The 60,948-nt window shown below is 43.6% G+C and overlaps 1 long non-coding RNA gene across 1 annotated transcript; it reads left to right on the top strand.

The window, feature by feature from the left end:
- Positions 1 to 605: 605 nt before the first annotated feature.
- On the top strand, positions 606 to 51,305 carry LOC128852370 (uncharacterized). Its single transcript, XR_008450168.1, has 4 exons — positions 606 to 728; positions 34,810 to 34,881; positions 37,600 to 37,748; positions 50,392 to 51,305. It is a non-coding gene; the product is annotated as an uncharacterized LOC128852370 (long non-coding RNA).
- The last annotated feature ends 9,643 nt before the right edge of the window (positions 51,306 to 60,948 follow it).

The raw sequence follows: 60,948 nt of genomic DNA, 5'->3' as shown, positions 1-60,948 counted from the left end.
AAATGGTCACCTTAAGCAATCCACAAATAAGAAGACTTGGGATAGGCTATGGTGGGAAGGGACAGAAAGATGGTGTGATCAGGGGAGAGGAGAACCAAATTCAGCACTGCTTTTAAGCGGAGAAAACTCCTCTGACATCTTATAGCTTCAGGCAAGTACCAGCAAAAACATCTGGGCTGCATATTGAGCTGCATAAATCTCATTGCGGCCATTGACTTCAGGGATGCCACACCGATTTATGCATGTGAAAGATTTTGCCCTCTGCTTATTTTGCTGCTTTCAGTCCTGCTTGCGTTTGGGGTTCGGGGGACCTCTCTGGCTGAATTTGTGGGGGTTGATGCAGAGGGGTTCCTGGTAAATGAGAAAAACACTGTCCTTCCATCCTCCTTCATCTGCCTGGGATTTCTGACTGAAAGGCACTGACTAATTCCATCTGGCAGACTGACCACGCTTCAAAGACTGCAGATCCTGAGACTTTTAACTTACAAACAAAACCGTGCATTTAAAAAAAAAAAAAAAAGAGAGAGAGAGAGAAAGAGAGAGAGAGAGAGAGAGAGAGAGAGAAAGACAGCTCTCCCTCGGGACAGTCTCCGTGAAATCCAAAACAAGGTCTCAGTGCCTGCCCTGCTGCTTCTGCTGTAGCCAGTGTTTTTTCTGTCCCTTTTAGAATTGAGCTGGTGTGTTCCTGACTACTCTGTTCAACACCTCTGGCTCCCTTATTCCCCTCGGTGAGTGGGGCAGGGGGGAGGTGGCTGGAAGGGAAAGTCCAAAGCATAGAAGGAAAGAAATGCCTGGTATTGATCCACCAAGGCTGGCCAGACTGCAAGAAATTCCAGTTTGTGAAAAATGTTGCGGTTTAGAGCATTTGTTTTTGTTTCACGGTGGGATGAAACCAAGACTTTTTGGAGGGGGGGAGGTGAGAAGAAGAAGAAAAAATACTCTTTTTTTTTTTTTTTTGTGGTTGTTGTTGAGGAAGGACAGCCTCCCTGCAGTACGGATGCCCACACAGCAGGGCTGGACAGTCAATCATCTCCCAATAGCCTCTCATGTGCAGCTTGTGCTTCTCTAGTACAGTAGGGCAGGGACTGAGATGAAGCCCTCATGGGAATGAGGGGAGATGTCCTTCTGTCTCCAGCTCATCATATTCCCCTGATGGAACAGAACTAAGAGGTGTCCTGCCCCTGTGACACTGATGATGGAGCTTGGCAGCAAAACTCAGTGAGTGCCCACCCTTTGTGACTGTTCTGCTCTTGCTGAGTTTTTGTTCATTCAGCAAAGCAGGTTTCCTCAAATGTGGGTATAAGGAGCCAGCTGCACAGCTTCTGGGAAGTGAACAGGGTCCCATAACTTCAGCAGTGCGAAGTCGGGAGGCCTTGACCCAGAGTTCATACAAAGAAGAGTTTGAAGTGATTACCGCACCACCTCCCCACCCCTAAAGAAAAAAAAAAAACAAACTGACATTGCTCTTCTCTTTCAAAATGAGTATGTTGGCTTTTCTACAGCCCTATAGTCTTGGGTAATGGCAATTAATTTCAACAAAGTGTAGGAGGAGGTGAAAAGCAGAGCAGAGCTGGAACTGGAAGATTTGAACACGTCAAATTGCAGGACAGACATAGCACACTGCTTTTGTGCCTTCCAGGCAACTCCTGCAGCATGGTGAAGTGAGATCTGGGTTTACCTTTAGGTGAGCAAACAGTGTCTTTGAGCAAGCTAGTGGTGATCTAACCCTTTTGCATCTGTCCCAAAGTCAGAGGATGGGAAATGGATGGGGCGGTGCTGCCCTGGAAGGTGCAGTGAAGCCTGCAGTCCGGAAGCACTCTCTTGCTGTGCCTGTGTGGTTTAGGTCAGCTCCCAAATCCCATTATGTGTGCTTGCATGTGCCTCCCAGGCATAGGACTTGAAAGCTCACCCCACTGTCTGAAGAACTGCTGTGACATCCTGATAATTGATTTCCATTCTATCCCCACACCCCCAAAAAACTATCCCAAGCTGTGTCACCAGTTGACAAGATAGGGATGACAAGTTATCCCTTGTTCACCGCCAGCAGTCCTTGGGAGCTGTCTTGTCTATTTCTGGGATGTAAAAACTCTTTTCTGGATGTCAGCAGGCAAGCTATGCAGGAGAAAAAGGTAGGGGGGAAGTGTCTTCCATGAGTCAGACGGCCCCTCTGGGGTCTATGGGATTGCAGGAAGGAGGGTTGAAGCAGAGAAGCACAGCTGCCATAGGCAGACCTATGTACCACCAAGCCACAGGCATGAGGTATTGGAGCTCGCAGGTTTAAGAGCACAATTGGGCCTCATCAGATCTTTCCAAAACAGGAAAGCTTGCATAAAACCAGAAGCGTTTCGTATTTTCATTGAGGAAGGCCACATATTCCAAGGTCAACCCTTCAGAGTAGAATCATAGAATCATAGAATCACTAGGTTGGAAAACACCTCTTAGATCATCAAGTCCAACCATTCCTATCTGCCACTAAACCATGTCCTTGAGTACCTTGTCTATCTGTCTTTTAAATACCTCCAGGAATGGTGACTCAACCACCTCTCTGGACAGCCTCTGCCAGTGCCTGATGACCCTTTATGTGAAAAATTCTTTCCTGATGTCCAGCCTGAACCTCCCCTGGCACAGCTCGAGGCCACATACTATGAATTAAAGAACATTTGCAAATCAAGGCAAGGGAAGAGGTGCCTCCTTGTACGCTTCTTGAGGTGTAGATGGAAATAGAATCACTTGGGAAGTGGTTCAACACTTCCTATCGTAAGTCCCTGCCTTCAGTTTCTTATAGCTTTGCCAATTACTAACTCTTCTCACTGGCATTTTTGGTGCCATGCATGTGACTCAGGCTGGATTTTTCTTGGGATAGTGTCATCTGAAACGGTTCAGCTGTTTCCACAAATGAAATGAGGAGAAAAAAGAATTTTTATTTCAACAGTTGAAAAAAACAAAAAGCAGGTTATTTTTCTTGTGTGTGTGTGATTTCATTGAGGCACCTTCTTGATTTCCTTCTCCTGAATGAAAGGCTGAGATCTTGCTAAGGAAGCACAGGGAGCTGGAGTTCACCTTGTTTTTAATACTGGGTGTTTGTTAGTACTTCGTCTGAACTGAGATTCCTCCATCCACTCTGGAGAAAGATGGAGGGGTTCACTCAGCCCAGATAAAAGTAGGTACCTAATAGAAGTTAAATTAATTGCACCCTGGGGGTTAATGACAGAGATAGTTCATAAAACTTGTTTAATGTAGACTTCATATTTTTAGAAAGATAAGTTCAACCCTCTGAGGTTGAGGAAGAGCCTGCTATTGTTCCTACAAAAAACAGACTGTGTTCAGCTATTTTGGAGAAAATTAAAAGAGATATCTCAGTTTGCTCACGGCAGTGAGAGTGTGGGATATGCCCTGGTGAGTTCACTTGAATAGTGTGTCTTTGTGTTTATCCCAATAGCCAAAGAGTGTATTTTGTCTGTGAACCCTCCCAGTGACTTCCATGGTAACATGATGCTAGGGAAAAGGTGAAAAAGCTGTCTGTATCTCCTGCAATTTTGATGGCTTCAGTTCTGCTGATGTTTAGGAAGCAGGAAGCAAACTGACTTCAATTGCAAAGGGAACTCTGGGAGTTGAACGCGGTAGAGAAGGCATCAAAGGGATAGAGACAAAAAAGCCTGGCATGGAAAGACAAAACAGAAAGTGAGGACTGACTGATTTGAGACTTGAAATACTACTTAAAGTTAGCAGGAAAAGAAGCCTGATACCCAGAACTGAAAGAATGGGAAGACAAAGTGAGACTGAGAGACGTGGAAAGCAGCTGAAGCTGTTGATGGGGCAAGGAACATCAAGGTGATAAGCTGAGGTTCAAAATTCAAGACAGGCAAAGTCCAAGAGGACGTGAAACTCAGTTGTGGAGGCAGCAGCACAGAAAGAGCCAGAACAAGGGCAATCTGTGGGAGACAGGCAGAAAAATTCAGGCTTGGATGATGACCAGGGAAGAACGATCTGGGATGTCCTGTGGAAAAAACTGGCTGTGTGACAATGACCATGTTCAGGGGAACTAGTTATTGCTGTGTGAATAACCTGGATTTTGGCACTTACAGGGCTTCTAGCTCCTGGAATATAACATCCTTTGTGGGTATACCACTGTACAGACTGAATATATTTTTTCCTCTGGATTATTCTCTCTGCTCTGTTTCTTCTGCTAACCTTTCCTTGGTGTTTTTTTCCTACTGCTTTTTCCAGCCTTTCATATGCAGACTTTGTGCCCAAAAAGGTTTACGTTGAACTCTCAAACATATGCTGTTCAAGTAGTTTGACATTTTAAGTAAAGCATGTTCATATTTCACTTGCTTGAGTAAAGATACCTAAGAAAATGATTTCCAGGAAAAATACACTTGAAAGTCTGAGGAAGAACGTGCTATCTGTTTACTAGGACGTAGTCATTTACTTCTGTCTGTCAGCCCCTGTTTCAGGTATCTACTTTATGCCTGGATCTTTGTGTAAATAGTAATCTAGCAGTTAAAATCAAGGGGGATTCAGCAGCAGCAGGTCTGGCCCTGATCTTCCAGGTCAATGAGACCAAAAGCAGTCTGTTACAAGGTCTGAGATACAGCTTGACTTTAAACACCGGCTTAAGTGCTTTTGTACTTTCAGTTACTGGGAAAAGTTGCTTGGACTCCTGGGTGACAATCTGTAATTCACACACTCACAAGTCTTCAGCAGAAATGGGCATTATACTCCACCTGACCTTAGAGTCTACAACTTGATTCTGGACTCTGTCTGTCAGTGCATTTCAAACTCTGGCCATTATTGAATGTGCTTCTTGGACAACCTTGTCTTTTTCTTCACCTGCTGCTCCATGACCCTCTGGCAGAATCACCTGCCCTTGTTATTCATACTGACATGGTTCGTAATGCACATGAGCCAATCTGTGGCATCCAGCCTGCAAATTTCACTAAGGCTGCCAAAGACAGAAAAAAATATGTATGCAAACATAAGCACATGGGTGGAAATAACGCTTTTTGTGTGTTTTCACATACTACATGTGCACGCATATATTTATGCATGCTCGTCTGCACACATATATGCATTTTTGAATACTTATTTTGTGTCCTACTGGATGAAAACCCAAGAACGGAAAATGTGTTGATAAACAAAATGGAACATTTTACAATATGGAGCATTTTATAATACTGATTTCCAGTATTATGATAGGATAGGGAGAGAAAAAGGGAAGAAGAAAGGGAAAGCAAGAGGCAAAGGAAGGGAAGGGGTGAGGGAAGGGGAAAAGGAACAGAAAAAAGAAAGAGATAAAAGCAGGAGAGGGAGGAGGACAGGAGAGAAAAGAAGGAGGAAAAGAGGTGGGAAGAAAGAAAAAGGAGAAGACAAGAAAAAGTGTAGATATCAATGCTGCCAGAGTTTGTATACCTGAGTGGTCTAAAAGCTCTTGATCTACCTTCTGTATATCAGAAATGTACTACAATAACACACCATGGTTTCCTTAAAACATGGCAACTTGACTTGAATCTTAGGTTTTGGTGAAAGATTTTGCAATAGTGCCGAAGAGAGAGAAAGAAAAGATCTAGCTGTTTCCCTTTACTATCTCCTTCCTTCTGCCTTTTGGCATGCTTGGAATCAAACATACTCACTTCTGAAATATTGTAACATTGCTTTTTTTGATGGAGCTAGGCTTGAATTAAAACAAAACAAAGCAAAAAAAAAATCCTCAAATCCACCGAGACAGGTTGCTAGTATTTATAATAAAATGGGTTTATAGACTGACTGGTTTGACATCTTATATACAGACTGATAGAAGCACACGCTGCAGAGTGGTCTGCAAGGGGACAGCCGTCACATGGTGTTATGACTCATTCAGATGGATTTTGATTTCTGTTTGATTTTTTCATTTCTTTTCATTTCATTTTGAAAGGGCAGAGTCAAGTGCTCCAGTGTAGGGTCTGGTGCACTAATGCAATAAACAGTATTGTGGACATGTTGGCAAACTCTCAGTTTGACTTGGCTTTGCTGGTCGCCAAAGAGTTATATTATTTGTTATTTATGAGTATGCGAATGACCTTTAGGCAGTGGGGAAAATGTTTATGAATCTAAAAGGCTTTGCAAACTTTAGCACAAAAGCTTGTTTTGTCCAAAAAATGTGAACTGTGACTTCTTCATCATTCAGCCTTACTTGTTCTCGTATTTTAAAAGCCTTTGGTCATCCAGTTGAGCAGTAGAATCAAACCATGTAGTGCAGATGAGCATTCACATGCCCTGAACAGTAAAAAGTGAAAATCCAAGTGGAAAGCATGTGAGTAAGTCCAAAAAAGCAGCTGGTTTTGTTCAATGGGCTGGTGAAGATTGAGTTATTCAAAGAAGTTGAAGGGAGTTAGGTACTGCTGACCCATTACGTCTGTGGACTTCCTCACACATGGGGATATGCTTTTTAAAGTTGCAGATTTACTTAAGAAAAATTAGGATCGGTTTGTGAACAGTCTGTAACTGGAAAAATTTAGCAACAGGCTTGTTTTTTTTTCCTATCAGTCCTATTGATATTGAATAACTTCTACAGTTCTGCTTTCTGAAACAAGCTCTGGATTGTCCCTTCCTATACGTCATATCAGGAAATTGAAAAAAATACGGGGAAAAAACCCCTCTCATTCTCTACTTTTTGAAAGTCAGAAAAATTACTATTTTCTATCCCTATTTTTTTTCTGTGCTTTTTACTTTTCGGTTTTTAATGCCCCAGCGTGATTTGAGTTCTGTTCCAGGGTCAGTAGTTGCAGCTAGAGAAGACACTTGTTAGAAGCAATTGGTGCATCCTACTTGCAAAAACGCTGGTCTCTTTTCACATGGTGTCTTAATGTGCCCTCTTCGCCCACTGCAGGCAAAGCCTAAGTATGCCGCACCAGGGGCTTGTAATGTTTAGTGTGTTGCTTCCCCAATTAAAGCTAAGAAATGATGGCTATTTAACTTCCTTACTCCTGGTTACCGAAGACTCCTGAGGACCCGGGCAAGTATCAAAGCGGATTAAAACCTAGGCCAGCCATAGGTTCTCTCCTTTTCTGCAGCTGATGCTAAGTTTAGGTATCATTGCAGTGGCTCCATGTCCTGATGATCTCTTTTTCTTGTGAGGATCCTCCACCTATGGAGTAAGACAGCATCACCCAGCTGCTTTTTGCTGTCCAGGTCCTACAACACTCTAAGTTTCTGAAGAAGGACTGCACTTAATCCTGTTTAAGGCACTCTGTCATCCTATTAGTGGCCTAGCGAGTTTAGCATTATTTCCCAGGGCAGAAGGGATTTTATGCCCATTACACTGGTGTGAGGCTGGACAACTTGTGGACCTGTCTGGAGTACCAGGAGCGAAAGCTCTCCAGCCTGATTTCTTCTGTTATCAGTGGTGGAATTGCAATGTTGGGGGAAATTAGGCACATCCGAGTACTAAGAGGACGGATGTGTTATACCTAATCTTATCATGCTTGAAGTGAGTTGAATCAGTGGATGGAGAGATACAGTTTTGGGTGAACATGTCAACTTTTTTATTCTGTTGTATGTACACGAGTGTTCCTCTTCAAAACTCTTTACTAGATACTTGTCCCTTCAAGATGGCTGTGGCTGTATTAGAGCTACCTGTGAACTGCTGTCAGAAAGATGCAAAATAATTTATTAGGAAGGAAGCTAGCAATGAAGGTTGTTAACTCTGGGGCAATCTTCCTGTATTTGCTGGTTTTCCTTCTCTAAAGAAGGAGATCCTGGAATCACAGGATTTATATGAGACCTGTAAGTTTGAACTCGTGGAAAAAAAAAAAAAACAACGAAACAGATCTGCCCTTATTTTGAGTTTGCAGAGTTTGACTGCACAAATCTTAAAACCTCAGAAAAAGATATGGCAATAAAGGAAGGTCTGGTTTTTGCGGTTGTAAAAAATAAAGAGCTTATTATTATTTAAAGCTGGTGTCTCAATGTTTTGAATGCATCTCATGATATTTAGATGCATGGATTTGGCAATGCTGACCAGGTATTTATGAAATGCCTAGACTGCTCCCTAGGACACACCTTGTTGTAATCAATGTAATGAAACCCAGAGGATAACTCTCACCTATGCTTCATAGCTAGATTAAAAAACCTCTCAGAAGAGACTCTTCCCATATGTTCAGTATCACCACGGAGCTAGTCAAGCATTGGTATGGCTTGTTTTCCCTCTCTTTTAACAAACCATCCACAGACCTCAAGCTCTAAGAACCAGCGGAAGAAAAAATCAAACTGGGAGTTGAAAGAGAGAAGACCCCATATTTCCGTGTGCCTGCAGAAAAGGGGGAAAATGTCCTTTTTGCAGCAACCCTCTTGTGGGGCTTGTTCCACAGAAGAAGCAGCTTGCTGGACAGAGGGCTTTGATCAGTTTCCAGTCACTGAGATAAACTTGCTGGTGTGGAGTGGGAAGGAGCAGGGGGAGAGAAGCTGAAAAAGATAGGAGGGAAGGGAGACATGTGCTGGGATTCTGAGACTGCCTAGGCTCTCCACAGCCTCTGTGACTGGGCTGCCTCACTCTTCCTCCCTTAGCCTCCAGGTGGCCATGACTGGTCTGTGCTCACTGTGGGGCTGAGGTCCAGCCATCATCCCCACCTCCTAGTAATGAGCAGCTACTTCTTTGCTGGTGACACCTGAGGGACAAGGAGCTTCAGGCTGCCCAGTGAGTGTCTGTCACTGTGCCATGTAGCTGGCGTTCAGTCCTGGAGTATCTCTCCTGCATTGCTGAAGCTCTAGCCCCATTAGCGACCGGAGAGAACAAACCACTCTGGGCAGGCAGCAGCACTTGAGCGCATGCACAGTTCCTAGCCCTTACACTTCCCTCTGCCTGGCTGGGGGAGCACCCATTGTCCTGCCAAATTTTTCCTGCTGCTTGCTGCTGCCTGTATGGGTGTTCCTTGCAAGGGAGGTCTTATGCCACTGTCTGTGTTGCTCCATGTTAAGCATGCCACAGTGCTATGAATAACTTAGAAGCTGTTCTCTGCCTCGTTGATTCACTACCATGCATTTGCAGTGGCATTAGGTCTAGATTCAGCAGGATTAATTTCTCTCTTCTCTCTCCTGGCAGATGCTGCTGAATAGTTTCCAGAAGTTATTTGCCGGGCTGTAAACCCGTAGCATGGTAGAAATGGCTATTGTCAAGGCTTTTACTCCATCTCTTTCTGACCCTGTCAAAGCTTTTCTTCTGGTAGTTACTCAGGATAGCCCTGGAGGAAACCATCCCTCACATTCCTCTCAGCCCCTTTGTAATTCTTGGTATAATAAATGTGATAAATAACTGGTGTCTGAAAAGCATGACATTTTAAGTGCTTAACTTCACTAAGCCTACTTCAAATGATGGCAAGGTCTTGCTGCACTGTTTTGGGTGTTGTTCTAATACTGGGGGGAATCTGCCAAGGTGTCACATGGATGTCAGTGAAGTTACCTCCACTTGGTGTTGATCTGTGTGGTTGTTCAAAGACCATTCAAATGTTAAGAGTTTGACATTAAAGAAAACTGGCACTGGTGGAGAGCTTTCACAGACCAAGAGGTGTCAGGACTTCAGATCTGCAAAGGCAGGTAGCTCTGCAAGTCTGGCCTTCCATAACGCCTTGTGCACAGCACCAAAACCTGGGAGGAGAGAGGTTTCTTCCACAGCAGCTTGAAGCTCATATACAGCAGCTGAGAAAGCAATCTGTCTTGTTTACGGGCAAGCATGGGATTTGTGTATGCATGTGTCTGATTGACTGCTGGCAAACACATCTATTTGACTGCTTGGTGGGTACATCTTTGTGCAACATGCTTTTCAAGCATAATTCTGCTTTTTATTAGAGTAAACTGGCAGTGAAGAAAATGGGGATGGTGTGTCATGTGTTACTGGGACAAGGGAAGGGAACTGGTGGTAATCCCTTCTTTAATCAAAATCAGCTTCAGAATAGACAGAAAAGACCTTGATAAACCTTTATTTCCTGCAGCGAACTCTGTACAGCCCTCCCCTTGGATCAAATCCCAGGTCTTGTTGGAGTCAGGTTTTGGAGATTGTTTTCTCCCCCATCTGCCAGGTAGCTAGCCTCGCTCTCCACCATGGAAAGCAATGCTGAGGAAAATTTTAGCTGGTCCAAACTTTACTATTTGAACCTCAGAGCTTGGAAGTTGTTATTTTAGCATAATATATCTCAGGGCAGTTTTCTGCTCGTGAAGTTTTAGAGAATTGCAAGTCAGCTACCTTCAGGCAAATGCTTTGTGAGCTTTCTGCATAGATTCCTCTCACTACTCTCAGTGCTTGCATCCTTATGGCCAGAAGCAACCATAAAACTTATTTGGTCTCACATAGTGCAGCAAATGTCACAGAGTGAGACATACTTGTATCAGGGTCAAGCAGTCTCCTCTCTGTTCCTACATTCATCCTGGGCATCTGATCTACTGGGGCAGACAGAAGGCTTTTTAAACATCATTGTTTGGGATCCTGGGGGAAGGATGCTGTGCTGTGGTAAGGAAAAGGGAAATGGGAGCCATATCTGGGTAGGTTACTGCTGCAGAGGAGTTAGGATAAATCAGGGGGTGACAGGCGCCCATCTGTTCAAACATCAGCATGGAGAGGTACTTTGACAAGACTGGCTTCTCCTTGTCCTAGGCTTCTCCTTGTCCTAGGGCGGAATCTCTGCATCTGCAGGCTTGTTTCTTAACTTGCTCCCAAAGCTTCTCCCTTTTACTTTCTCTCAGATTCCTGGGATTTTTTTCTCCTTCCCTTACTAGGAGCCCAGTACAGCTTAGGAACTGGTGCAGTGACTGTGTTTCTTCTCTGAGCTTAGGCAAGCGGTAGCCAGAGCAGGCAGGTGAGCCATGGAAAGAGGGATAGAGTTGTTTAGTCTTGGATGCTATTAGTGCAGGCAAGTGTGCTTAGGAGCGGAGGAAGGGAAAATCTGGTTTAAGATGCAACAGCCTAGGAGAATAGGCGGGACCGATTCCTTCCCGCCTCACCCCTCTCCAAGGAGAAAAACTGTTAGTGGAGAGGGAGAAAGGGGGAGAAAATGCCTTCTATAAAGAAGGGGCGGTGAGCTTTTGTCCTGCAGCCATGGAACTATGTCTTGCTTTTTCCTTATTTACTTCAGTGGGAAATCGGGGTTAACAGCACACAAAGAGACAGTGCAGAGGGGGACAGTCCATTCAGTGCAGTAGAGACACTCATCCAAACCAGACAGCTGCCTAAAAGGCACTGTAGGAAACCTGTTCAGTAGAAGACAGCTGGGTGGAGAGAGGTAAAATCGAGCAGGAAAGAGACAATTTGGCTGGAGCTTAGGAGGGTAGAAGTCAAGAAAGCTGTGAGCTGATCCCAGCTCTGCTACTGGTTGCCTGCAGGATACTGAGTAAATCCCACATATGCCTTACTAATCTGTTCTCCCTTGCCTGTCCTGAGAGCAAATCCAGCTCTCTGTTTTGTTGGGTGACTGAGTGTAGCAAAGTGGTTTTTCTGGGTTTCTCTGTGTAGTGGTTCTTTAGTTCTGGCTCTGCAAATGCTCACCTGCACGGGCTTTTGGCACTACCACAACACCGATAGCAACAATGATATCTTCCTGCCCTCTATTGCATGAATGCAAATTTCTAGAGAAGCTTGACCAAAGACCTCTGAAGCGAAAGAAGACATGGCTAGTGTGGATCTCAAAACAAAATTTGTGGCCTTAGAGCCAGGGTCACTTGGGGGCTAATTAGTTATAACTTATAACAGTTTTGTGCTCACTGTAGTACAGTTTCACCTGCTTCTGTATCTGAGTTCTGCCTACAAGAACAGATTAAATGCAAGTTCAAGTTCCTTTCTTAAGTGATTTTTGCCAAATCTGTAGCTGTGAAAGGGAAGTGTATGTACATGGGGTACCATGAAGTTGGCTGGAGCTGTGTACCTCTGGAGAGCATCCTGGATGGAGTGAGTCCATGCATGCTCTTTCCTAACACTCTTTCCTTCATTTCTGTTGTTAGTCACCATGGGAGCTGGATATGAAGGTAGGCGGACCTTCAGTCTGAGCTGATGTGGCTGTCCTTCTGTTACCGCATCGATGCAATTATAAAAGCCTTGAGCATCTTGGACCCTGTATGCCCCAAATCTCTCAAAACAAGCTCAAATCCATTGAACTACAACAGGGTTCTGGCAGTCTTACATGGAAGTCTGGGTTTTCATATTGAAACCTGAACCCAACTGTGTGTTACATAATTCACTTGATTTCCCAGAGCCCCACTAGTCCAACCAATGGGCTCACACACACCATGTCCCCACTTGACTGGATCACTGAGCAGAACTGGCCAACCATGTGCAGTTCAAAGAGAATTTGCAGGCCCATTTTCCCTTCCATGAACTTGAAGAGTCCATGCTGACCTTCCGAAGGGTGCTGTGTATGTGTGGGGCTCTCCAGCTGCCCAATGACATTTTTTGGAAGAGGATCATTTTGGGAAGAAAGTCCTTTGACTGTAAAGGGTTTGCTGCCCCCCTATGGATTTGACCGGCGTGGCTTGGGCCAGGGCACCAAGGTGAAGCAGGCTGTCTGGTGGAGCCAGCTCCACTGTCCTGCTGTGTTCACCTCATTCAGGCTCTCCCTGTGCTCTTGTGCAGTTGATAGGCTGGAATCTGGGCTCCCATTCAACCAATTGCATAAATATAGCAGAACAACAAGGTTTCCACAAAGCAGCTCCATCTGTGCAGGGCACTTGTTCCTCAGAATGCCCTTGGTCATGCTGTGCTTTGCTGGAGTTTGTGCCAAACTCAATACCCACAGCTTAAAAATAACATTTGGGTGTGACACTTCCATTATATACCTAGGAGCCAACATTGTCCGATAGGCAGCACCAAATGGCTGGAAGTCTGCAGCGAGACATTCTCTTCTCATCTATTACTGCTTTATCTGTTACCTCCTGCTGCCTCTGTTTCCCTGGTGGTGAATCAGGGCTAATGAAAAAAGAGTTCACGATAACTTCTGCAAGGCTTGGTTACTTTGAGGATCTCAGTTAGGACTCTCACTTAGAATCCATAAGCAATATAATGCTAAGGCTGACCGGATAGTTGCACATCTTTGTTTGTAACTAAACTTTGAAAGAAGCTATTGACACGGAAACACATAGTAAAGGACATCCTAGAAAATCTGCAATAGTGGCATTGAGTGGCTGGTTCACCCTTTACACACAGAAAATATCATGGCACACTCCATTTCCCTTAGTTTTCAACATAGATAGAGCCAGGAGCGCTTTTCATTTCAATGACACCTCTATATCAGGCATCTTTTCTTCTTGACTCTGTGCATTAATGATATCTTAACCTATGCAAACAGCTCTAACATATACAGAGAATCACCTTATATAATTAGAGTTTATTTTACAGAAGTCAAACCCTAGAAATTTTCTTCAGTGTCCGAGAAGCCTAATTCAAATACTCCTGCCATCATGGGCAAATCTGGGCTAAGAGGCATGAAGGTTGTGACAGCCTGATCTGGGACAGCACAAGCTTCAGGAGATGTGGAAAATGGTGGTGGCAAAATGCTTTGACTGCTGATTGAAACTGGAAGCAACACGGCAAAATCGAGCACTGTACTGGCTTAAAAATAGCTGCCTCCAAAGCCTCTCTTTTCCTCCCCGCATTGCCGTTAAGGGAATGGTTTAATACCATGGGCAGAGACTGTCTGATCTCAGGTAATGCAACTGATACAAGACTGCTGTCTGCTTGAGACACACTGAGCACAACAGGAGCTGAGGTCCCAAATGATGTGCCTGGGCAATCAAGCAATCCAGGTGTAAGGAATCTAGATTGCCAGAGGACTTACTGAAGTTTCTGTCAGCTGTCCATTACACTCTGGAGTGCCGTGATTTTTTTTGAAGAAGTCTAGATACTTGGGTGGCATGAATCCATGTGGTTCCAGTGACTGTCTTGCAGCTAAGCTAGATTTCTGGCAGCTACGAAGCTAGCCTGAAGAGCTTAAAGCAGCCTGCTTAGAATTCACTCCCAACTCCCCCCATTTTGCGACTACAGGCTTCCACTCCCATTTCCATTCTGCAGATGGCAAACAATTGGGCTAGACAAAACTGGAATTTCTAGGATCCTTCAGATCAGATCTTGACTTGGAGCCAAACTCTCCAGAAGTTTGGGACTTTAGTTTGGGCCATCCAGCAACAGATCTACCTGCTGAATCTGGAGCAAGAAGCAACGTTTGAAGTGGTTTCCCATCAGACACCTAATGGGCATGTAGTAGGAGTCAAGACCACCCTGCCTTGTCCATTGACTCTACTATTGCAGAACTGGGAAGGACCCTGACACAAGAAAAAGGATTCTTGATGGAATAATTGTTTTTTCTTTTATCACCCCCTGCTCCCAGCCTTTTGTTTCTCTTGTTACCAAGGCAAGGAAGAAAAAAGAAGAAAAAAAAAAATTCCACAGTGAGCAGGAGACAGGGAGTAAAATTAGTCCAGGAGCTTCCAAACATATGAGTGGGTTGCACTTAAGAAAGCTTGTTTTTGTTTACTTGTTTGTTTTGAATTTCCACTCTGCATTCAGATCAGGCTCCACGAGAAGGGGGAGCCTAGAAGCAGGCCTCAGATGTCTATGCAGCTCTTAAATGCTGTGAAAGGAACCTTGATGAAAAGTTAAGGCAGTGCAAAAGGTGACTCCCAAGGAGAGATGTGTGCAGCACTTTTGATGGCTTTTTGCTGTAGAATCCTTGTTTCCAGAGAGTTTAACCCTCCTCAAGGTGGCTGAAAAAGGTGATCACAAGGGGAAGACTAATCTTTTTTAACCTTGTCAGTACTGTGTTTCTCCAGTCGTGGTTGTCACCTGCATCACTGGAAAGCCTAAAGGCAGAGACCAAGTGCTTGGTATCTCATAAGAGGATTCCTTCTTGTCTAGCAGACATGACCAGAAACACAAAGCACACAAAGAAAGTGCAAGAGCTCTTTCACTTCTGTTAAGCAAAATCCAGCCTGGATGATTTCTAAGTGATGAATGTATTAACTTGTAACATACTAATGATCCCATTGAAGATGGCTCGTGTAAAATTAAGTATGAGCTTACTAAATGCTTAGTAAGTGCTTTGCTAGACTGAGTGAGGACCTCTAATGTCTTAAGGCATAAGCCAACTCTGAGACAACTTCAAAATAAGCAGCCAGAGACAGTAAAATCTCTTCTTTACTACCACAACAAAGAATTTTTGCATCCGTTTTGTTTACAGACTGCTTAGTTTATGGTCCTGGTGACTGCTCAAACCAGGTTCCTTGTGTAGAGTGCTCCCTGGTTTGAAGCCATGTGGTTGTTCCAATATTTTTTCTGTCCTTTAAACATCTCCTAGAACATGGCACACTGCTTCATCTGTCTCTTGTTAAGTAGAGAATGTGATTATTGTTATGCATGGAGTTGTCAAACCAATTTGGTTTGTCTGTATTTCACTGAAGATCAGGCATTTTCACCAAGATGCCAGCTTCTTCTTGACAGCTGACAAGGAGAAAGCTAAAAAACGTTTTTAAAAGATAAAAATTAAGTATACTGTACACAAGCAAAAGTGCCAAAATACAGGCAGAGTTCATGTCAGGGAATTATTTACAGTGGCTGAAGTTCGAAATCTGTTGAGGCTGAAGTTAAAATACCAGCTGGGATCCCAGCCCAAACTTGGTCACAAACGGAACATGTCAGAAAGTGCTCAGGAAATGAGCAGAGGCCCTGCTGAGCAAAGCCAGCTCTTCTGTGGCTGCTCCTTCCCGCCTGGAGCTCCAGCAGAGAAAGAAGAACCCTGCTAAGGGAATGTGAACAGTTGAAGGGAACAAGTGTCATTGCAGTGCAATGTCCTCTGGAAAGCCAGGAAGGTGATAGGCAAGTGCACTTCTGGCAGCAATGCCCTGGGGAGCTGAGGGCCCTTGTGGTAGAGGCAAAGAGGAAATTTGCAGCAGACCTAATGTCTACCTTGCAGTTACTGTGTGCAGTAATAGTACCAGAGTGCATTAAAACATCAGGCTAATTTTACAGCGGGTGTGTGAATTGATGTTCTCCACTGATTGTGATAGTTCTGTGGTGGGAGAGACTCAATGAGGACCTGGTTTGTTGTCAGCACCCTGTAGAGCACCTTAGACCACGTGGGACCCCCTGAGCACAGACAGTGCAGGAACAGGGCTGAGAAGGGTGTGCAATCTTGGTGGCCATGCCTTTGGCACAGAGGATGAGTGATGTGTAGGAGTATTTTCACAAAGGCAGGGAATAGGCATGCATCGGTGACATAGCTCATGTGAGTGTCATTACCAAACCCAGACAGGACATTCTGTAACACCGCTTGTGTAAGAGCATGAAGCAAAGGGAGCGTGAAGGGGAGAAGAGGGTTCAGTTGGTGGGATGCCTGCCATTTGTTAAATTCCCAGAGACACGCGCGCAGACTTGTTGGTCGTCCCAGGACAGGCATGCTTCCTCTTCCATTTCTCAGCTCTTTGTTGTGTCTCCTAAGGCAGGCAACAGCAACACCATGTGTTCGTCTGCTGCTGCTGCCTGGGCTTCTGGTGTCATCTTTGCAGATGGATTCACCTTTCCTTGAGAGAAAGGTGGAGATTTATACAGACCGAGGACCAACACTTGTTCCTTATGATGGGACAAGAGTGGGATGCATCCATCTTCTGTGATCACAACTTGTCTATGATCAGACCTTTCACTCTGAAGTTAAGTGATACTTATGCAAAGTGCCCTTCAGGTACAGCTGCTTGAGCTCATCTTCTGCTGCATCTGTGTAAGTTCCTTCAGGACTAGTTACAACCAAGGGAGGGGCTCTCTCCTTTTGGTAGTCTACTCTGTTACCCAGCACCTGTACAACATCTTTAACTGACCTGAATAAAAAGCAGGAGGCAATCAGTTCCTCTCACAGACTTACTGATGAATGCTGATGCACTCAACATGCTACTGTACTAGATCAAAGTGAGATACACACAGCAAAATCTCTGAAGTGAACTATAGCTCCATCCATTTTCTTTCTTTTCTTCCATTGTCCTCACTTGGAGCAGGAGATTACTTTCTGTGTAGGAGAATCCTACTGGAGGTCCCTCACCCACATACACAGTGCCCTCCCAGGAGCACTAGGAGGGAGGCCGTGGAGAGCAATGCTTTGTATTCTGGTGTGGAGTCCTGCAAGCTAAATGAGGTGTTTCTTCTCCCTGGGGAACACTCACATGCTCTGAACAGCAGCAGCAGGAGTGTGAGGATAACCCCAGTGCGGGCAGGGGGCTGACTCATCTCTCCAGAAGAGGCAACACTGTTTATTAATCACTGCTCCTTCCTTGAAGTGGAAAAATGCAGAAAACCTCTCATGGCCCATGTTGTGATTAACCACCTAATTGTTCTGCTGGTATGTTTGCTTAAGGGGTTTCCTCTTCTCTGTGTACATTAAGAAATAGTTTCTCATCCTACTGTCGTTGCACCCAGATGATAGTTATTAGCAATGTACCATACAGACCCATTTTATAAGCCTTGTCCTGATGCATTTTTTTTTTTTAATCCTTGCGTCCATCTCTGTTGAAGTGACTTCAGTGTTGGAGGGAGAATGACAGCTCTTCAGAGTAAAGTCCCGTGTTCCCAAAAGATGCAAGAACTCTCTTCATGGAACAGAATCAACTCTTTCTCCATGCCAACAGACACTTCAGTCATCTTTTCCATCATGGGAGATGGTGCCACAATTGATGGAGAGCGTTCCAACATCCTTTTCTGTGAGAAGACCCATGTGGCTGAACTGCAAGCACTGGCTGGGTACTCAGGCCTGGCTGCAATGCAGAATTACAGCCTCTCCCATGAGCTCTGAGCATCCCAGACATGGCTGGTGTGGAGCACAGGATTTTGAAGGGAGCTGGCACATCTAGCCCTAGCTATGGAAATACCTTCTATTTCAGTGCACACACATTTACAAGGGGGTTAAACTTTATTGATGGTCTGTGCCTCCTAGTGTTTGCTTATCTTTGATTGAAATATTAGACTGAACTTAAATCTTGGGGCTTGGCAGAGAATATGTGGGTGAGCTTTAGTGTGATCTGCAGTATGAGTAAGACAGAAGATTACTTTGCCTTTTCCTGCCTTGTTATCTATGCGTCTATGAATATGAGAAAGCAGGAGACATGCATATCAGTGAGCAAAGTATGGAAGAAAATGGTATCAGTGGAGGACAACTAGTTCTGGAAGTTTTTGTCTAAACATTCATTCTAAGCCAAGTTCAGCTAACAATTACATATCAGGTGTAGTTCCCCTATCAATACATTTCAATAACATTTCAATCTGTTTCTTACTATAACCAACAAACCAAAAGGGATTTTCAAAATAGTAAGTAGCTTAAAGCCAGGGAAGACTTGTTCAGTTTCACTGACTTTGCTCTTCATTCTATGCTATAGCGCACATTGTGAGCTTTGCAAAAACACACATTTCCTTAGTCCTGCTCCTGTGAAAGTCCACGCAAAAGTTAGGTGTGTTTGTCACCAGACCTGAGAACACCTTAGATGTTCCCCTGCATTGTGCACAATGCAGTACTTCAATCAGAAAGGTATTTTCTTGCACTGGGCAACTGCTGTAACTCAAGTATGGTGAGTGGCTCCTGCTCTGTTTGGTGCTGCAAGCCTGTGGACTGCAGCTAGAGGGGGTGAGCAGGCAGAAGATAGTTCAGCTAAAATGTCACGTTTCACATTTTGCCCCTCTCTTTCCTCCTTCCCCTGATCTCAGTGGCACTTCCCTTAATTGCAGGCATATCTGTCTCCAGTACACTGCTCTGCCCATGTCCTAATATGCATGCAGGTATCCATGTTGTGTGTATATATCTGTGTGTGTGTTTTATGCATGTGCGGAATATCTAACTATTATCATTAGTTACTGTGATTTGTGGTGGGACATCATGTGAGGTCTCAACTGGTGGCTGAAGTTGGAGTGCATCAAGTGTTGTGCAAACGTCATGAGTAAACGGCCCTTTCTCCAGATATCTTGCAGTCCAAGTACATGATTAGGAACAACAGATGGATACCACAAACAGAAAGGCGGCGTGGGTGGGGGAGGAGCACAAAATACCACTGAGATAATTAGGATGAATGATTAATGACTCGAGTGGGTAAGAAGAGGCTGAAACATGCTATCTGAATATTAGCTGGTGGTGCTTCGCAAGAGCCTCAGCAGAGGTGGACAACAGATAAATAATGTTTTGGACTTGCTCATGATCCAGGCTGCTAAATTTGTTCCCAGTCCATGTTTGTAGTAGTTCAGCTCTAACATTATGCTGTAGCTACACTGTAAGTATGGTGTAACTACAGTGTATTCTGTATGGAATGCAAGTCCAACCACACTGAAACACTAGTCCTTACAGGAATGTTGATCTCGTAGGATCTGATCCAACACCCACTGGAGTCAGTGAGCTCTTGACCTGTATGGGATTTGGGACAGTCCCAGAATGTTCAAGTGAGCTCCAAACTGGGCAAAACAATTGGGACATGCATTTAAAATGATAAGAAGAAACGCTTTGTATGAAATGCATTTAATATATTTCTGTTTCCATGTACACATTTTTACTGTGTGAAATCAGACTGGTTTTATATCTGCTGCATCTATGTGGTGTATGTTACAGTGGACTGATCAGTTACATGATTAAAATACGCAATAAGCAGATTCACAGCATGCTTAGCACTAGCAGCTTTATGGTTTTGAAGTGATTTTTAACCCCGGTCATTTTGGTTTTGTTGTTGTTTATTTGTTTTCCCTTGAGAGATTGTCCACTGGTTTCCTAATTCATTTCAATTTGTCTCACGAAGCTCCTTTCATTACTTTTATAGTAGAGTGGCCAGCTAGAGCTAGAGATCACCCAGCTTTCTCCCCACTCAGGCTGTCTGTTGGTGGAAGATGATCAAGCCCCTTGGTCTGGATAAACATAAACAGCCACTGGGCTGGCAAGTTCCACCGCCACAGCATTCACTTAGAAGTAAACGCAGGGAGGGAAGGATGTGGAAGGAGCCAAAGAAATATTTCTTGCTTCGTCAAATAGGATTTGGTTCTGCCTCTGGTCAGCATAAAATCTGTGTGGAAAGGTGGCCGGTGGGATTTCAGATCAGACTCTTCTCTGGAGACAGTTGAGTATGCACATTTGGACCATTCCCCTGAGTGAGCTCAAATAATTACAAAGTCATTTCCAGTAAGTCCCTGCCTCTAAGGCCAGGGTTACTCTGACAACCACTCTGTGTGGATCATCTGCGGGAACTGAACCTGGAGCATCTGGATCCAAAAGGACTAGCCTCTATTGTTAGATCTAGAAGCTTAAATCCTTTTCTGTGACAGTAGCAGCAGACCTGCCTCACTCAGGGGGATGAAAGCTCCACCTGAGCACCACGAATTTTGCTGTGACCGAAGTCATGGTCTGGCCTGGTGTCCACAGATGCTGCATGTATGCTCATTGCTTTTACAGACAGCTATATCTGAAGTGAAACCTTCATGTGTAAATATCTTCACAAGGAGGTACTATGGACTTGCACACTTCCCTCAGTGCCTAGGTGTTCATTATATCTATTAACATGGGTAATATTTTCACATACCCAAGTGTTCAACAGAACATGAATTTGTGTGCACAGATGGACAAGGGAAAATATTTGCAGCTGTTGTTACATGTATGTAAAGAAATCTTTGCTTCTTTTCATGCAGAGCTTTTCAGACAGCCAGGCTCAGCACGAGGATTCAGAGAAGGATGCTGGCTCTGATGCCAAACTTGTGGTTTCCTCTAACTCATTTTGCAGGGCCTCCTTTTGCTGGCTAGAAAGCCTTCACTTGAAATGCAATTACCCAGACGCAGAGAAGAGAACATTCATAGGCCAGCCATAACAGAAAAGAGGAAATTTCCTCAGATTGCCCCTTCACCATCACAGTGGCACATTTTCTACGATTTCAGATAATGAAGGAAAGAATTGGTCTTGATCCTTGTGTAAATGCATAGCTGCACAGCCCTATTGACTTCAACAGAGCTTTGCCAGTAATTCTTAATTCATAAGAAAGGATAAGTAGATATTGGGCCAGGTATAATCTCAGCAGCAGTCCAAATTAGTAATTGTATTGGTGTCAAAGGAGCAATATCAGTGGAGAATCTGACCTTTTGAGTACACCCATTGATAGCAACATTGTAGTGAACTTCCTTCTAAAAACTGCCTTGCTTTCATTAACTCTTTCATACATTCTGATCCGCCATCCTTTTAAAAATATTGTTTTAAATTTTTTTGTGATACATTGAAAGGCTGCTCTGTCTTTGTCATTTTCAGCATTTCTCGTTCTCTTTTACATTCTTTCCATTCACTCAGTTCTTCACTTGTGTGGCCTTCTCTTCATTTTTTCCCTGCTTCTTGACTGCCTCTTCATCCTTATCCCGCATTCAGCAGTGAAAGGTTCTGGAATTAACTGAACTGAAATATTCCTATGGAGTGGATTGACACATATACCTTTCTACTGTGGAGCTTCTCTTCATCACATCATCATTCCCCTCTGATTCTTTCTTGGGTCTTTAGACAGCAATGGATATAGTGGTTACCTCTTCACTGCAGCTGTCTAAGATCCTGTCTGCTCTCAGTCATGTATCTGCTCAGAATGGGCCAGCTGACAGTGGTGGGCTATGTCAGGATATCTGATTTCTCATTTTCCAGCTGGACATACTAGAAAAAAGTACTGACTGTGACAATAGTACTGAATTCTGAATAGGCATCAAGAAGACCAGGGAGCTGGCAAGAGCCATTTCCCTTCATCCCTGTATACAGGAAGATTCATCTGAGACTGAACTGCTGGGTGATGGAGGAGGTCTGAGCTGGTGATTGTGATAGATGATGGGGCTGTATTCTCTGGTTCACACACAGGAGATGTTAAGGGAGGTAGAGCTGGTGTCACTTGTCCTTTTATTCACAGGCTCAGCTCTGAAGCCCGTGAACCGTAAGTCTAGGTGTACCCTAGACTTACACATATTTGCTCAGAGATGAGATGTCCCTATCACAGATGGTACTGCCACCTCCCTGGTTACAGCGATCAGAAGGGCCTGGGGGCTGCCTCATGAAAGACAAATACATTCATGTGGGAAAGGATGGAAAGTTCCCATATATCTTTCCAGCAAACCTCAGCTTTACTTGTCCCTTCTGTGGTACTAATAGGTAGAATAGGTAGAAAAAGTTCCAACCCATGAGGACCAACAAGCAGGTTAGCAAGTGGTATAATGTTTCAGAAGGGGGCTGTGTGGGATTTGCTCTTGGGAACAAGGAGACAACCCTACTTTAGGGAGATTGTCAAGCTTGGTACAGGGTCTTTGGACAATGACAGCAGCCTTACTGCTGAGGAATGACCTCTGCACCTAGATGAGCTTAATTAATGGGTGGAGCTGATCCAGAAAAAAGTCTTTTACCACCAGCTAGGTAGGGCTCATTGAGGGCTTGTGGCTAAGGGATTAGGTAGAGAAGAGAATCCTGTGGTTGTACCTTTCCTTTCAAAACAATGTGACAGTGATTATAGTCATGGGCATTGCAGACATTCAAAGGCTGGTGGAGCATGGAAGTGTGACTGGAGGAAGGTGCTGTAGATGGATATTATCTACTGAGGGTTTCTGGCAGAGGCCATGTAGCCCTGGAACAGCTGGAGTGCATGGGAAAGAAGATTTGAAGGATGGAGCTGCAGCTGAGATCACTTATCTTCAGCTGATGTGTTAGGGAGGTGAGGAGGCTATATATGTGATGGAGTTCACCTAGGGCAAAGGAACTGTACTTGTGTAATTAGGAAGGTAGACTAGAGGAAGGGGCTTACTGGTAGATGAGACCCAAAAATAAAGCTTGGTTTTGCTGCTTTGGTGAACGAAACAAGAGATGTGAATACAGAAAATCAACTAGCCCCCACAAGAAGAGACATAGCACAGTGATAGCTGAGGAATGGCACTTAAAAATGAGCAAAGACACAGAGAAACTAAGATGTTGAAAAGGAAGGAAAATATCTACAGTGAAGAGGGAAAGAAAGTCACGTAAAGAAGCGTGCGGTAAAGGCTAAACATTAGTGGGTACATGCATGGGTAGAAAGGAGAAATAAAGCACTGGTACTTGTTTGAGTGGATGACATATTAGCGATAAGACAGTGCCTAATCTGTTTGGGATGTGCATTTTGATCAATAGAAGACAGCTGAAACAGATCTATGTAACGTGTTGAGACTCTGGGTAACAAAATGTAGGAAACTGAATTGAACATACTAGGTGTGAAAGTGAGCATCTTGGAGTAAATGAAAGAACAGTGAAACATAGATACTGGATACGGTTGGTTGCTCAGGAAAGGAAGAGATGGGATATTACCTTGTATAGGTATGTAGAACTATTGCTATATTTTTGTTACAAAACTGGTAAGAGTAGCATGGATAAAAACTGGATGTGTATTGGTCAAAATAATTTTGTTTGTGAGTTTCTAGCACTGAGTCTTCCATAGCTCCTAGACTCATTTGATGTGCTCTGGTGACTTTGGTTTATCAGGGGTACATTGAAAAGCTTTGGAAGAATTGTTAGCAACAATGGCTGATGAATTGTTTTTTTCCAATAGTTCTTCCTCCTTCAGACAGTTTTGTTACTGCTTTTATGTACAGAAACTAGGAAGCTGTAGAAAGTCTAGTGACCATGAGCTGATGAATTTTTAAATGAAACAGAAGACTAAATAAATCTACTCCTGCAGCTCAGGTTATGGGTGTTCTGGTGAACTTCTTGGAGAGGTTAGTATGCTTAGCTCCATTAAGGTCTCAGCTGCTCCCATGTGGAGGTATTCTCCAAGTACAGGGTGCTGCAATTATTATGAATCTGTCTCTCGGGTGAGAGGAGAGGGCTGGGGAAGGCCTTCCAGGCTTAAAACAACACGTGAGGTAAAAAGCATATGCTGACTAGCTAGGAAGAATCTTTGTCTAAGTCAAACAGATATGCATGTGTTTCCTAAGCAGTCAAGAAATTGTGTTCTGGGATTGTTTGTTGACACCAAATATCAGGCGGATTTGTTTGTTCCCCTTTCCCTCCCCCCCCCCCCCAAAGAAAGGACATTGTAAGATACTTGGTTCATACAATAAGACCGAATTTAATGAACCAAGTACAAGCTGCCTGTCTCTGGTCGTAAGATGGAGAGGTTTGCAAATGTGCAAGTCGTACAGTAGGATGGAGACAATGTTCCAGCTACTCTGTATGAGGGGGGAGATGAAAGCAGAGATGCATAAATAAAACCTGTTGGGGGCCCAGCTGAACATTGCATGCTGCAATCATTCTCTGTCCTCGGGCAGCAAGGCAGCCTCAGAAGTCTCTCTGGCTAACAGCCATTTTACAAATATGTGGAGCCCTCAACTCTACTGTAGCTGCACAGAAAAGTTTGTATTTAATTGCTGTATGACTCAGTGCACCACATCTGAAATGGCTATGAGTGCCCCAGACACACCGTGGCTATTTGAAGTCAGTCAGTCTTTTGTCAGGTTGTATGAAGAAGAAGGCACTTCTTACAGGGAGCAGTTTGTTCCCATTTTGCTCACCACAATGGGACTTTCCCTCTGGGAGTGGGTCCAGGATAGTAGTTCACACTGGTCTCCTGCAGGGAATGGGTGATGCCGTGTCTCCCATTTGTTGCTGTGAAGTAGCAGTTGTGGCATCTTCTGGGTTTTATTTAGGAAGCTCTTTACTGCAATATGATGCATAATGTGAGGAGGCAGAGGAAGATATTAGCCACTGATTGGTCTTGTGGTCCCTGTTGTTGTCATTGTTTATTCATATATCAGCTCATTTTGGGTGAAGAAAGATCTAACTCATGTGAGTGCAGCATGTGCCAACAGAGGAGCAGAAATCTGCTATGCATTTGTGCTGTGTTTGCATTTTAACTTCTTGCGCTAATATTTCCTAAGAGGTTTCTATTCTTTTCCACTCTGTTTCCTTGAGAAACTGCTTTAATAAAGTATGTGACCCAGAGTCAGTCCTAGATAGAGTGACTCTGGCTACTCTCATCTTCATAATTTCTCGTAAACTATTAGCAGGGGAGTGTGACAAAGACATCTGTCACAGTGGACTGGTCTGCTTTTGTCATCTGTTGTTGTGGCTGCCATGGCTTGGATCAAGTACTTGTACCTCTGTCTTGAGCATCCATATCTATTGCGTACGTGTCTTCTGCATACTTGAGTAATAGTCAAACCACTTATTAACATTGTGTAAGGAATTATGAGAAGGAGGAGACATTTCTTGGGAGAGTCCATGTTTTTGATTTTTTTCTGAGATCAGCTCATAGAATTGCATCTCTTGCAATTAACATAGTACTGTCTTGTAGCAGTATTGCATAGCCACGTTGATTCATAAGGATAGATCTTGGTGTTTCATGGTCCATCATTTCTTCTGCTGGAAATGACTTTGAAGGTGAACGGGGGTTGTGCACCAAGTACCCAACTGATTAAGTCACTGGTGGGCTGAGAATGACTGATCTGAAACATTGCTGCTGTACCTGAATCTCTTGTAGATTTCAGGGTTAATTTTGAATGAGGAGAGTGTTCAAATATGTGTATTGAGCACAAAATCAGGCAGGACCTACTGGTTTTAAATACATGTTGTACCAAAGAACTAAATAGATGCAACAGAAAACAAAATGCTCTAGAGACTTCTTCAGTTAACAGTGACCGTTGTGTTAGCTACAAGTAAGTTATCAATACATCCACTAACTTGAAGTCTCCAGGGAAGTTAGATTTTTGTTCTGATAGCCCCCAAAGAATGAGGTAATGTACCCTGTCAGTCAGTGGTCATTTGTGATGCGTACCATAGTGCTGAAGTCCAGGTGTCCCAACTGAAATTCGAAAACGTTGCTGATCAACAGGTCAGTAGCGTGCAAGTCCCGGAAGCATGCTTCTAATTCCCCCTCTTGTGTACAGAGAAGGGTGTTGCCAAAACTAGGTTATTTCATGGATTTTCCATCTGGGTCGCTACAGGCTGCTTTTGCTGCAACTGTCTTCCTTGCTTTTTACCTTTGGATTTGAAAAACATCATTTGTAATTTTGCTAGTTTTTACCTGGGTGCTTTCACAGGATGCCACATCAATGCTTGGCCCTTTTAAAATGAAAAATACAGTCTCTTAGTGTTTCTTTTTCCCATTAATTGAGTTTTAACTGAAAGTTACCTCATGTTGAGGTTGCATTAGCAATACTTTGCATCTTTAAATCAATGAGGAGTTTGAATATGTAGTCACTGAACAAGCCTGTATTCTCCTGCCAAACGCTAAAATGTGGAATCTGCTCCTGCCAGTTACTTAAAATGTACAGTATTTCTTTCTTTGTCTCTGTGTTCTATATTATCACTCATTGTCACAATATGGGATCCCATTCAATCCCAAATAATTTGGCAGGCCTGGAATTGCTGTCTTTTTCTCACTTTAAGGTTATAGCGATGTTGCTTGGAGAATGTGCTATGTCTAGTAAAAATCATCTACTACTTCTAGCCTGCCTCCAGTTGTGATAAGAGTGGTTTTCCTTTTATGCTCCTGCTTAATAAAGCCCTTCTGTTATGGTGGTGTCAGGGATGCTACTGAAAGAGTTAAGCAGCTTTGAGGACTTGCAGACATCCAAATTCTAGGTTGCTCTAAGTCAGGAATTCTGGGTCACTAACAATGGGAATTGTTCTGAATAATCTGATAATATTCTCCTTGGTTGTGTTGCTTTGTTTCAGGGTGTTGTCAGTTCATATCTGTCTGGAAGTGAGGTAGTGGAAGGAGTTCTGGAATAATTCAAAACTTTTCCTTTGCTTTTTATCCGAAATCTTTGGCCTGTGCAGATATGTGCTGGGATGCCCAGCCCTCCTGATATACAATGTAAATTCGTTCTCTTCTCTCCCCCTTAAGAACTTGGGCATTGAAGTCTGAGAATTAGATTTTTATTGAACTTTCTTTTTATTTGCATACATCTGGGCTGTCAGCAAAGGCTGAGCAGCAGAGATCGATGATGTTCTTAGTGCCAGAGAAGTATCATCTCTGGGAAGGAACATAAAGCATGTGGTGAGTGCCACAAATGTCTAGTAGATCAGACAGTTCATATGGCGTTCCCTTAGGAAAAACTTCACATAACTTGATTCAAAAGAATATGTCTTTTAAAAGCTCTGGTATTTCACCTATGTGTGAGAGATAGGACTTAGTTAACTATTCTTGGTTTGTGCAGCACTTCAGCACAGCCAAAAAGTTTCCTTTGTAACCTCTCCCTGAAATCACTGGCTCCACCAGATGCATCTTGAATCTTCTATTTATTTTTATTTCATGTGCCCCTCGGGCCTGGTGGCTTTGCAATGGTCAAAGGTTTTGTAGTTAAAAATGTGGACCTGTGTCTAGGAAGCAAACTTTTCAGCTGAAGGCCAGATTTTTTCCCCCGCTTTAGATCAGTTTTGTACAGTAGTCACTCACCATGGGTTTACACTGGAGGCTTGGATCTGTGGCAAACTCTCGTCCACTGCATTCAAACTGCTGAGAATTTTTGCAGCTCTTCATAGAGTGTGTTCAGGATATATAACCAGTTTTGGGTGTTCTTATCTGGGTGTGCAACTGAGATACAGTTAAGATTTTCCTAGTAGATGGAAATATAAGAGGAGCAATCTGATTTACAGGTGGTCTTGGCTCTTCTGGACATGCATTTTGAGTGCATTGGAGTTAATGCATCTGAACGCTTTATCACTTGTCAGCAGAGCAATGGTAACTGAACCCCAGTTGTGAGGCTATATGCATTAGCTTGGCTCTCACCAAACCCCCTTTCCTTGTAGTCTTTTGGTTTGTATAAGAAGCTCTAAATCTTTACTGGTGTGTCTGCCTCCCCCGCCCCCGAGCTTTATGGGACTTGGAAACAAATTCTGCCCTTGATGCTACATGTAAGCTCACTGCAAACCCGAGTTTCTCTTAGCTTTGCTAGCTGAAAGAAAGGCAGTTTACAACCTGCCAAGAGACATTATGAACCATCTTCAAAGTTTTGACTGTGTTTCTTCTCACTCAGGAAAACATACAGCATGGAGAGACAAGGGGGAGACATGGATCTCATAAAATATATCTCCCCTTTGGCTTGGATTATAATAACAAAATGTCTGAGTCACCACATGGTACACTGATATGAAGCAACTGCCTGCAGAAAAACCAAAGCCATGCATTTTTCTGAAAAATGAGGGGGGAAAAGAAGAGAAAAAAACATTTATTTTCATTCTTTTGGCTAGCCTAATTTTCTTCTATTTCTCATTAACCTTTACAGAATAAAGCTAGCTTTCCTGAGGGAAAACAGCATTTCTTTTCCTCACCCCAGCAGAGCTGACCTTCAGCGGCCAAATTTAGCTAAAGGCATGCAGTGGTTTCTTGGCCTACTGAGTTGAGTCTTACTTCTGGTCTGCAGGGGACTGTTCTTTAAGCCCCACAAAAGCTATTGCTGAGACTATGGAAAATTGTCCATCACTTGGGTGCAAAGCCCCTTGGAGGCCGTTGTAGCCATTAGAAGTGCTGATAAATTGTGGCGCAGCTTTCTTGTTCATGCTGATTGACATTCAGATCCCAAGGTCACAAAGAGGTACCATATCCCTTTCAAAGCTCAAAACACAGTATTCCTCTCTAACCTCAAACTTTGAAGCTGCTTATCTAGGTTCTCTGCGCTCTAAGAAGGGGATGGGCACCTCCAGAGTTTAGTTTCTCCCAACTTGCATGGTGTCCAAGATAACTTCCTTCTGTAGGACTTGATCTCTCCAGAGCTCAGAACAGGAGATTAGTTGACTAGCATTGACATATGTACTTTTCTCAGCTGGAGATATATATTATCAATGTCATACAAATTTGGTGGCTTCTGTGGTTTCTCTCATGTCTTAATGATCACAGATCTCTCTGTCTTCCTCCTCAACAGAGGAACGTGGATTTTGAAAGTCCAGCTAATAACAGTTTTGTGTAATGAGTGGCTGGATTTTCATCTTGGTTGATGCAAAGAAGTCAGTGGAATGATGCCAGTTGCTTGCATTAAGCTTTCTGATATGCTTAAAACTTTAAAGGAGGAGGCCACTAGAAATGCAAATTATAACTGAGTTCATGCACAGAAGTGTGTAGAAGGCTGTAGTTTGTGCTTGAGATTGTGTAGAGAATTTTTCTTCTCCTCAGAGCAAAGTGGCGTGTGTTTTGACAGCCTGGAAAATTGGAAACATAACATGAACGTGCACCAAAATGGCACTCTACATGCATGATTCGGTGCTGGTACTAAGCCAATACATTGGTTTGGGAAAAATGTGGTGGGATGCTTCTGTGGAGTACCTGGTGGATGCAGTCTAGAACTGAACTGTGCCCTCTGTTAGCTTGAAATCTGGCTTTGCCTGATGACATTCAGTGTCACTAAAATGCTTGACTTGTGCACTGATAGTTCTTCATCTCTTTGTGTCTCTGAAGTAAATTGTCACATGATATTTTAGAGATGGTCTACATGGCACAGCACAAAGCCTTGAAGAAGCACTCGAGCTAGCTCACGTACTAGAAGCATCACAGTCATGTTATTTTAATACACTCCCTGGGCCAACCAGGGCTTTAGAGAGGTACCTGTAATGATGTCTCTCCTATCTTTTGTCAAAGAGCAAGGAGTAGAGCTCATCAGGACTATTTCAGTGAAACAAAGTTTTTGTCAGAAATTGAGGATCTGTCTTTCCATTGTGGAGTAGTTCAGGAATATTTCAACCTGACTGATTTCCAGTGAGGCAAATGGAAAAGAGTTGGCATAGGCTATCCCTTGGGCTACTCACAGGCCAAACTTTCCAGAGGCTTTCACACTTGCTAGATAATTAGTTTTCCAGGCTGTGGGATCTCATAAATAGGATTCATCATATCTGCCTTCCCCTGCATGTGAAAGGATGGGAAGCATCAACCTCTGGTTGTATCTGACTCCTTATAGTAACTGCCATAAGGGTTTGCCTAGTTTACTCTAGATACCTAACCTGTGGGCCTTAAAGTAAGTCGCAAATCCTTTACCATGTTCCCAAATCCTGTGTAGGGGGGATGGGGAAAAGGGTGATGGGGGAAGGGGTCAACATTTGATTGGGGGTAGAGAGGAACATCAGTTTTCTGTGGGTTAGAAACTTGTCCATGTCTGTTGTTGCACAGTGCCTAGCTTTCTTAAGTCTGTTTTGAATGCAAGAATCATTTGCACTACATTGTAACAACGACTTTATTGGTCATCAAGCTTGTAGACATAAGACAGATGGTATCTTGCCTGTAAGCCACTAGATGGTGATCTTTATATATGTTAGCCACTTGCCCAGGTAGGTGAAGACACTACTTTTTCTAGAAAACCCTTTTTTTTTCCTCCACCACAAAGAGACCTTGGTGTGCTTCCGGAAAGGAAAGTGAATGTAGGGCCATTTGGTTTGAACCAAACCAATTTGCTCTTACCATAGGAATGGAGTTGTCTTTTAGAGACTGAGATTTCCTTTGGTCAAGGTTTGAATGAAAAGGAGGTTGGTGGTCTGCTCCTGTCCTTCCTCTGCACACCAAGGTCTGTAGATTTGGGGTGTCAGTGTCACTTGAAGTGTGCTAGTGCTGGTCTGCTAGGTTCAGCCATCTGGACTACCTCTCTATAGGGTCTGGATGCAGCTGGTGACCAAGACAGTAGTTGTAGGCTCACAGACCCAACACCTGGAGGTTTAAGGCACTCACATCTCTTATTTCAGCTTGACTGCATAGTTAACCTTGGGAATTAGACAAGTAGCACTGAGTTTGTTTTAATCAAAAGGTAACCATGGCAATATTTGTATTGGAAACCCCACAACAGGGGTGCCTCCATGCTGATGTTTGTACTTGGACATGAGGTACTGTACTTATCTTGGGCAGGTTCTAACGTGGTCTTCCTGATCACAGACTAATATAGGTTGTAAAGGACCTCCAGAGATCATCTGGTTCAAGCCCTTTCTGAGCAGGGCCAAATTGGTTCAAGTTGCTTATGGCCTTGCCCAGTCCATCTTTGAGCCTCTCTGTGGATGGAGATTTCTCAACATTTCTGAACAACGTGTTCCACTGCTCAACTAACCTTAAATACGAATCTTTTTTCCTAATATTTAGCTAGATTTTCTACTGTTGCAACTGGTATTGTTTGGGTACAAAACTACCTGTCAGAAACCAGTGCATAATTTGTGCATTGTCTTTGGTGGAAACAAAATGATACCTCATTTCGGTACCTTCAGTCACTTATACCCATAAGAAATGTTAAATCATTTGTTGTTTCCAACGGGATGCTAAGTATTGAATTCATCATCACCCTGTACCGTCAAGTGTCCTTTGCAGCAGTTGAAACTCTTTATGGTTGTAGATATTCAATGCATTTTTGTCGAGGAGGCAGGGGGCAAGAAGACCCTGGAGAAGCTGCCAGATCCGCAGAATCCATGCCAAATCTTCATGAAGACTTGAGGTGTGAGAACTGAAGAATTCTTTGTAGAGTGTGGTGGTGTTTTCTGTATTTATCAGAGATGTCTGCTTTACCTGGTTCTAGTCTAGGCCATATGTAGAAATTGCAAAGTATAGCCCAAATGGCTCCTTATGATCAGTCTTTTTCTCCTGAAACTGGTGACAGACAGTGAAGAGTTAGCTGCCACTAGAGAAAGGCTGTGCCAGCTAGTCTTGATGTACAGGAGACCAGTGAGGTTAGCAGAAGAGCTTCTCTGGGGAGTGTTTTAATTCAAGGAAGCAACACAGTTATTCCTAAGTCAGTCTGAATTCATGGCACTTTACCAGCCTGTCCTAGTGAGAAGTACCACCAACGGTCCTGAAGCTCAGCCAAAGCATATCTACATTGCCCTCTCCTGTGAGAGGGCAAGAGCCATGGTTCACTGGGGCTTGCAGCTGTGGCTTTAAGATTTGTGTTGTTTCTTGGAAGAGAGGTCGACTGCTGGAATAATTTAGAGGACACATCAACCTGCAGGATGCCTGAATCCTCTTGGTGTGAAAGGTAACAGAAAGCTGGATGGACAGCATGAAGAACAGACTGGCCTGGTCCTTTTAAGGTACACTCTCTCTCCAGAGGCTTTCCAACTGTGTTTCTGCTGAGGTCTACATATAGACATCTATAAAGGAGGGCTTGTTAGCCTTTCCCAGGCGGATGGATGTTCCAAAAAAGCTTGCCTCTCCCTTCCTCTGTGCTAAGATGACTAACCTCATTCCAGTGAGATCACGGTCAGCATGACCAGAGAAGATCTAATGCAGCCAGACCTATTCTGGAAGGTGAGGATTGAGCGTCAGCCAGCATCCAGGATCAGTCTATGTGAGAGGAGGGCCTGTACAAGCTTGGACCAAACTGAATCTAGGTTGTGCCCTGTGCTGTAAACACACAAAACGTTTGGAGCCCCAGAGCACCACCTGGTCATGACTGTGTGTTTTCTCCCATACTGTCAAACCAAAATGCTTGAGAAAGACATTAGCTTAACATGAAATTGCTTTTGAGCTGAGTAGAAGTGTGATTCCCAGAGTCAACTGAAAGATAAGCATAGCCCAAATCTACATTGCACCAACCTGGAGAGCATCAGTTGCTAGATCTTGGTCTGGACTTATCTGCTACTTTCTTATCCCTTTTTTTGTTTTGAGGATGACAGGAGGTAACAAGATTGGGACTGTCTCTATATTCTGGTCTTCCTCATCTCTTTCTTGAAAGAGATGAAAAGCTATGCTGTATTAGCTTGATTAGAAATGCTTGTAGATGTATTTACACTGGGTGTGAAGACTGTGCCTCTGAAACTTCCCCCTGCAAGCTGTTCTGCTTTGTGATGGGCTTCCAGAGATGGGCCCGAAATCTCAGCTTGCAACCTCATACCCTTCTTCCCTTGCTTTTCTTCACACTCTCCCTGTCTCTCTTTCTCTTGCACACACACAGAGTGTGTCTCCACACACACCCGTCTCTGTTTTTCTTTCCTTTTTGGCTTCCTCTTGCTGTATTGTTTTAAGTTGGTGGCTGGGCTGATTGCCAGTTTAAATTTCATCGGTCTCTCTTCCCCTCCTCTCCCTCCCTCCTCCTCTCCCCTTCCATCCCCAGAAGTGATACTGTTTACTTTCTCTGCTGTTTTCTCAATGTCTTTGTACACACTGCAAAGGATATAATCACCAGCTGTGGGGACCTTTCTGAAACTCAGACTTATGCCTCAGTGCCCTAGGGCTAGCGACTTTGCCATTACAAATAAATAAATAAATACAACAGCGCTGTTTTTAAAGACAAGAAAATGCATTTTTTACATCCCGGGCTGGATCTCGAACAATCGTGCCGGTTTTCTCCCTCCCTCATGTGCAATTGTGGGGCTTGTATATAGATGGATAGATACCTAGCTGGGAAGAAAAAACAGCAACTGCCGAAAAAATCTAACCCAAAACCAAAAATGAGAAAAACCGGCCTCCAAGAGTGGTTTTTCTTTTTTGTGTGTTTTTTGTTTGTTTGTTTCTGTTTTGTAGTGCTGCTGTTTTGCTTTACATCCTTAGACAGGAGGAGGAGGAGGATGAGTCCAACATGGAAGTGTCAGACTCCACAGGGCACTTTGTCTGCTGGACAAAGCCTCTGTAGCACTAAGGCGAGGAAAGATTAGAGGATAAAAGTGTTTGCCAGGATCTCATCTTCCTTTTCTTCTTCCTCTGTGTGTGTGTGTCTCCCTTTTGGGAAGGAGGTGAAAGAGAGGTCAAACCATGCCTACTGACCTCTGCCCCTTGCCCCCTGTGAACTAGAGGGAAGCCTTTGAAGTTGTAAAGTGCCCACAAAAACAGCAAACCAAACATGCCGCTGGCTTTTCCTCCCCTTCTCCCCGCCGCCAGCTGTTTAATGGAAGCTGACAGTACAGAGGCAGTGAGACGGTAGCTCAGCGCGCTGTGCCTCTGCCCTGGCCCCAGCGTGCACTTAATTGGCACCATAAAAAGCCCACACACCCGGCGTGAGGGAGAGAGGGCACTGACAAAGCATGAAAATAAGCCTTTGCCCTTCTCTCCCAGTGGCACCTGGGTGCTCCACATCCCTCTGGGCAGCTGCAATGTGGCTGAGGGAGACCTCCTTCCTGGCGCATGTTGGGTTGAGGTGGCTGGAGCAGCTTGGAAGATCACTCCAGTAGCTGGGAAGAGGTAGGAGATCTTCCCCAGGTTTCTGCTGGCTCCAGCATGGCTTCTCCTTGTGCAGCTCATGGGCAATGCAGGCAGTACCCTTGTGGGGTCTCTCCTAGCTCTGTTCCTTCTTCTGTCACAGCCTCAACAGGAGAATCAAGGTCTGCTACTCCGTGACAAACAGGCAGAAGAAACTGGAAAAGTGCTTGCCTCTCCTTCCCTTGAAATTTGGACCACTTTCAAAAGCAGCCCTAAACAGGTTGAAGTTTGTTATATGTAGTCTCACATAACAGTAGGTAAGGGGTCCCAACCAGACAGCATATTGGCATTGAATGAAAGGTGGGGTTTTGTACTCTAATATTTAGAGCATTGTATGTATTTTGTTTGTCTTGTTGTCTTTGAGGTCTACATCTTAGCACTGGAAAGCGTAGCCTGCAGCATTTTGGATGTTTTCAAAGAACAGAGTTTTTTTCCTCTTATTTCTATGTGAATGTGTCTTCAGTTTCCTGCTGGACAGAGGGAGAGCTATGTCTGTCTGAGAGCAAGGTGGCCAGGCTGTAGCCTTTATGGGTGATGCTGTGAGTCTCCACTGGCAAGAGGTTTAGGCTGGCACAGTTCTCCACGAGCGCCGGTCTTCCTTCCAGCAAAGTGGTACCTTTTGTAAGACACCAAGCTGTTTCTTTGGCAGATTTGGCAGGTTGGTTTTTGATTTACTGATTTTCTTGCAGTCCAACAGCTCTTTCTTCTTGGTGTATTGCTAGGATTTGATGCTGCTCTCGCATCATGTGGGGTTCCTGCCTTGGAATCTGGAGAGCCTGAGGTCATCCGAGTAGGTGAGCTGCTAACTTTGTAACATTGTGCACAGGGAAACTTCCTCATATACAAAAATTGACCCTTAATCCCCCCAAAAGCCCAACCCTAAACCTCAGAAAATCATGCTGATAATAACTGAGAAAGAAAAAAAAAAAACAACCAAAAAACAAAAACACCAGACCACTTTCCCATCTAACGTAGGTTTACGCTGGCCTCAAAACAAAACAAGTACCAACGGGAGCCGTGCATAACTTCAGTAGTTCCTGCTGCCTTTTTCCTGTGCTTAGTGTGGTTTTTACTCTTAGATGCAGGAAATCCCAGCCCAAATGAAGTCAAACAGAGATTTGTCATTGACTTAATGGAACCTGGGACTTCACTCCTTATCTACAGCAGCAGTATTTGGGGATTCATATAGAATAAAACTCCTCTGGCTCTCATTCTTCCTTCACTTCTGAGTGCCCAGATAAGCCCTGTAGGTTCCATCTGGCATTTCTGATCTCATGCGTCTGGGGCCTGATAAGGTGTTACAATGTCCAACGTACAAAACCCTGTTCGGCAGTTTTACCTCCTCTATTCCTGTTTTGGTGGGGTTTCTTTGGGGTTTTTTTTGGGTTTTTTTGTGTGTGTGTGTGTTTATTTTGTTTTGGGTTTTTGATTTTTTTATCATTAAAGAGAATGTGGCTTTCCTGGCTGATAACCTGTCAAGAGCACAACAGTTAACTACGGCTAAATGATTAATGTGCTGTGTGGTAGTGGCAACTGATGCTTAATGCATCAAGAGCTGAAACTGCTCTTTTTTAAAAATTACAATTCAATCATTACTACCACAACCATTTCTATGGATTCATTCAACACCTTTTAGTCTTTGAGCTTAGTAAAATCTCCTGGTTTTTGTTTCCAATTATTGTATGCTCTCTCTATAGCATGTCTGTAGGAGATCTGATTTTACCATCTGGTCTAGCTGAGGTTTTACTCTCTCTCTCGCCCACTAAAAACAGGACTTTGTTTTATATACATGTCTAGTGATGGACGAAGTTGATTGTCCTTTCATCTTTAGCATGTGCCAGACTTCATCAATGTCCTAAAATAAATAAAAATAATAAAGAAAAGTAGTGTTTGCCACAGCTCTGCCATTCCAGCTTACGAGGCAGCATCAGGTTCCCCACGTCAGACTCAGTGTCATTTCCCTCTGGGCTTACACCATGCTGGCCACATAGAGCAGATTTAAAGGACTTGCTGTAATATTCACCATTGACCACATAAGGGACTTGTGTAATATTCACCATTTAGCATAGCAGCCTAAGCCAGGCTGCCTCAACTCTGAATGTGAACTAAGAAGAGGGGAAGACATCTCTGGGGTTGGTTTGGACCACATAAGTAGAACAGGAGTGAGGTTGCTACCCTCTGGGCTCTGAATCATGTTCAAAAAATGTCTGCCTCTCTTTGTGGAGTTTGCAGGGAATCTCAGTTTCTAATTCAGACACCTCAGCAAGGTCCACATGGTGAAATAGTGTGAAGACCCCCCTGCATGTTTACTTGAACATCCATTAGGATAAGGCTGTGCTCATAATGTCCTCAGGCTCCTCTTTTGAGGGGAGCTTCTCTAGGAATGATGGTTTGTTACTGTATTTTTCATCTTGAGATCCAACTTTGAAGTAAGACCTGCTTTCACAGATTTATTTATGCATGTATGTATGTATTTGTTTCAGGAATAGCTCTTCTCTTTCTCCTGTCTCTTGCCTGGTTCTTCCTGCATATGTTGAAGAACATTGTTATGTCCTTTCTACAGTTGCTGTAACTGCCTGCTTGCTGCAGCATCCCAAAGAGCCTGTGTCTCCATGGGCAGCTGCAGGCTGTGCTGGTCTCTGCTCTGGGTTTATCCTTGTGCAAAATTTGACTTCACTCCTTGGAGAAACGTGTGTCACGTTTTAGTGATGAGTGTCCTTGAGTGCCTTCCCTGCTTGTCAACACGTTTACTTAAGGAGGGCAGACTGCTGGCCCTTGGATGGTTCTGTCCATCGGGAAGAGAAGTCCACCTTTTGCAGCAGCTTGATTTGAGTTTGGCTTTGTGTTACAGCACAAATTTCTGTTTTCCTAAAGAGTGATTTTTTTTGCAGTTCCTATGACCCCACATTTGTGGCCTGGGATAACAGGGGACTCAATAGCTACATTTTGCTCCATGACCAGAGTATCAAAGCTCTTCCATACTTGGGTCTGGGTGCTTTTTGATAAGTTCACTCTACCTGTCTCTGTGTGGTTGTCTGCAGTGCAGAATGACGAAACTTCTTTTGCAAAATCCTCCATGGACTACAGCAATGTAAGGGTTTTCCCTTTAAAGGGTTTTCCTAATATTATTTCATAGTTCTGCCTGCTGTGTATGTATTAGAAGGTGAGTGCTCCTGTGAGGACGCTAACACCACATCAAGAAAATGGACCTTCTCCAGCATGGCTGGAAGCTTCTCCAAAAGTCTTCGTTTATCAACTTGTGTTTCCCTCAGTAGTCCCACTGCATGGTCACCCTTGGTTCTCTGTGTCTCAAGGTTTAACACCTATATCTGTTCCAGCTCATCTGGTTTCATGTAGCACCTCCTTCCATTTGCTGCACTTTTTCCACACAAGCATTTAAGCAACTTCCCTTTGTTCCCTTCTTGTCGAGCACAGATTTTATCTTGGTAGCCCACATAATAAACAAAAATGCTGCAAATGACCTGCTTTTGTTTTTTTTTTTGTTTTTGGAGTTTTTTTTGACCAAACACTAAGCTACAGGACATTGATCTCAGCTAAAAACTCCAAACCATCCTGCTCACGTGATAGTCAGCATCTCCTGATTCCAAAACCCTCTATGATCTTTCTAATCTTTGATGCCTGTGAAGATGGGAGATGAAAGGTAAGCACCAAAGCTTCCTCTGTTGGTCTTAGTTAATTTAGATACCTTTTCTGGTGCCTTAGTGATGGTGAGATGCCCAGCAAAATGTTCTAAGATAATCCAGAAACATGAAGGCCAAATGGTTGGGCAGACTGGTTGGATGGTCATATTCAGAGAGAAGCGGACAATGGCCTAAAGTCCAGATGGAGATTCGTGACAAGTGGCATCCCTCAGGGGTCTGTACTGGAACCAGTGCTGTTTAATATCTTTATCAATAATATAGACAGTGAGATCAAGTGCACCCTCAGCAAGTTCGCAGATGACACCAAGCTGAATGGTGCAGTTGCCACACCAGAAGGATGGGGTGTTGTCCAGAGGACCTGGACAGGCTGGAGGCTCGTGAGGTTCAACAAGGCCAAGTGCAAGGTCCTACACCTGGGTCGGGGCAATCCTTAATTTCAGTACAGGAATGCGGGATGACGTGCTTGAGAGCTGCCCTGCAGAGAAGGACTTGGGGGTGCAGGTGGATGAGAAGCTCGACATGAGCCAGCAGTGTGCTCTTGCAGCCCAGAAGGCCAACTGTATCCTGGGCTGCATCAAAAGAAGTGTGGCCAGCAGGGCAAGTGAGGTCATTCTGCCCCTCTGCTCCATTCTCATGAGACCCCACCTGGAGTATTGTGTCCAGTTCTGGAATCCTCAACATAAGAAGGATATGGAGCTGTTGGAATGGGTGCAGAGGAGGGCTACGAAGATGATCAAAGGGCTGGAGAACCTCCCATACGAGGGCAGGCTGAGAGAGGTGGACTTCTTCAGCTTAGAGAAGGCTCCAAGGAGATCTTATATCAACCTTCTAGTACCTGAAGGGGGCCTACAGGAAAGCTGGGGAGGGACTGTTTACAAAGGCTTGTAGTGATAGGACTAGGGACTAGAGAGTGGTGAGGCACTGACACAGGTTGCCCAGGGAAGTTGTGGATGCCCCCTCCCTGGAGGTGTTCAAGGTCAGGTTGGATGGGGCCTTGGGCAGCCTGATCTAGTAGGACGTGTCCCTGCCCATGGCAGGGGGGTTGGAACTGGATGATCTTTAAGGTCCCTTCCAACCCAAACAATTCTATGATTCTATGCTTGCTGAGCTATGGTGCAAAGGCATTTTGTCATGATGTTATTTTAGCAGGTGTTTCTCAGCCACTTCTCACTTATGGCTTTTGCACATGTGGGGTCATAAGAATGTAACGGGTGACATATTGTCAATGCATAGTATGAATACAAAATTGCCAAAACCAGAAGCTTTATTTCTGTGGACTAATGTAACCCTAGGTGAACAAAGGTTTGGTAATTTCTTTGCCATGTCCAGTACTCTGTCTTCAGAGAGTGTTGCAGCCTACTTCGCAGAAGTCTCAGTGTCATTATGCTACTGAGTGATTTGTTTTCCTCTAAGTTTGTACCTGGAACCCAAACCAGAAAAGCAGATTTCTCTGCCTTAGGTTTTTCTCCTATGGATGACATTGAAATCACAATTGCCAGTCTTTAAGAAACAGATTTTATTAAGCACCAGATTTCTGCCTTTTCTCGTTTGGTTTTTTTTTTTTTTACCATAAGGTAGACAACAGCGATTGTAAATATGGCAGGGAGTGAGCTTTCATTTCAGTATCTAACAGCGGAATTCTTGTGCACCAGGCAAACAGTGCAAGCCCTAGGACCGGCTCTAACGAGCACAGTTCTGGGAAGCACTGACTGCACCATTTGTAGTGTCCCTGCATTTAAAGGGCAGGTTGATTTCTGCTGCTCGGCATCTATCAACACATAATACGGTCACCCTCTGCTTTTCTGGAACATATGTTTTCAATTCAGGTCTTAGCTGAAAAGAACTTTAGCACATACAGATACAACAATGAATTTGGTACCATGCATGGCCCCTATAATGTGCCATTCATCCTGTACTGGGCATGAAGCTTTAACTCCTCTTCTAGGAGGGACCTAAGCAAGACAGAGCCCTGTTGTTGCACAGACATTCACACAGAGTCTGAAACAAGCCATCAAGAATTATTCCTGGAGTGATTAAGGACAAGTCCTAACAAGCCTTCAGAATAATGCAGACTATTTAAAGCTTCTGAGGGCTGGGATCATATGACAAAGGGCAGGGTAAATGAAAACAGGGTAATTTATGATGCCGTGAACATGCTAAAACGGGAGGTGGGGAATGTGTCTGTAGGTCTGTGGGGGGAGTTGACTGGAAGGAGGGGAACATTATTATAATAGTTAGCATTTATATAACGCTTCACATATTTAAAACACTGACTGGGAAGGAACAGGAATGTACTGCGTGATGCCCAAGGGAAAGCTTTATTACATCTTTTTATTTTTTGCTATTGATCCAGGGTAGCAAGTAGCTCCAGTCAGGCGAGTAGCAGCATGGCTTGCCTGGCACGTGAATGGGTGTCACTTACTGCAGCAGGGCCAGAGGGATGGAGGAAGAAATAGGCATGGCTGTGGTGAGTAGAGTATTCCCTGGGGGACAGTGGGGAGGTCTGGCTCTGTCATGCCTTCTCTTGTGCCCTTATGAAGGTGTGAGAGCCTTAAAATACCATTTAAAGCCCCTTGAAGTGACCACATATTGCCCTTGGCTCACCATTAGCTTGGCAAAATGGGAACAAATAGGTACTGTGATCAGCAGCCGTGCATTTCTCTCCTTGTGGGGTCAAGGCCAGCTTGGAAGGGTTCAAAGTCAGATAAAAGAAGACATTTCCCCATAGCTGTGACCTGATGAGGTGAAGGCAACTGCAAATCCATCTGCTACCAATAGCAGGCCTGTGAAGGAGCAGAAAGGTCCTTGGATACTCTCACGTAGGAGATGCACATCCTTCATCATCTAGTGTTGCTGGAGAGCATCTGTAGCAATACAGCCAGACAGACCCAGATCCCAGGAGCCAAAACGGGCCTTGCTTGTTCCTGTTTTCCTAGCATTAACTCTGTGTTTCTTATTGGTCCTGGTGCTACGTGTAGCCTCTTACACAGTTGCTGGAAGTTTTTTGTCTTGTGGTTGAGAGACTCCTGTGGATGCCTCAGTTCCAGAATGTCTGGCAAGCAGACACATCCTCTTTAAAAATGACTTGGGTGAATGAATCGGGTGAATGACTGAAATCACAGGCAAGATGGAGGGAATCTACAATTTTTTTTTTCTGTCCAACTTGCTGAACTAAAAGGTGCGAGGATTTTTTTCCCCATATTAAATGAAGCACTTGAGGCTCTGCAGTGAAGACTTAACATCAAAGAAGTGTATATTAAGATAGAATTTAATTTCAAATGGAAAATTCAATTTTTCTTCAACAAAACAAAATGGTTTGATTTTTACTGATTATCTTCTTCCAGAAAGAACGACGTCACCAAAATGCAACTATTGTTTTTATCTATTGTATAGAACCATTGCTCAGTGAAAACATTTCCCTGAAATATTTCCCTTAGTGTCCATGCTGGGCATCTTCTCTGTGCATCATGCTTTCTTCATGCAGGATGCACGAGTAGGCTCATGCTATACCCTACTTCCCAGATCCTTCTTGGCTTTTGATTTTTCTTAAAGATGTAACAAAGGACTGCAAAAGGAGCTGGAAAGATTGATCAACACTTTCTCAGACCCAGTTCCTCCAACAGTGAAGAGAAGAATTTTCTATTTACAGTTCCCATTTTTCATGCGTCTTTAGAATGCATATGGCTTCAGAGACTTGCTCTGGGGTCCAGCCCTGATTGGAATTTCCCATATCATATGTGTCTGGATTTACACAGTATATCGTGCTTATTCTTTCTGAGTGATGTCTGAGTACTATTTTATGTAATGTTTCCTCTTCTGAGTCAGGCTGTTCTGTAGCACTTTGCTGACAATGCTGACTCTTGATTCTGAAATATCTTCTCCCTAAATGGAAAGGCCTGTCTTGATTCCTGAGAACTTCTCCAGAATTTTGTACTTGTGGACTTCAAATGCTGTGCAGAGTATTTCTTCTGTTTTCCTTGATTATGGCATCAAAATGGACTACATGCCTTGTGCTCTTTAGTACTGTCATTGGCTGTTGCCTTGAATATTCTCTTGTGCCAATGCACTTGGCTGTTGCATGTATGAACTGAATATTTGAGGGCTACATTTTCCTGCCTTCTCCTGTGTGCTCCATTGTTCAATACCCAACCTTACAGCTTGGAAGTATCACAAGAAGTGCTTTTGTCTTACTGACAGACTTGGCCCACATTGCAAATGTCAGTGTGACGTGTCACAGTGAGTCACTGCACATGCATGTATATAGAGAGGATTTTACATACGATATGATGATGTCACTTACAGCCACATTATACAACTGTCACTCATGAATTACAGGGATTACTGGTTGAGGAAGGCTCAGGCTGCAGAACTAACTCATGTGATTATCTATAATGACATGTATATAGAACAAATTAATAGATAACTGGCATGTTCTTTCCATTCACTTGGCCCCAGTTGTCCCATTGGGCAGTTTAACCTTTTGTGTATGCTGTTGGCAGGCTCCATTAGTAAACCACTGCTTTTGTGGGGGATGTGAATGAATCTCTATCATGTAAGGGAGATGCCAGTGAATCTGGCTACTGGCAGGTAAATAGGGAGCAGCAAGGCGTCCTAGTGTTTGAACTTTGCTCACTGTCCCACTATATTCACCCTTGCTTTCTTAATCCATATTCTTTTCCCAGCTTTCCTGTCCCTGCTACTTTCACCCTCCCCTCACTGCTCCACCTTTCCCTTGTTTTCTCTCCCTTTTGTTCTGCACAGAAAACAGTTGTGATAGATACTTTTCACAGTTGCCAGCCAAAAGTCTGTGCTCTCTTCCTGTAAATATTTCCATATCATCATGAGACAGCATTGATTTGTTAGCATAGTTTGACTGAACGGACAGCATATTCTTCTTATGTTTGTTTCTTCTAGGAGATTTTTCTTGGTGTTTTTTAGTTCCTTAGTTTTTTGTTAGCATTTTGTTAGCATTTCCTCTTGCCAATGTTTTACTGCAAGAGTGCTGCCTGATCTTACTATGAATGTTTTGGTATGAGGCAAAGAGAATTCATATTTTTGGAAGATTCATTCCCTTGGTATGTGCTTTGAGCAAAATCCTGTCTCCATGAATGTGCCAAAGGCAAAAATTCTCATGGATTCCTGGGAGGAACAGGACTGGGTCATGCTTTTGCACCCACAGAGGATTGCTCTACCCTGTGCACGTCCTCAAGGGAGAGGGCTGGCTTGAACAAGAGTGGGTGAGATGGGACTTGTGTACTCTGTCTCCATGGAACAGGACTATGCAAACATGCACAGCAGACTGGATGCCCTCGCAGTGCTGAAAAGCATCAGCATCACAAGCTTGAGTCCCCACTTCCTTGTCAGTAAATTGCTGAAAGCTCTCAAAGCTCACAGTCAGTATTGCCAGCCTCAGCCACATTCAAAAATCATTAGTCAATCCTTGACAAACTCTAACGCTGAATGAAAAATCACGAGGCTGAAATATATGCCTACTTCTTTACTGCTGCCACCTGGTTTCTGAGCCTGTTCAGATGTTATCTCCAAGTTTTCCTGTACAAGCTAGTAATGGTCTTTATTAACAAAAATAGTACATTTCATCTGACTGCAAGACCTGGGATGTGAGAAATGGATTGACTGTTGTAGCAGTTGGGGTAAAACTGAGAGCACTCTCATATACTTGGGTAAGCTGGCACCCTGGGAGGGACACAAGTAGTACAGGGAAATGATAGGGGGACGCTAAACCCTGTCTTCAGCAAAGATCTTTGGATCTTTGGGATGAAATCCAAGGGACTGAGTATGCATTTCTCTTGCTCATATATGAGAGAAATTATGATGTTAGAGGGAAGGAGGATGCAGACTGTGGAGGCCTGAAGCTGAGTGTGTGCTTTGCTAAAGTTGCATTGCACTGAGCAGGGTAACTACGAGACAGGTAGGTCTGGTGACAGGAGGTTTTGGTCACGTGTTACAGAGACTGATGGCTTTCTGAGATCCAGCATTAAAATGCTTCACAGAAAAACAGTCTGTAAGCTGAGCTGCTGGACCACACCTGGGCGGTGTCTGAGAGTCGGACATACCTGCAGAGAGCAAGAACATTTCTTGCATAGACAGGGTGTGTAGAGGGATGCAGGAGCAATGCCGACAGTATCCCAACAACATTTCCTGCAAGTGCTTTTGAGCACTGCTCAAAAAAAGAAAAGTTCAGTTTTCTAATTTGACAGTAAAATGCAAGCAAGGCAAATACTGGAAATAATTTCAGAAAATAGTATTTTTATTTGTTAGTTTAAGTATTTATTTTCCCCTTCAACTTCTCATCAGCTTTTATTCTGTTTTGCCATGAAAAGGGAGGAAACAGAGGAAGAATGAAGAAAAACAAAGCTGAAAAACAGTTTCTTGTTTTCCGTGTTTTACAAAAAAATCAGAAAAATTTGAGGGAGAGGAGAAGAAAATGCTCATAAATTAATTTTCTTTTGAAGAAAAGCCACTGTTCATTTTAAAAAAATGTTTTGACCAATTCTATTCTTGCTTGAGCAATTTCAGTCATGGAGAAAGAAGACTGGTTTCAGAATTCAAATTCTGAATCCATTGTTTGGCTCAATGCCTTCTTTTTTAAATACAAATGTAGGTAAACATATGAGCTAGAAAAGTTCCTGCAGAATAATGAGGCTATTAATTTGGCATAGCCTTTTTTCTCCACATACTTATGATGTGTTTAGTTTCCAGTGACTAACCGGAATGACAGCAGCCGCTTGCCTTCAAGGGTAGTCTAACTTCCATCTCCACCATAAATAGTTAGCTATATACAGTTTGCCACGTTTCTTCGAAGAAGTTTTTTGGACAGTCTTAACCTGATTTTCCAGGAATCTCCTCTCCCTTGTACTTGGAAAGTGTTATTAAGTAGTGCCTTTCTCTTTCCATCCCTGTAATGCATCCCGAGGGTCCAGATGAAAGGCTAAGTCCAATGATTCAACATGAGTACAGCTAAGTAACATCAAAGAAAAGAGAAGAGGGAGGAAAGAGTTTACGACCGGGAGACTATTGAACAATGTGGCCTCCTTCATGTGCATGCAGTTGTGGTGTCTTTTCCTAGATCACTTTGCCTTGGAGCTAGAGGACAAACCTATGCTGTATGTGAGCCCTGGCTTTTGCTGTAGTGCCACTGTGTAGAGCTGCCATTCAGGAAACCTAAGGTGGAAATGAAAGCTGAAGTACAGATAGCTCTTGGGTGTATCTGCATGTAAACAAGCAGGTCAGAGCAGCATCTTCTTTTAAAGCTCTCAAATAATTGTCCTCTCCTCAACAATTCTCACCTAATAATGCTTTTCTTTCTATGCCAGTGGGGTGCACTGTGCCATTTCTCAACAGTGCATGTATTTTCTTTCCATTGAAAGGCTATGGGATTACAGTTTTTCAAATTAAAAACTGTATGTTTTTGAATTTTTTTTCCCCACATGAACATTTCTGTTGACTTGCAAAATCCTTTTCTGCTAAAAGTACAAGCAGTGGGTTTTTAACCCATTCTAAGAAACTTCCTTCTGTTAAAAATCACTGACGCCCAAAACTCTCTTAGGAACTGTTTGTCTCCATTCCCCTTGCTGAAAAATGATGATTTCTAGAATTCTTTTTCTTCTCTTTTCTCTCCTTAGCATTTTCTTTGTGTCTCCATGACTTTTACCCATCCCTGCACAGCACTAAATTGTGGTAATAGTGATATTTTTTAACATGGAGAGTAAGAGAAACAGCACAGTAGTTTAGCTGGGTTTAAAGAAGTGATTTAAGCCAAGCCCAATCTATAGGGAGAAGTTTTCTTGAACCAAAAGCTGTCATGCTCCTGCAGTGTTTTTGAGCTTAATAGCTTTGTAAGTCCTATATAAAGTTCTACATGAACTTCTGAATGGATCTTGTGCACTAATAAATTCCAAGTAATTCTTGCTGAATCTTGGACTGCTTCTCTATTAGATTTTATTACAGAACATAATGGGAGAACACAAACAGGAGACTTGGAGCTGCAATTTCAGAGCTCTTTGTTCTGGGGTTGGGAAATCAGTTTCCAGATGTGGACCATGTTGGCGCGTTTTTCCCTACTGCCCTTTTCTTTTGTGTGTGTATGTCTGTCTTTCTCTTTTGAGTAGGAGTGAGAGAGGGAAATTAAGATGATGAATGAAATAATGAAAATAATAAAACAACAATAGTTAAAATCCCCTTTGTTCATGAGTCATGACTCAGCTGAGGGCAGCAGCAGGACTGCTGCACGAGTCTGCTCTGATGTCAACAGCAAACATCATTATAGGGCATATTTAGGTACTTTGGGTGGAAGAGGTGGAGTCTGGAGGATGCATGGAGAAATTTGCTAAGGACTTAGAAGGATTCTTAGGTCTATGTTCTCTCCCACGCTCTGATTTCTTTGCACCACTCTGGAAAGACAACAGATCTCCCCAGCTGAGGATTTTCCCAGCATGGGGTAGTCCACAGATGGCAAAGCTGGCTTCTAAATTAACTTCCCAAAGCAGAGGGTGTGGAGGGGGTGGGCTGTCACCAGCTGATGGGGAAGAGAGCTGCTCTGAGAATGACTCCCAAAACCAGGGGTGAACCCTTCTCATGTCAGCAGTGCTCTGGCTATGGAGCAAATGCTCTACGTGTTGGTGCAAGTCAGGCTGTCTCCTTTCTGCCTCCTCCTTCTGATCTCTTCAGGGGAATAAGCCTACAGTACCACACAGAAGTGACATTGTGTGCCTGCCTACCACAATCCACATGACTAGCCACCAAAAGGGACCCCCAGTCTGGCTACTGAAAAAAAGCCCAGGGCTGAAGATGTCTGCCGGACAGCGGCTTTTGCCAAAGTTGCATGAGTGAGGACAGTAGGATTAAGATATATTAGTGTCATACGTGCTGTTGCATCTATCAAGGCAATCAAGTCCTAGTCAGTGCCACCACTTCCATTGTTCTTCAGGAATCCACATCATTCCAGCATGGGGAAGGACACCAAACTGGTTTCTTGCTAGATATCTTGTCAGGAGGGCTTTAGCCAAAGATCTCTAGGAGTGAATTTTGAGATAGTAAGCTGAGAGAGAGGCTTTAAGTTTAATGGTGAGAAGAGGAATTGCATTTTCTCTTCTCTAATCCACCCACATACAGACACTTCCATGGTGCGTTGAGTCCCCTAGAACTGTTCGATGTTGCCTGCATAGACTGCCTGGACAGATGCTGAAGAAAAAGGAGGGGAAAGGGGGTGCAGGTCTGCTAGCTCTAAAGGTTTTTCCTTCTGAAATCACTGCTTTCAAGTTGTGGACACATCTGGAAGTAACAGTAAACACGTGTAAACTGTGGTTTTGGAGGAGAGGAGATGAGATTCATATGCAAGGGGGGGATGCCATCCCTGTCCTGACAGCATGACCTTGGAGGCAATTGGAGACAAACTGGAGGTAGAGGAAGAACTCCCCAGATCAAAGAGAGCTGTCCATCCATCTCTGCCATTCCCTCTGGAGGAGCTGGGAGGTTATTCTTGAATGTAACAGACATGCACAGAAGTTGTAACACATGACTCACTCTGGTGGTTATAATGAGATTTGCACCCCCTGCTTAGGTGACAGATGAGATGCAAGGCTGAAGTTAGGTGGATGATGGATGCTCAAAATAATCCTGACTGTGTCTTTACAGCTGTGATTGCAGCTAGGATATCCATCATAGTCTGGGAGTCATAATCTCTTTTACCCAAACTGGACATTTAAGACTGTGGCTGCAAAGAATGTATATCTCTGAGCCCCTTTGCTGGTTGTAAAGATTGTTGAGCTAGAAAGCTTGGGAGGTATCAGGTAGCCTTGATATATTGTTAGATTTTTTTACTTAAGTCCTTTGTGGTTTTGGGTTTCCAGGGGTGGAATCAGATTCTGGCCGTGGACCAGCCTGCTGATCTATCTTTACATTAATTTTACGATACTATCCTTCTTTATGTTGTGTGAAATGCTTTCAGTCTCAACAGTGGGGTGAACTCCACATTGGAGTCCCTGGAGTCCTTTGTCTGGTCCTGCTTTTGAGGATTTCAAACTCTGTTTTGGAAGTAGTTTTATTATTACAATGATTATTTTTTTTTTATGATTTACTTATATACTGTTTTTATTAGTTTATTTCAGGAGATCTCTTTAAGATTGTCTGCCATTTTTTTTATAAAGGAAGACTGTGAGTAGGGCATCCTTGTTCTTACAGCAAAAGGGTTCATTCAAGAGCAAAGTTTTTCTGGTGTTCCTCCTGATTACTGAATGAATGAGAGAGACCACTAGGATAGGGTAACAAGGGAAGGAGAAGACAGCGTTTAACCTTTCTGTAACAATCTTTCCTCTGATGGGTGTACCTTCTGTCTTGTGATGTAATGGACAAGTGTCTTAAATGGAGTAAAAATTTTCTATCAAGTGTTTGTCTCAAAATAGCAATAGTATGCTTTTGCTTTTGATAACATATTGGGGAGCCATGAGGAACCTGATTTTTGCTGTGGTTTTTTGAGTGTTCTTTCCTTTTACATTGTTTCCAATCCTATGGGAGAGGTCAAAATAGCAAGAGAAGCAGAAGTGGCAGTTCATGAGATTGCTGCTGATTTACAGCTAAATCTCTTTGCCTGTTATTTCTTACTGCACAGGTACTTCCAAAGACCTGGTGCCAGCAAGTGTGAAACTTTGCTTACATGGAGTTTGGCAATACATAGGCAGGCTGAATCTACATTTTCATTTGTAAGGATCAGCTGACTCCTGGAACTGGGTTACTGTGTCTTTGAAAGTTTTTTGACAGAATCAGACCTTGAAAACTAGAGAGGCAGAGATGCCTGGTTTCCTTTACTGTCCATCTTGGTGGCACAGTAGTCAAAGAAAACATGGGTGATGCTTGCAGACATGAGCAGGTAGGAACAATGCTTGAGTTGGAAGAAACAAGAAGATAGCTGACCAAAGCTGTCCATGCTGCATGGGCCTCCTTGGAGCGGTAGCCAAAAAGGAATCATCTGCATTTCATTTCTCTCATTTGTATGCAATCAGGATACACTTCCTGAGGATGTGAATGGAGAATAATTTCTCAGAGGATCTACTATTCTTAAGTCATATAAAAGGGGACACAGAGTCCGTGTCAATGAATAAACCCGCTTGGTCTTTAAGCATTTTCATGAATCCTTTTTATCTTTGAGTTGAATAACTCCAACTGCATGGCAAGATGGAATGCCAGAATGAATGAGGAGGAAAAAGGAGAAACAATAACCTAAACCAAGCACTTATATTGAAAACAGGACCCAGGGAAGAACGCGTAACTGCTGGCTCTGTAGACCATCTCTCTCTCTGTCTCTCTCTCTCTCTTGGAAATTTCTTTCATCAATGAGACAATGTAGGAATAAAACAGAAGCATGTTTCAGATTGCCAGACAGCATGTTGGCAAATGATTGGACATAAGTGTCAGAGAAGTCATGATTGACCTTAGTCTACAATTGTTACTCCAGGCTGGTATGCACAAGCAGACTTCTGGTAGTTTGGTCAAGCAACGAAAGTGAGTACAATTGGCACTCCACCTGCAGTGGAGCTGTGCAGGGCTTGCACAGGGTAATTCATAGAATCATCATAGAATCATCGAATAGTTTGTGTTGGAAGGGACCTTAAAGATCATCCAGTTCCAATCTCTCTGCCACGGGCAAGGACACCTCCCACCAGACCAGGCTGATCAAGGCCCTGTCCAAGCTGGCCTTGAACACCTTCAGTGATGGGGCATCCACAATTTCCCTGGATGACCTGTGCCAGTGCCTCACCATCCTCAGTGTGAAGAATTTCTTCCTAATGTCTAACCTAAATCTTCCCCCCCTCCAATTTAAAGCCATTTCCCCTCATCCTGTCACTACATGCCCTTGTAAGAAGTACCTCCCCAGCTTTCTTGTAGGCCCCCTTCAGGTACTGTAAGGTCTCCCCAGAGCCTTCTCTTCTCCAAGCTGAACAACCCTGACTCTCTCAGCCTGTCCTCATATGGGTGGTGCTCCAGCTCTCTGATCATCTTTGTAGCCCTCCTCTGGACCCATTCCAACAGCTCATATCCCTCTTGCATTAGGGATTCCAGAACTGGACACAATACTCCAGGTGTGGTCTCACCAGAGCAGAGCAGAGCAGAGCAGAGGGGCAGAATCAGCTCTCTCGATGTGCTGGCCACACTTCTTTTTAATGCAACCCAGGATACGGTTGACCTTCTGGGCTGTAATTGTCCTAGCATGCAAATCCCAGATGCTGTCAAAGTCCTGCACTACCGAGCAGAAAAACTGGAGTGTTAGCACTGTGGGAAGGGAAGGGAAGGGAAGGGAAGGGAAGGGAAGGGAAGGGAAGGGAAGGGAAGGGAAGGGAAGGGAAGGGAAGGGAAGGGAAGGGAAGGGAAGGGAAGGGAAGGGAAGGGAAGGGAAGGGAAGGGAAGGGAAGGGAAGGGAAGGGAAGGGAAGGGAAGGGAAGGGAAGGGAAGGGAAGGGAAGGGAAGGGAAGGGAAGGGAAGGGAAGGGAAGGGAAGGGAAGGGAAGGGAAGGGAAGGGAAGGGAAGGGAAGGGAAGGGGAAGGGGATTACAAATTGTCTTTAAAAAGAGAATTACTTTTGATGTCTGCACAGCCAGCTGTGACATCCATCTGCTTTTCTCTTTCACAGCATGTCCCACAATGTTGAAGGTATGGGTGAGAAATCCATGTGGTTGTTTAAAATTCAGCATGTGCCTTGAAAGGAGAACTCAGCTGGGCAACATCAATGTGGTTGTAGTAACATCGTTTCTCTAGCCTCAATAATGGGAAGACAAAAACCTCAGTCCATGTGTTTCAGTAACCAATTGTTAGTTAACAAATACTCAGTCTTATTTAATCCTTGAGTCCTAATAGAGGAGTGGCAACACAATTGTTTAAAAAATAGTCTTTCATTAAAAATATTTTCTAAGGTTTATTAGTTAAGAAACAAATGTATATAATGGGTCATAAATAATATATCTGGGCAGGCAACATAAAAAATAAAAGCGATGCATAAGTGAAATACCACCTGTGGTTATATTGTGTAACCCAATGGAGAAGATAACTGTAAATGAGAACAAGACACTTAGGTCTTATAACTGTAAATATATAGATTCATAGACAGCTTTAACCACAAAAAAGTGACTGAACTTGTCATACTGCTGACTTCATGCCAGATACCTCAGGGCCGAATATGACATCCACTCTGATGTGTTGTTTAGGGAGAGCACTCAAAGGTAGAAACATACCTTTGTCCTGAAAACTCCTATCTTGAGCTCTATCACAGCATCTCTGTCTAACCCACCATTTTTGTCATCCCATGTTTTTTATTGATCCTTCATCCTTTGTCTTCCTCCCTTCAATGCCTCAGTCTTGAACCTACAGAGATGGTGGTGTTGCTGCCTTTGAAGTTGAAGCAAGTCCTCCCAGCTGTTGGTACTGGCATTTATGCACAAGGCGCTCATGGGTTTCATGCCAGTCCTGCGTTGCCAGCACTTCCTCTGCCTATTAGGACACTTGAAGTTTGGATCCCTGAAGCCACAACCTTTGTTCATTTGGCTCAGTACAATGGTAGGAAAAAAATTGTGGTGTTACTCCCTTGAAGTCTGATGCTCGCAATGAAAGGAAATGCTTGGATTTGAATGCTTGTCTCTTTACTTATTTATTTGTGTGTTCAACAGTGGGAAAATATTTTGATCTTCATCCTTATCTTGTCAAAGCATTTTATTCATCACAGTGGGCATCAAAGTGCAAAACTAGACTGCAACAATTTCTTTTGTCCTGAATTTCTCTTGGTCTTCAGTGAAACGCTGCAAGGCTGGGAGAAGACCTGTGAGGGATTCATGAGGAAGAAATGGCCACCCTCATTTTCCAGGGCCACCACAATCATCTCATTCCTCCCATCGCCTTGGGACATCAGCTCTCCGCCCCGCAACGCTGGTCTGCTGCACATCGTTGATGGAAATGCCAGCACTAGCCTTGCCTCTCTGAATGGAGAGGGCATGCCCTGCCACCCCGCCTGCTCTCCTTGCCTTCTACTTTATCCTGTCTGTGAACTCCTGACCTTGATTGCTCCCACTTCTCCCCCATGCTCCCCTCCCTCTTCCGAGCTCAAAGACAGTCTCATGTTTCTTGGAATCTGGCAGCGCGAGGGCTTCTTGTTGATTGGTATAAACAATCTCAAAGGTCACATTTTTCCCCCCTTGCAGAGGGAGTTGGGGGGTGGGTGGGTGTGTCTAAAATAAAAGGCTTCTCTCAAATTAACAACCACAAGGATGTAAACATGGAAGCCAAAAGGAGCTGTTCACCAGCAGCGTGAGCTATGCCAAAAAAGCCCCCCAGGGCTTTCTTAGGAAAGAAAATGTGGGCACAAGTTGCAGCATGCTCTTGTGGCTAGCTGAGAAAGAGAGGTCAGGGTACCGGAGGATGGTGGCAATCGTGCCCTGTGTGAAGAGTAACATAGGATTTGAGCAGCTGTGTTTGTGCCAGGGCAAACACTGGTCATCCCACCAAGCTGTGGTAGAATGCAGAAGCCTTGGAGTTGATGGGAAAGGAGGCCTAGAGTTATGGGAGAATGGATAGTGTTTCACTTGGCCAGGTGCTGGGTGCCATCCAGCTACTGAAGCCGATCTGCTAACTTTGTAGATTTAGGGAGAATTGGGCCAGAGCCCTGTCTGGGGAGTGGCTTGTAGAAAGAAAATGTAGGTGTTCAACTGCTTGCTCAGAGCTCATGTCTGCTTTTTGGCTGAATTACAGCCACGTCTCCACTCCAGAGGTTTACTTGCTTGGTTACGCAAATTCAAGTGCAGCGGGGAGTCCCAGCCTTGACCAGCTTGATTGTGCCAGGAAAACCCTTCATAGGTGCAGCCTGCCCTGGGATGAGAATCCTTTAGCTGGTTTAGTTTATCTAATCCAGGGAGATAGTTTAAATGCAAAAAGGCAAGACTACTTATTATCTTCATAAGTTGTCTATTGTCTGAGAGACTTCATGGGTTTAATACTTCCTAGCCAAGTCCAGTTTGAGGGTTGTTAACTCTGCTCTGCACTGTGCTGCTTGAGAGTTGCTCTCCTCTGGTGCACTGCAGGGGAGCAGGAGTGGTCTGGGGTGTGGTGGGGTAGGTGTTGCCTCCTTGTGAAGACTTCAGAAGGGAGTAAGCCAAAGAGCTACGTTTTGGAGCAGGCCCATGTCTTCAGCAAACCCAGCAAAACTTTTTAGCCCAGCAAACTTCTGTGAATTATAACTTTACTCAAGTTCAAGGGAATCGGTAAGAGATTGCTTCGTGTGCAATGACTGCATTCTTCTTAAGAACTTACTGAGCAATAACTGTTGGAAGTGAAGAGGACACCAGATGAAAGTAGCAAATATGTCTGCTGAACTTTATTCCTCCTTGGGTGTTTATTGTGACCGCTCTAGAGACAAGATACTGATTTAGATTTTTCTACATCTGCCTCAGCTTCTTGTGGCCTGATTACCTCTCTGAAGGAGCAACGAGGCACAATTTCTTGTATATTCATAATCTTACCACTCTGTCTGGTGGTTGTATGCAAACCAGACCAGATACAATTCCAGTGTCCAAGAGCTGAGAAAGTATTTTGCATGTTTTTCTAGTCATATTCCTAAGGAAGTAAGCATTGTGTGAAAGTAGTCTGCATATAAACTTGTGTTCCTGCTTGCCCCTCCATCTCCTCCCCCAGGACTACTTAGCTGGTTTCAACCTAATGAGGGAAAGGGGTTAAAGATCTCAAGGTTAATCCAATTTCTACATATATAATGAAATTTAGAGTGGGTGAGAAAATGTGTCGTACTAATGGGTATGAACCTCAGCACTTACTCAGACATGAAAAATCACAAAGGGAGAAGGTCTCAGGAAGAACATCAACCATGGGAAAAGCTTCCTGGGTCCAGCAAGTATGTTGGATACCAACTTTCATTATTTCTACTGTTTTTTTAACTTATTTGTGTTATTTTCCCGAACCCCTACTTATCCAGGTTCAAGCCCTGAATGGAAGCAGTCTCAGAAACAGCAGGAAAACATTTATTTCTTTGACTTGTATTACAATAGATCTTAGATGTCCAGAGATCAGGATCCCATTGTATTGGGTGCTTTCCATTTCATACACAATAATAGACAGTCCCTGGTCTAAAGTGCTTAAGACATCAAATGCAGGCCCAGGTTAGCACCCAGGCTTGAGGGCTTTGAATTTGCTTTTTCCTGAGCAACAGCCCTTGGCGCCATGCAGTTCCAACTGCCCTTGTAAGAAATCCCTAAAGGCTTGCCCATACTATAACTGAGTTTATTATGGTGCTGGTGATACTCTCCTGCATGCTTCCCTTTAATGCTCGGAAAATTAGCTGCTGAGTATTTGCCTCCACTTCTAAACCAAAACTGTCCCTCCCCTTCCTTCACAGAACTTTTATTACATTCCAGATAGTCCATGTCTGCCACCTGTGGGGTGGGAAAGGAAGGTGGCAGGTTTGAGGAGATATGTTTGTGTTTCAAATGGTATGGGTATTGTAACTATTGTCTGCTTTGTTGGTCTGTTGCTAAAGGGCAACAAACCCCATTCCTGTTCCCAAATGTTGAAGGGCTGGGAGATGAGATCACACTGTCTGAGAGTAATTTGCTGATACATCACCTTTGTTTAAATTCCTAGCATATTAAGTTTTCTAACAAGAAAGAGTGCCTGAAAGACCTATTGGTGACCCAGAGTGTTTGAAAATGTTGCATTTGTCTCAACACAAGTTTGAAAACTGGACCAAAATTCCTCAAATCTAATTTTTTTTCATAATTTCAGGTCTGATAAGGGCTTCAAAGAGGTTCATTGAATACTTAGTGAATGGGTAGAGAGAGTGAGCTCCAAAACAACTAAGTAATAAATGTCATTAGAATCTGGCCTTTAGTACAGATTATTCCAAACTATTCTTGCTGAAAATAACTCAGTTTTATTCAAATAGAACGCTTCAAGACAATGTTATTTTCTGTAAGCACTAAACTGTTGTAGGAACTGAAATACTAACCCAAGTCACATAAGCACTTCCCAAAATTTGATTAAGTTTTACCCAAAACTTCTGAAGGGCTTCCAATGCTTTCAGAGTCAAGCTCTTGTAAGATGCTTCAAAGGGTCATTCATAAAACTACAGACTTCTGTGAAAATTAAAGAGAGAAATAAGACTAAAGTTGGCTTTTGTGAAGCACCAGTGTCTTTTAAGAGATAGGCAGCAAGAAGGACTGGTCTGGGAAATATTAATTCTGTAGAAGAAAGAAAGAAAAAATTCACACCCAGATGATATAAACCATTGTGGTGGGGTTTTGCTATTATTTGAATCTTCATTTTCAAGCAGACAGGAGAGCTGGTGCTTTCTGTGACACATCTCATCTCATCAAACACTTTTCTTCCTGTCGAAGATTTCCACAGGAAATCACCAACCAAACCATAATATTGGGTGTGATTCTTTCCTCATTTCCACTGCACTAACATTGTCTGAGTGACAGGGATAGACCTATTTTTGCTAAAAAAACTCAGCCTGTCAAGAACTGTACTATCTGCCAGAGTGGAGCAGGAAGCGGTTTGGAGAAGTCTGCATACATATTTTTATAAGAGATGTCACGCTCAGGGGGAAGTTTGGATCCACAGGATATGGAGGCAAGGCAGCCCACTTCCCCCATGGCAAAGCTTCTCTTTTTTTCAGAAAACGTCTCTCCCCTGTGTCCTGGCAGGACTTGGGTCACACTCCAAATTCCATCCTGTCCCTCTGCTTCCTGACCTTTCACCCATCACCAGAGTGATAAAACACCCGTCCAAAGGCATTGCAGAACTGATTGCTCTGCTATACTTTCCGAAATAAAAAGTAATGTTGCAAAAGCTGTTTTTATGGGAATTTCAAAGGGGCTGTATTGATGTGAGCTGCCCAGCATCTCAAGAGTTTTGGTGTCTTGCAATCTTTTATGCCCCGATGAAAATCCCAACCTCAATTCTTAGATTTTGGGTTTGCATAGACTGCTGTTTAGCAATGTGAGAAATGGTCAGGAACTGTCATGTTTGCACTGACAAAAATGTCCCTCATGGAATGGATCATTCACGTTTGAGGTATGGGATTGATAGGCTCAGGCTGAGAAGTTAGACTGCTGGCTTCACAGAAGCAGAGGCAACTATCCCTAGGAAAAGATCACTGCACAGCTACAGAAGAAAATCCACCCAGATGTGGGTTTTCTGGCATTTTTGAAGCATCTGATCTTGGTCACTGATCTTGTTGAAGCATCTGATCTTGTTGGATGTCAGATATCAGATTAGAGAGAGTGGTTTTCTCCACTTCAGTTGTTTTTCTGTTTCCCTAAATCTGTAGATAGAGCTATTATGTGAGTTCAGTAGGGAAAGTTGGTTTGTGCAATACTTCAGTTCACAGCGAACTTGGGGACTGCTTCAATTAGCCAAATTGTCCTAGAAGAGCTGCTCTGTAGCTGTAATTAACTATGACAATAGACAAGTAGGAAGAGGCTTGTAGCAAGGTTAGCAGTATCAATTGGTCTAACAAAAGATGCTACCTTTACCTTCAAACCTTGCCTCACTTAATAAACTAAGGTACTTCTGTGGCTAGTTAAGCAAGAAATAATGCAGAGATTGATAAAAATAGATTGGTGTACGTTCCATCTCACATAAGAAGAAATTGACACTTAGAGCTTTTGAATACTGGTGAGGGAAGGAAAGTGGCTATCCTGATGACAAGGTCTGGTAATCTTGAGAGTAAGAATGCTGATTTGAGGGAGGAGTTTTAATCAGTAAGGTATGAACAGAGTAATGTGCAAAGGCACATTTGCTGGTTGCTTTCCCCATGCCTAGCCCACGTTCTTCTCCTGGTGTGTGTTTTGTAAGATTGTGCTTTGGAGGTTGGAGAGCCAAAGAATTACAGAGGAAACAAATGGGGGATATCAAGAGATGATAAAGTTGGTTGAAATGTCACGCTAGGGTATAGAAATGTGCTTACATTCTATTTTTGGTACCCATGAGAGGAGAGGTTCTTTTCATATTTATTTCTTCTATGCTCTCCAAACATGTGGTACTATCTTTGTTTCCCTGAGGTGACTGGTAGATACTGCAAAAGTGTCTCATGGCCATTGAAAATCTTCTTAATTTTTTGACAGCTTTCTTAATTTTTTGAAGTTCATGGTATTGTCCTGAGCAGCCTGCTCTAGGTGACTCTGCTTGAGCAGGACAGATTGGACAAGATGACCTCAAGAGATCCCTCAACCGAATTGCAAAGGTGCAATTCGGCCTTTTCAGCGTATTTCTAAGTCTGTAATGGGTCAATCTGGATTCTGGAAGCAGCATCTCTCTGACAGTACAGCAGAATTACCTTGTGTTACTCTTTTCACCTTCCACCCATTTGTATGTAATGTCCATGTTCTTTCACAGTACACTTCAGTCTAGACCAACCTGTACATAACTAAGCAGGGTTAGGAGATGATGTCCTGCAAATGTATCTGGCAACGACCCCTTCAGGGTCACCTTTTTAGAGTAGATCCTGCCCATTTCTCAGTGAATTCCAGCCCCTTGCCATCCTGTCTGTAGCCCTGGCCAGGCTCAGCATGCCAAAGGAGACAAAGCCTCCTCCCGCGTAGCTTGGGCATAGCTCAGCTGCATTCTTCAGTGACTGTTTTTCCCCAGTGACCTTACCCTACAGCTCTGGTGGTCAGTTGTCTATTATGCTGTGAGCTTGCCTACATTCCTCCACCCACTCTGGCAAGAACTGCCTGCTGGGAAGGGGCGGTGAGGCAGGGAGGAATCCAGCTGTCTGGGGACTTATTCAAGGGAAATAGAAATTCCAGGCCTTTGGGACTGTTTTGTCCATCACTTCTCCAGAAACAAGGGGCTGGAGCAGCTGTCTGAAGAGGGTCTGACCACTGCAGTTGCCACACACTCTGCAGTGACAGGCATTCTCATAGCAAGCCAGCAGGCTCCTCTTGTTACCACACCACTTGGGCCTTTCCTAATGTCAAGAGGAAACCCTAAGGAAAACAGCCTGAGAAACTTAGAGTAGTTGCCACTTGTCATGTTTGTGGGGGTCTTGCAGTAACAGGTTTAGTTCCTGAGCTCCCCATCCCCTTTGAAGGCTGCTAAGCTAGGGATCTTTAAAGAATATAAATCGTATAGCTTGGTGGGTTTGAAAGCCTTTTAATTTTGAACACTTAATGTGCAACTTCTAAAATAACGGTTTTATTTTTCTATGTATGTGTGTGAGAGAGAGTAGCTAGAGTAGGGAGTTGAAAGGCAGATGATTTTTCAGCTCTGGAGCCAACTCAGACAGATTACAGTGGAGAAACGTTTGAACAGTAAGAGGAGAAGGTTAGAATCCTGCTATTTTATTATTACCATGGTTAGATTAGAAATGTTAAGGATTTGTGAAGAAATGACTAAGTCAGGAAAATTTATGATTCTCATAGCTCACTCAGCCACTCTGCACATCCTGTATATTTTCTGACATACTTCCAACAGCACAAATATTAATAGAGTAATACTGACATTTAGGGACTGATCCAAGACTCATTAAATTCAGTAGAAACACTTCCATTGTCTTCAGTGGAAGATAGATCATGGTCTTGAAAAGGAACAAAGGAGGAAAAAATACCAAGTGGGGCTTCGTGGGGCTAAATAATGTTGTTATCAAATCAGAACTCCTCTGCTTCCTGACTCAGAGCATTTTGCTCTGTGACCTTTAACGTTAAATTATTGCCAAAACAGGAAGAAGAAATTAAGGCTTGATAAGGGTTGAGATGGTCACAGATTTTACTAGCCTCACTGATGGAATGTGACAATTTCTTCAATGGGAGTGAGTTGGGTGTGAATTGTTCATCAGTCGTTTTGATTTATTCAACCTTTCAGCCCTATAGTTTGCAGTGGCAGGGATTACTAGAAACTCTGCAAAAGAATTTCTTTCCCTCACTTGGTTTATATCCTCTGCAGGCACATGAAGAGTTACAGAGAGAGGATTAGCTATTGTAAAATGTCTCCGTTTACTTCAATAGAGGTAGCCCAGAATCAGCTCTGTGGATACCATGTGAGCATCTATTGCAAAAGCTTTTTTGGCATTGAAATATCTTTCTCCTTTTCTAGATCAAAATCTTTTCCCCAAACCTTTCTGCACAGCAACTAGTTACAGCTGTGTTTTGCAAAGCCACCTAGGGAATTTGTATGTCCAGTTCCCATAAAGTTTAAAGTGAAATAGGTTTCCAAGCAGATTTGAAAGTTTAGCCGAGTTAGGGCTGGAACCTCCTGGATTTGGTGCAGTTCTGTACATGGAAACCCTGTATCTATGGATGACAAAAAATGGGAAATTTGAGTTTTTGTCATCACCTTGCAGAGCACAGGCCTCAATGAAAGAGCTAAATCAGATCTTGCAGCACCCGCAGAAGTCATACTTCATCTCAGAAGAAGCAAAAGTAATTTTCCCAGTCTTCTCCATGATTGTTAGGACAGATTTCCAAGAGAGTCCCTTTTTGCACCCAAACACAGGCCAGATTTCCTAAAGGGTCCTTTTATGAAACTACAAATACTGCATCTCAGTGCGCTGAGCTCTCCTGAAAATCTGGCTAAGGATAAAGTGACCACAGAAGACTCTGATCTCAGGAGTACCTGGCAAGTTGCAGGACAGAGCAAGCTGTAGGGTAGGTTTCTTTGGAGAGTTTATCAGTGAATGTATGAAATTTCCCAACAGCGGCTACCCACAGAACTTCCAGTTCCTCCTCTTGTTAATTAGGAGATTCATGTCTGATCTGTGAAGTACAAGTACATGCAGGCAGCCTGTCATCTATTTCAATTAAAACATAGAGGGAGTAACAACGGAAAGAGCCAAGTGAAGCAACTCAAGAATTGCAAGAGCGAAAGTTGGACTTTCACTTTGGCTCCTAGCTATCAACATCTACAGATGTGATATCTTCACTATGTCCAAACTATGTCTTAGGAGAACAGAGACGTGGAGAGGAGGGAAATGGGAGAGAAAGCACTTCTAGTGCAACTAGGTGATGCAAAAGCCTCATGGAAAGAGATGGTTATTTAAGCTGGTTACTTAAACTGCAGACTTCTCAGAAAAGGAATATTTTAGAAATATTTCCTGTAGCTACACCAGGAGTCTACAACTATTAGCCAACAATCTGGAGCCACATTGGTAAACAAACGTGAACTGAAAAGAAAAGAGACTTTGAGAAATAGATCCAAGGCAACTTAGATGACTAGCTTTCCAGTGCTAATACTCAGTAGCCACAAGAATAATAAACCAAAAAGATTTCACCCTTAGTAGAAAACAGAAGCAGCTGTTTAGGATCAGTCCTGTTTGGAGCCTCCAACATTGTAACATTAAACCTGCAGTGACCTGAATGAACGTAAAGATTTTACAGGACCAAAAAGTATGTCTATTTGCAATGCTGTAATAGAGAGAAGCCAACTGGAGGACTTTAACCAGTCTCCTCACATCTTCCATTTAAAAGCTGTGCTGCATATTAGCCCTCAAAGGACAGGAATGGTATGCTGCATTTTTTTTAACCCTTGTCCTACCATTTGCAATATTTCTCTGCCAGGCTTTTTACTTTGCTGCATCTCTACCACCTTAGCCCTTGAGAGTTTATGGTGTTCCTTAGCTGTCATGAAATTAGCAGGTACTGAAGGAAATGGCATTGGGTGCTCAGGGGTGACTTTCTACCCAGACATGACCTGTGTAAAGGTCTTTTATGCTGCTGGTTGGTCAGATGAAGTACATCAGAGAAAGTAGAAGTCCTGGTCTCCCATTCTTGCTGTTCTTGACGATACCAAGCTGAGTGCTGTCACTGACACTCAAGAGGGAAGGGATGCCATCCAGAGGAAGCTGGACAGGGTTGAGAGGTGGGCCTATATGGACCTCATGCAGTTCAACAAGACCAAGTGTAACATCAGGGAAATCCCAAATATGGATACGGGCTGCATGATGAGTGGATTGGGAGCAGCCTTGCAGAGAAGGACTTGGGGATATTGGTGCATGAAAACTGAGTATGACCCAGCAATGTTCACTTGCAGACCAGAAAGTTGAACATATCCTGGTCTGCATCAAAGGAAGCATGGCCAGAAGGTTGAGGGAGATGATTCTCACCCTCTACTCTACTTTTGTGAGACTACTTGGAGTACTGTGTTAGGCTCTGGGGCCTCCCAGCATAAGAAGGACATGGACCTGCTTGAGTGGGTA

This window comes from Cuculus canorus, chromosome 5 (genome assembly GCF_017976375.1).
Source record: "Cuculus canorus isolate bCucCan1 chromosome 5, bCucCan1.pri, whole genome shotgun sequence".
Classification (NCBI taxonomy): domain Eukaryota; kingdom Metazoa; phylum Chordata; class Aves; order Cuculiformes; family Cuculidae; genus Cuculus; species Cuculus canorus.
Note: the sequence above shows the minus strand (reverse complement) of the source record. Positions and strands in the feature narration are given on the sequence as shown.